The following is a 72,089-nucleotide window of genomic DNA, read 5'->3' on the forward strand; positions in this document are numbered from 1 at the left end:
CTGGTGATGTTCCAAGTGATGACTACAACTTAGAGGACCTTCCAAGCGTTTCAGAAGATGAAGATGAAGTTGATGAAAATATAGGTGTGAAAAAGGTTAGTTGCAGAAGAAAAGCTCCTAGGTTCAAGCAATTCAAAAGGGAGACTGATTTATTTAATCCAGTATTTCATATTGGAATGGAGTTTACTAACATGGAACAATATAGGGAGACCATAAGATTCTATGCAGTTTCAAGTGCTAGGCCACTGAGATTGGTCAAGAATGACCCTCACAGGGTTAGGATGGTGTGTAGAAGTGGAGGAAAGGCTAAAAAAAAAAAAAGAGAAAAAAAAGAAGAGAAAAACGTGAACAAAATGCTGGAAAGGATGATGGAGAAGAAAATAGAGAAAATGGTGGAGAAAAAGGTAAAGAAAAGAGGGATGTCAAGTCTGATTGGTTGCTATATGCATCTTATGTGAGAAAATGACCTACTACTAGGATCAAGACATATCAACCTAAGCATGTATGTGAAAGGATGCAGAAGACCAAATTTGCCACTTCTTCGGCTTGCTCAAAGGTTTGATGAGGACTTGAGAGATAATCTTAATATGTCTGTGTCGGATTTCATGAAGATCGTGAGGAAGAATTATGGCATAGATATCACTACAAACCAATTTTATAAAGCCAAGAGCATAGCTAAAGAGTTAATACATGGAAGTATTGAAGAACAATACACAAAATTGTGTGATTATTATGAAGAGTTGAAGGCACACAATCCAGGTAGCACTGTATTAACCAAGACTAATTTGCGAGGGGACAACTCAGTATTTAAAAGAATATATATATATATATATATATTTGGTGGATTGAAGAAGAGCTTTATTGCAAGATGCAGGCCAACTGTGGGTTTTGATGGTTGTCATGTGATGGGAACTCATCCAGGACAGATTTTATATGCAGTTGGTATTGATGCGAATAATGGGATGTACCCTGTCGCATTTGCTGTGATTGAAGTAGAAAATACCGAGACTTGGACATGATTTATGGAGATTTTCTTTACTGATGTTGGGTGTGAAAATGGTAATGGTTAAGTGTTCATGTCATATAAGCAAAAGGGTTTGGGGCAAGCCATTAGGGATTTGATGCCCACTGCTGAACTCATGCATTGTGTTAGGCACCTTCACAATAATTTCAAGATTGCTGGTCACAATGGACTAGCATTGAAGCAAAGATTGTGGGCAGCTACTAGATCAACTACATTACCCAGATTTGAAGTTGAGATGGAGAAGATGATGAAGAAGATGTAATCTCAATCGGATGCAGCTTACAGATGACTTCAAGAAAGGCCATCAAATCATTGGAGTATGTCACACTTCACAACTCATTCTAAGTGTGATATGCTTCTTAACAACTTGTGTGAGTCTTTTACTCAGCTATTATTGAAGCAAGGGATAAGCTAATTCTTACACTACTAGAGAGAATTCGAAGTTATTTGATGCTAAGAATGGCTAGACTTAGAGAAATTGTTTGGGCACATGATGTTGGTCCTAGGATTTTTGGAATTGTTGAGAAGCTAACAACTAAGAGCACTCAATGCATAGCATCTTATGCTGGTGGGGGGAAATATCAAGTTAATAACATCAATGATAGGATGTATGTAGTGGATTTGGAGAGGCACACGTGCACTTGCAGAAAGTGGGACTTATGTAGAATCCCTTGTTTACATTCTATGGTTGTAATTGCCAAAACAGAGAAAAGCCCTTATGACTTTGTGCATTCACTTTACAAAAGAGCTGCATATGAGAGGGCTTATGAGAGTTATATATCTCCAATACCTAGTCAAGAATACTGGAGAAAAACATGGCATATACCCATCAAGCCACCTATTTACCACAAACAACCAGGAAGGCCTAGAACAAGTAGGCAAAAAGAGCTTGATGAGATACCAAAAAATGCAACAAAGCTGAGGAGATATGAGATTGTTATTTATTGTAAAACTTGTGGAGGTGAAGGTCACAATTCTACAAGTTGTGGCAACAATGGATAAAGATGAGGAAGACATGTATGAACTTTGTGATTATTTTTGTTAATATGAACTTTGTTGAAGGTACAATTTTGGTCCTTTATTTGATATGAACTTTTTTATTATTTTTTGCTCAAAGAACAAGCTAGAGGCAGGGGAAGGGCAACAAGAGTTCAAGGTAGGGAAAGGGGAACAAGTATGCCAAGTGTACATGTAAGACAACCAGATCAAGCTGAGACTTCAATCCAAGCTAGACCTTTTAGAAGAACAAAGCTTGGGGTAATACCATATGTACTGATTTGCTTTCAATAATTAAATTAAATGTTTAAACTAAATTTTGATTGATTTGCGGATTTTAGTCATTCAAATAGGCGAGAAGAGGGGGGCAAGTGTTTGAACTAACAAGGCAGCTTGCTCAAACTGGTGCTACCTTACAGGGAAATAAAATTGGGCATGCTTCTCAACCAAACTCAGAAAATGTACCTCTACCAAAAATATCAAGGCCATAGAGAGTGTAGTTGAGATTTGCTGATTTTGGTCATGTGTGCTCATCGGGCTTATTTTGGTTTTTTTGGAACATCAAAACATTATGACTGCTTATTTTGTTTTGTAATGGATATGTTTTGGAACATTTGATTTTGATGAATTTGTAGCTGATATGGTCCTAGGATTCTTAGACTGATTTCAATGGATTAGTATTGGAACACAAATGTTTTAGTTGGATTACTGTTAGAACACATAAGTTTTGCTTGGATTAGTGTTGGAACAGATGTTTTGTAATAGATATCTTTGCCTGGAATGGATATGTTTTGGTTGGATAGTGTTGCAACACATATGTTCGCTTGCTTGCTTATATGACCTTTTGGCCAATTGGAAACAAAATTGTCAAAACACAACTGATACATTCTATTACATTCAACAAAAAGACCAAAAGTCCATCTATTACACCTTTGCCACACAACTGATACACAACATTTCATTAAGTCTCACTCCCCTTTATTTCTAGTTACATATTACATAGACAACTTCAAATATCCTTCATTGTCTTTGCCTTTCCTATACATCAACCACAAAACTATCACAAACAATAAACAAGATACCTAAAACCAAGGGATTTTTTTTTTCTTTTTCAGCTTCTCTGGCCAAGACTTTTTTGCATCTTCCATCATATTTATTTTTCGTAGCAGCCTAGGTATAATTTGCTTTGATGCCATTACATTCAACAAAAAGACCAAAAGTCCATCTATTACACATCTGCCACATAACTGATACACGACATTTCATTAAGTTTCACTCCCCTTTATTTCTAGTTCATATTGCATAGGCAACTTCAAATATTCTTCATTGTCTTTGCCGTTCCCATACATCAACCACAAAACTATCACAAACAATAAACAAGACACCCAAAATCAAGGGTTTTTTTTTCCAGCTTCTCTGGCCGAGACTTTTTTGCATCTTCCATTATGTTTATTTTCCGTAGTAGCCCAGGTATAATTTGCTTTGACATCTCACACATTTGTGGGTCACCCCATTCCCAAAATCTACATCTATTCTGCACATTTGTAATAACAAATTGATAATAAAAAACAAAACAAAACATGTGCATCAGTCCAAATTTCTAATAGAAAACCTAAATTTCAAATCTGCAAACCAAATTTCAATTACAAATTTACCCTCCCACAAATATAAAACCTCCTCCTTGGATGTACAGCAGTCCACGATGTTTAGATTTTCATAGTCTTCCCACAGTAGCAGATGACTAAAGGCACCATTAATGAACTACCCTCTTCACCTTGTGAATTCCACCTCTGTAACCCATGACCTCCATGACCTCTGCCAGGCAAGGACCTCCTCATCTAGTAATATTGAGTTTTCTCCTAAACCCTAGATTCCCTTTTATTAGGGTACGAAAATGGAGGTTGGAAAAATGGAGGGAAAGTCATTTGGGAAAAAAACGAGCCAAAAAGAAGGAACTAATGGCTGAAGCATGGGTTGAGTTCAGTGGAGGCGCGAAATGACAAAATTAACTTCCAACTTTACGGCATAATGGATGGGAAGTGCCAGATTTTGACGTCGGAGGGCACACTAGCCAAAAAAAATAGTTCGGTTCCTTATTTTTCTAAAAAAAAAAAGGATAGGGAGCCAATCAAAAGTTATGTACAAGTTCAAGGGGCAAATCACCAGTATACCCTATTTGTAATGTCTTTCCTGGTAAATAAAGTAACCTCCAATGATGGTTCATCAAAAGAAAGGTTAGCAATTTCAAGTATCCTAACACCTTCTTCACCCAAGCTATCAAATCCATCTCCAACAACATCCCACATTTGAGTAACACCTTCTTTGTAACTTGGGCTCTTCCTTGATAAAAGACAAAGATTAATAGGCACAAATACCAAGTATTAAGCTCTTTGGAGTGTTAACTTGTTTCTTCTTAAAGAGTGAATGAAACTACATATACTCCAATTTCTTTCACAACACGAGTAGGAACAATGTTGTCGCAGTAGTTTCAAAGCTATGGATTAGAGAGTTGGTGTCACCGCCCGATTCGAGAATAAAGAATATGGTATTGTATGACTATGGTATGACTCACACCCTGATTCGGGAATATTTCTTATTCTCGAATCGAGTGGTCACAGTTGGTGTTGAAGCTCCATGAACAATCCACCATCATTGGTTCCATGTGAAACCTATCATTCATAGCATCAATAGCTCAAAAGTTGTCTAAGCACATTGAAAAAGAGGTATACTCCACATTGTTATCTCTTCTAGTCCGGTCATCTGAAAAGTATTTCTCAAGACACTTTTTTCTTTCTATTGTAATCTCGGCGACTTGGTGTGGAGCAACACAGCTAGGATCTTCTTGCAGCCATTCTGGACTATAAAACCTAAAAGTAAAGTATGATATCATTTTATAAAATTATCATAATATGAAAAGTAAATTTTTAATACTTTAAAAAGAAAGAAGCACATAATACTTACCTAGGATTTAAAGAATGTGCCAAACAATAGAGTGGTGTGCTACTCTTGGGTCTATCACTCCACTAAAATGTGATACACCACATCAAAGAATTCGCTTTGTTCATGTAGTTGCTTGTGCTCTTTCCTATAGATAGCTTCACCTTCTCTATCATATAAACCAAGTGAAGAAAGATTTTTCTGTGTCAGCCATCCCAATCATCTCGAGCTTAGAAAGCTTGTAAAGGAAAGGTTATATAATCAATCTCATCCCAAAAGTATTCATCCAATATATTTTCCTTCACTGCGCTTGCTTTGCCAACATCATCCTCTTTATATAAAGACCAATTTGGACTAATCACCATTTGTTGTAGACCTTCCTTTACTTCCTTAAATCTTCTAATCATCACAAGTTATGGAGAGCATCTTCAATTTGCAGTGGTCTTTATACATAGCCAATCTTATATTATGCTTTAATATAGGGGTGGGCATCGAGACCAAAAAATCGGGACAATGAACCACACCGTATGGAAAAAACAGGAAAAAAATGTGTTGACTAAAAAGTCAACAAACTGACACCGAACCTGACTGGACCGATTCAAATCCAACTACAACAATGTCTAAAATCCAACTACATTGATCATACCAATTATCATTTGATTTTGGTGAACATATGCTCTTCAAAGCAAGATTGAGAGTTTGAACCACACATGGTGTCCAAAAGATATTGGGATATCCAACCACAACAAGTAATCCAGCAGCTCTACAAACTGGCGCATTGTCAGTGATTACTTGAACCACATTTTGATAACCAATTTCCTTAATGGAGTCAATAATAAAGTTGGCAATACAATGTTTGTCCTTGCACTCATTGTCACAATTAATTCCCTTTAAGGACATAGGCCCACTCTCACAAGTTGCCATAATATTAATAAGTGGTCTACTTTGCGAATATGTCCACCCATCACTACACACATTTACACATTTAGTGCTCGATATACCCTTGATTAGTTGTAAACACCGCTCAATGTGGCTCGACTCTTGTTGTAAAAAAGTAGTTCTTAGTGCATTGTAACCTGGTGGAACATATCATAAAAGCGCAGAAGCACGAAGATAGAAGTTTCGATAATATGGATTCCTTGCAAGGTGGAAGGACAATCCACCTGTATAAAACATCCTTGCAACTTCAACATTACATTGTTCTCTAACCTCCTTTTGAAAAGCTCCATCATGGGGACCATTCATTCAATTTCTCTTCTTTTGCTCAACATTAGAAACAGAATAACAAAGTAAATAACTAGTATTAGGCAAAGACACTTGTCTTGGAGCTATACTTTTGAACCGGTATTCACATTCTCTCTCAAGTTTTTTCATCTTAGCACAAACTTCATCAGTAACCTTTTTGCAAGTTGCAATCCCATTTCTCGACATTTTCAACCAATAAAACTTGACTCTAGAGTAGGAGTCTTTGTAAGTATTATGACAATAATTGCATTCAAACATAGTATTTCCTCCTCATTTTCCTAATTTTTCACGCCTTTTAACATACTTCCACAATGGAAAATGATCATCTACTTTGATTTCAGTATTCTCCGTAGGATTAACATTAGCACTTGCATTATTATTCGAATGACTCATGTTCCTGAGTATAAAGAGATTTCAACATATTGAACATAACATTATTAAATTGCCTAAACACAACTTCTTCTTTTTTCTAAACAAAAGTGCTCTTCACGTGGGGCGATGAAGTTCTTTCATTGACTTGCCTTTTTTGCAAGTCCTTATGTAATATATATTATATTTTGTTATAATATTATTACTTTTTATTATAATATTATTATTACTACTGGGGTGAGAATGTGAGAGTATTTTAAACAAACGGATAAGATCATAATAGAAAAGCATGATAAAACAAAATACAGAACATACCAAACGATGAAGCAGAAAAACTAGAAAATTCACGAGCAATCCACCACGGCCACACCAGATTAATTCAAGAACCAAAATATATAAGATATTTGATTTAAGGTATGGATGAAGAATAAGAATTGATGAGTAGGCAGCACTGGGCTTCTTTATTTATATAGAAGAAGATCTGATACCAAAAAAAGAAGAAGTGCATGAGACGTTTTCATGGTTTCAAAACACGTAAGGATAACTTTTTGTGTTCTTCAAGACTTCAAATTTGTTCCTACTTTTAATTTTCCCTCTTGAAGCCAAAATTAGACCAAAACGTATCCTAAAAATCGAATACCCGTATCCATAATGTCATATATGCGTATACTTTCGTTGTTAACCATATTCGAGTTCACATGTGTCCAGCTTGTATCATATCCCCCAGCGTATCTGATACAGATACGCATCTTAATCAGCGTATCCGTACTTCATAGACTACCACCAGCTTCGCTGTTACTGCCTCCATCAAAACATAGACAAAACATCATCTAGTAGGTATTACAACTCTCCAGAAGAGATTGTTAAAAATATGCCCTTAAAGCCAACTAATTATGTAATAATTAGAGTTAAGAACATCTTTGATGAAAGACATATTATGTTATCAATGGGCAAGAAAGGTTGCTTTATATATTAAACCATCTTATATTATCTTTCAATATGTAGAACAACCATAGTCCAAGGAATACACAAGTGGATATGAGAGCTCTGTAACGAGATTGCATACATGGATACTTCTCATCATCCCTAAATCCTAAGTATATTCCTGGTCATAAGAATATTGATTGGGCGTCTCAAGTCATTAACTGTGGAGACACATCGATATGTTTGTAGGTGCTTGTAAAAGAATAAGTACACTGAACGCAATCCAACACTTGAGTTACAGCATGGAAGTCTTTACTCACATGTCAAGATGGAACTCATAAATTGCAATGGTGCAAACTAATCCTTAGACTTGAGGCATCATAGATGTTTTGTGGCTATGTTGTTAATCTTTGAGGGCACTATACGGTCATGCTGAATTAGGCATAACTTAAAGGTGCTCATCAGGATTCTCAATAGAGTCATTGAAGCAAATGAATGTACAACAAGGAATCTCTACTCTCAGTAAAGGAGAGAGAATACTCCAAGATATGACTGGTCAAATGTCTGCGCAGAGTAGTGGATAAGCCTTGAAAGAAGAAGTCTTCAAATCTTACCAGGATAATCATACAAAAGAAATGATTCACATTAGGATATTGACAATCGGATTCCATGATATAATAATGTGAATAAAGAGTACAGACATAATAGAAGGATTGAATTGCACGGTAATTCTAATTTGAATAGGTTCTTTCATAACGTTTCATTTAGCTCAAATAACCGTGACTTACTGCTAGGCGACAACCATGGTTTGTGGATGTCCTAAAAGGTTTCAATTAACCTTTATTAATATGAAGAATTTAATTGTAGAATTTAATTCGTATATCATCTCTGAGGAGTTAAGTCAACCCACTACCTTGCTAAAGGGAACCTACGGATCTGCACACCCAAAGAATGTGATTAGATGTACAAATGAGGAGAAATGAAATAAGGAGACACAAGTCAATGGTTGATAATCAAATGTCAAAGTCAACGGTCAAAAGTCAACATGTTGACTTGAGCAACTGATCAAAGTCAAATAGTTCGACTGGGTCAATTAAGTAAGACTATAGTTATAATTTAATAGTTAAATTATAATTAAAAGATTAATTATGGAATTAATAATGACATATAGAAATATTGGGTTGGGCTTTTAAATATGATTTAAAAGGAAAAGGACAAAATAGCCCAAAAGGTTATTGGGCCAAGGGATAAGTGGCACAAGATGACATGAACTATGGACCAAATAGAGCCCCAATACCTACCCAAAAATTTGGCAACTAAGGGGGAGCTCTCCCTTTACCTTTTTGTATGTATAGGTTGTGGCTAAAGTTCATTTCTTAAGCATTAGATGCATGTTTCCTTCAAGTGGTATCAGAGCCTAGTTCTAGTCTCTTTGAGCCTTTTATTTTGGTCATTGGTTTTAATATGGACTTGTTTTCAAACTTATGTGATATATGTGTTAGATTTTCTTTTTCGTGTCACTTATTCATAAGATATGGGATATTGGATAAATGAGTAGGAGTATGAAAAGAAAAATCAAGACATGACACCAATGGGGGTGGTGGCAAGGATGGGCTTTTTGGGTCTTGTGTGTGTCCATGTGTGAAATGTTTACATGGTTGTGTTAGTCTTGAAATTCTCAGTGTCAATATTAGATGCAGAAGGTGTATTCTCATTATCATTATCACTTTTTCTAAAGAATGAATGAATAGCCTTTCCTCTCTTCGCTGGTCTATTATCATCATGTAACATTATATCCTAACAAAAAAATATATATCATACACCAACAATCATATATATTCTTACCGTGAGAACCAAAAATACATATATAATCAATAAATATAAACAATAACAACTTAATTACTTTGTAAAATAGAACATTTATCAATTGAAATCTTGCATATATAATTATTGTTGTCTCTTTTCTTGTTGCTCTAAGAATCCCCAAAATTTAACGCTCAAACCTTAAAAATCTAACAATAACAATTCAAATTTAGATTTAAATAAGAAGAAAGAGATAAACATATCAATATTGAAGAATCCACTGAATGATTTTGAAAGGAAGCTAGCAGATGTTTCAGTGTAGTTTTCTCTTTTACTTTGTTTCGAAGCCCTCTTCTTTTTCGGGTTTACTGTTGCTGTGGTATTTTTATACTATTTTGAAACCCTCTAATTTTTTTGGGGTTTAATGATATGCTAATATTTTAATGATTGTTGCCCTAGTTGAAGAACCCACCGAACAAGAGTAGCATGTGGGCTAAGAAAAAAAATACATATTTCATAATCATTTCCTCTCTTTTTTAATCTTGCTGTAGAGGTGCTTTTGTTTGGCCTTATTCCTTTGTGTGGGTTGAGAAAAAACAAAGTGTTGTGCGGTGCTAATGGGCTAATATTTCATTATTATATATTTGTTTATACATTGAAGCTTAAGTTGAAAACTTAGCCCCTGGCTATAGCCCACTCAAGCCTCTTGTTAGTTCCACCTTTGTACGTGATCATATTCCAATGTCACACAATAATTACTTCTAAAGATGTCATATTATTATATATAAATATATATGTATTCTAGTTTATTCTAAAAATAACTTGAGACAAATACCTTATAATTAAAATTTTAATTACTTCTTCTAAAGATGACATATTATTACATCAATAATATATGTATTCAAGTTTATTCTAAAAATAACTTGAGACAAATTTCTTATAACTAAAAATATATCTGATTTCTTGAACATGACTCATAGTATATTCAAAATATGTTTTTAAAATGTATTTCTATGCCTAAAGAAACAATTTAATACATTGTCTTCTCTATATTCATTTCCTACAAAAATTTACCTTCTAATCTCATCTGGTTTCTGGTTTCAGTTCCCATCAATAAAAGACTATTAAATAAGAATATCCACTAATACAATAATAAAATAACATATATTGCACTTCATATTCATAATCAATATATAATACATAAATATAGTATTTACATATAATATACACAATTTCAACTAAAATACTCAAAATTATATATAAGTATGTAACATAAAAAAAATACTAAATGGGGTGATGAAAGGGAAGAAAGTGGTTGAGTTAGCAATCCCCTAGCTTCCCATGTACATTCTACGCTCTTGAATGTAAGCTTCAATAGTTGGATTTGAGTGATTTAGATCCTAAACCAAATCAAACAATTCTATTGCGTCTATTAGTTGATGTCTCTATTATTAGCATGGACAAGAAATTGTGGATTTAGAGAGGTAAAATAAGGTCATCTTCCAAACAAACATAAGAGTTTACTAGAATAAGTTGTATTGCAACGTTTTGGACATTAGGGTACCTTACCTTTGTAAAGTAGATCCTTAAACTTGTAAATTACAAGATTTGGGTAGTAATTTATAAAGTTTTCTAGGCAAATTACAACGTTATAATTTACCCTAATCCATAATATTCTAATCACCTATTTGCATTGATAAGGATCCATAGTACAATAAATTGGTAGGGGTGGACCTTAGAGATCTAAAAATTGGTCCGTGTTCTAGTAAACACGAAGGTTTACATGATTAAGGACTAGTATTCCAACGCTTTGGATACTAGGGTACCATATCATAAAGTATATTCTTAAACTTGTAAATTACTAGATTTAGCAATTTTTCAAGATTTTTCACCGGATTACAACGTTAGGGTTCACAAAATCTATAATGTTGTAAATCTTCACTTTACTCGGATGTGGATCCACTTTATAAGATATTGGTAAGTGTGGACCCTGAGAATGTAAATTGAGGTCCTTATTCTAGTAAATATAAGGGTTTACAAGATTAAGGACCGGTGTTATAATTTTTTGGATACGAGAATATCATAACATTATAAAAAGGATCCCTAAACTTATAAGTTACAAGATTTACAAGTTTTTCCTCCAGAATTACAACATTAGGATCTACCTAATTCACAATGTTTGTAAATCCTTTTTTTACGACGATATGGATGTTAGAAGTATGCCTTGAAAACGAATCATTAGATGAAATCTTTCATGAAAACTTCATTTAAACCAAACATCTATGTTAACACTAAAGGGGAAGTATGTCAACTCAGGTAATGGTCCAGACGATGACTGTTAACCTATTTGACAAGTCTATGGATTCGTGAGATAAGGAAAGTGATCTAAAGAGGTTAGATGGGAAGGAACATTTTCCTATAACTCATACCCAAAATGTTCCTGGTCATAAGATCGTTCAATTGGGCATTGACGAACCACAAAGATCGGTACGCACTATATTTCCTCAATTGGGAGGATGACTGGTCTTGAGTCATTCGTGTACGGACACTAAGATAAATGCATAGGTGCTCGCTAGAGAACGAGTTCACTAAACACAATCAAACTAGAAATCTTGTATGGAAGTTTTACTTACATGTCAAACGAGATGCCATTGATGAGAGTCTCAAATTACATCTTTTTAATATTATTTTAGAGACTTTATCATATAATTTTGGCTTAATAAATATAATTTCACTTGTTGTTACATTTTATTCTCACCAATTGGATTTATGAATTTTCTATATCAATTTGGTGAACTTATTACGTGAATTTATCTTTTGTAGGAAGTTGGAAAGCCAAAAGATGAAGATATATATTTGTCCAAGTTCAAGCCGAGTGTGAAGAGAATTGCTGGCGGATTTTATTGAAGAATTGATTGTGGGATTATTGTGATTATAAAGAGAAGTAAAGAGGGAGAAGAGAAGACAAAACCGTTAAAGCTAAAGAACCTATTTCATGTCATTCATAGCCATTTAACGCCTACTACCTCACCATTATTTCTTTTTCACTAACTCTCCACGATCAACACATGTTTAATCCAATTAATCCCTCACTTAAACCCTTCATTACCCACCATGAATGTATTAACTTTCCACTCACCTCATTAACTACTATAAATCAACTTATTTGGCAAGGGGGCCACTGTGACAGATTTCTTTATCCATTTCATTCAAAATTTAGTTATGTTTTCCTTTGTAATGAGTTTCTAGAACTCTAGTTAAGGCTAAAGGGAATGTTCTTTGAGTAAGTTTATGAATTTTTCTTTAATCCAATATATGGTAGGGGTGGTTGCGATTCGGTAACCGCGAATTTTTATTCAAACCGCAAACCGACCGATTATTTGCGGTTTGGTGATTTTTGAAACCGCAAAACGCGCAAACCGACCGCGTTTTGCGGTTTACCGCATTGTGGTAAACCGCAAAAATGCGGTCGGTTACCGCGAATTTGCGGTTTAAAACCGCAAATTCTCAAGCATTCACAAAAATATAAATTTACAACCTAAATAAATAAATACACAACCTCAATTTCTCAAGCATATATAAATTCACAATCGATTCCAATTCTCAAGCATTCACAACCTAAGAAAATTAAAGTTACAATTCCAAACATTCCAATTAAAGTTAAACTTCTCAAGCATTCCAATTCCAAATCCTTTAAATTTACAAACCAAAAGCAAAATGAATTAAAGTTACAACCAAAAAGAAAAATCCAATTCACAGTTAATTAAAGTTACAAACTAAAAGGAAAAATGCAATACACCAATATTACAAACTCAAGTGTTGGTGGTGAGTGGATTTGAAGAACCCCTTTGTGTTGTTTGAGCACCAATGCTATCTACAAATAAAACAACATAGTTTAGTACATTTTATTATAAGAAGAAGCATAAATAACATTAGCATAAATAAACTAATTACTTACAAGTTGTCATATCTTCCATTTCCTTGTATAATTCAACCTCATCATCTGTTGGTTCCTTGTAAAAGGAAAATTCGTCCGCTCTAAGCCAATCACTAGTACACACTAATGCCTCTACCATTTTAGGATGCAAAGAGCTTCTAAAAGGATCCACAATCCTCTTGTCTATGCTAAAAGCATTTTCACTAGCAACCGTAGAACTTGGAATTGCAAAGATATCCTTGGCAACTTGTGAAAGAATAGGATATCTTGTTTGGTTCCCTTTCCACCAATTCAAGAGAAGAGAAGGGTTTACAATTTTACTTAATTATTCATAGAGTATAACCGTGCGGCTATACTTTGCGATTTGCGGTAACCGCAAATTTTGAAAATCAAATACCGCAACCGCAACCGTAAATGCGGTTCGGTTCTTAATACCGCGATTGCGGTTCGGTTTACCGCGATTGCGGTTTTATTGCGGTAAAATATTGGTTGGTTTTTGCGGTTTTTCGGTTTTTCGGTTTAAAATGCCACCCCTAATATATGGTATGAATTGCTAAATTCTTTTATTTTTGGTTGTTCAATATTTTTATATCCTTTTATTTTGATTGATGTTAAGTGCTACTATCTTTTCATGAGTTTAATTATATTTTTCTCATTGTTAAGAACTGACTTAGCATGCTTTTAAATTAAAAGATTATATATTAAGCAATTTCATTTTTTAAACAATCATTAATAAAAGATAACATTGAAAAATTAAATTGGTTTTAATTTCTTTATCTTTCGGTTAAATTTCTCAATGATAATTTTAATCGAGCTATAATTTGGATTAAAGAGCATGAAACATATTTTACTTAAAGAACTGAACCTTGATGCCTTAGCATTTCCATTATTGATATTTCATTTTAAAACTCAATCTCTACAACAATCAAATCAAATTACTTTTCCATTTTGCTTGTCACTTTTATTTTGGTACGTTTAATTATTTCTTTGTGTGCAGACATTTGCCTACCTGCTCCTTAAGGATACGATACTTGGACTTCAAAGATTATTACTACGTGTGACTACCCATCTTTCTCTCCCAAAGAATAGCTTGGTGTGGAGTCTTTGGAGGTCACTATTTTGTGACTTGGAGAAAAAGAAGAAAGTGGATTCTACCACCATCCTTTTGGTGGAATACTTAGGTCAGGCTCAAGTTGTGCTATAAGAGTGAGTTCCCCTCCATCTTTCTCTTCTTACTTTCTTGCAAAGTAGTTAATGTAGCAAATCAACCCTCTTGAGGTTTCTTGCAAAGTTTTCTTGTAACATTGTGTTTGTCAATTAATTTATTGATCACAAATATATTTTCTAATGCTTTTCAATTTGTGTAATCTTTTTTTCTTTTTCTTTTTTTTTTATTAATTTTTTTTTTTTTGGGTAAGGATGATCTTTGAATTAAAGCATAGATGGCTTGGATTATAATATTTGTAGTGAACTTTATAAGGTGTCCATCAAAAATAGTTATTTAAGGAATCCATCGATAGGGGATTGATATAGTCAATATTTTCATTCTATAATTAAAAAAAACAAAAATTGAAAAAAGAAAAAGAAAATCAATTGGCAGCGTGTGCCAATGGGCTAATATATAGTTAATCAATAAGTGATAATTAACTTAGGGCTCGTTTGGTACGTCGGACTGTACTGACTAATTTCTGTCGGATAGTATTAATCTGTTCCGGAGAGTACTGACTATTTATCGATAATATTATAAGGCGTTTGGTGTTGTTCCGGATAAATAATCTGACTAAGTTATACTGTGTTTGGTGATGTTTCGGATAACCTCATATTAGACTATTTATAAATAATAATAAATAAAAAATCTTTGATAATTTTAATAGAAATTGAGATTCAAATGACACAAATTTTTTTGGGTAAGATTCATATGACAAGATTTGTTTTTCAATTGTTTTTGCCAAGATTTTTTTTCTTCATATAACCCATTATCATAATTGTAGTATCTCATAAAAATACCAATATACTCGCATACGTTAATAAAAACAGTAACAAAATAATGTATAATTCAAAGTGATCACATATTAAGGTGATAAGAGCAAAAGAGAAAGTTGTTCATGAACCAAACTACATCAAAGAGTGAATCACAACTCCCTCGCCCCAAGTAAGAGAAGAACAAATGATTTTCTCATAGCACCATCATATGTCAGGAATATTTTTTCATGACTTGCTTTCTCCAAAATTAGCCGTAGTGCCTTAATTTGGTCATTAATAGACAAGTCCATCTTTGCTTTTCTAATAGCAATTGACAAAGAAAAAAAATGGTTCTTAGAATTCAGGTTCATACAATTTTAATTTTGTAATTTTGCTCTCCTAGTCGTCAGGTATGTATGTATTCAACTAAACTATCAACACTAGCACAGTTGTTTGTTTTTGGACAAAAACTGGCAATACTCTGTTTAATACCAACAATCTAAATATTTCCACAATGTCGAATCACTATATCACATACAAAGAAAACATTCGATTAAAAAAAATGCCAAAAAAGAAAAATTCATAACCTAATTTTCACTAAAAATTTGAAATATATAAAGCATATTGGAGAGAGTATGAAAAAGAGAGAGAGTGAGAGATGGATACCTAGAGAAGAATGAAGAAAATAACCTGTGGAGAAGATAGCAGAGAACAACCTTAGGGAGAAGAAGATGAAAAGAGCGTTTGATTTTTTTCGTAGAAGGCGTGTTCTTTTTCCCTAGCCGTATAATTAAGCGTGTATTATCTAAACCGGGGTGTGTGGGTTGTATTAGTTAGTCAGGTAAGGAGAGTATTAAAAGCCCAACCTGTATAAAATAGTCGGGTAATTAAATAATACAAGTTGACACCAAACACATGACATAGACTATTTACTCCTATCCAGAGTCTAATACAGTATACCAAACGAGCCCTTATAGTGCTAAATCTTGGACGTTTGAAAGCAAATTATCCCACATTGGAGGAAACAAATAGTTTTACATGCTTTATAAGCATAAAACTTTGCACCAATTAAATAAGATTGGTGGGCTGATGGGCTTGGTAGTGAAAGCTATATATGATTGGCTTGATTAATAATATTTAAGTCATCAAGACTTGGGCCTTGGGCTTTGGAAGATTACTAAAGAGACACCCAGCCCGAAAATAAAATAAAATATTTTTATTTCGTTCTATGGGTTTCTTATAATAGAAGTTAAATACAAACTAAAGTCTTATCTTTTCGTTTGAATTTGAACAAGTATAACTTATACTAACAGCTTTTTTAAAGGGGTGCAATTGTGTTATAAAAGCACTAATTCTAAGCCATTGTTATAAAAGTCTTGAAATGGAGCCCACACATACTGTTCATTACTGTACATTACTGTTCATCACTGTTCATTTGACGGCTTTGATACTGTTCATTACTGTTCATTACTGTTCATTTGGCGGCTTTGATAGAGTTTGTCTGTCACGGGTGAACAGTGATGAATAGTGATGAATAGTGATTATTTCAGCCTATAAATAAGAAGAGAAACGGAAAGAAGAGGAAGAAGAAAAAAAAAAGAGAAAGGAAGAGAAAGAAAGAAAAGAGAGAAATTCTTCTAGAGAGAAAATTCAGTAAGCCACATATGTTGTAAACACTAAGTTTGTAGCCATATTATTTTATAGTGAAAGGTTACTGTTGTTGCTCTCCGAGGACGTAGGCATAGCCGAACCTCGTTAAAAGCTGTGTCTTATCTATTCTACGTGCAGCTCAATATCCGCATATATTCCAGGTTATTTTATAACACGTTATCAGCACGATAGTCTCTCCTTTTATTTCTGAAATTTTTCCAACTCAACACTATATATTATACTATATCTATCTGCTTCTCTATTACTAACCATTAACAAAAATGGACCCTTGGTAATACTAAACATATTATCAGTGGGAGACCGTTACTAATACTAATTTTTTCTTATTTTATTCGGTGGTGGTTTTAACCCCACATTTAATTTTATTTATGGTATGGTGTAGGCTTATTACCCATACGGCAATATTTATTTAAAGGGTGGTGCGGGTTTATCGTCCACGCCTTTACTTTTATTTAAATGAATGGAGCAGAATTAGTGCCCATACAAGCACATTTACTTTACCGCACATTTACTAACCATTAACAAAAATGGACCCTTGGTAATACTAAACATATTATCAGTGGGAGACCGTTACTAATACTAACTTTTCTTATTTTATTCGGTGGTGGTTTTAACCCCACATTTAATTTTATTTAAAGTATGGTGCGGGTTTATCGTCCATACCAGCAAATTCATAACACTTTACTTTTATCTTCAATTAATATACCTGAATAATGAGGACCTGAAATTCCTATTAATAAGTGGCTTAGTATTCAATTAATATACCTGAATAATGAGGACCTGAAATTCCTATTAACAAGTGGTTTAATATTCAATTAATATACCTAAATAATGAGGACCTGAAATTCCTATTAATAAGTGGCTTAATATTCCAGATCTCGAGCCTAAAGTTTTGGATGGCAAATTTGGCAAAACTAGAGTTTGCTGCCTTGGACCTTTCCGGGGACAACTATTTATCATGGGTCCTGGATGCCAAAATTCATCTACGAGCCAATGGCCTCGGACAAACAATTGTAGATGAGAATGATGCTTCGCCTGAAGAGAATGCGAAGGCCATGATTTTTCTTCGCCGCCACATCCATCAAGCGCTGAAGAGCGAATATGTGGTGGTTGATGAACCGTTGGTTCTGTGGAAAGCTATAGGTGAAAGATACGATCACCAGAAGACGATGACTCTCCCAAGAGCTAGATACGAATGGACCCACTTGAGATTTCAAGATTTCAAGTCAGTGTCCGAGTATAACTCTGCTATACACAGAATTACCTCATTAATGAGGCTATGTGGGGAAAATATATCTGAGGAGGATATGCTCGAAAAAACTCTGAGCACTTTTCATGCTTCAAATGTCCTCCTTCAACAGCAATACAGACATAGCAGTTTCAAGAAGTACTCGGAACTTGTCTCTTGCCTCTTGTTAGCTGAGCAGAATAATGAGCTCTTATTAAAGAATCACCAATCTCGCCCAACGGGCTCAGCACCACTTCCTGAAATAAATGCTGCATCTCAGGAAGTGAATGCCACTTCATCTCGTGGCAGTATCCACAAACGTGGGCGAGGGGGCAAGCGTGGCCACTGGCAATGGAGTAGAAAAAATCATGGTGCTCGTTCAGAGGGCTTAGGTCCAAGGAGCGGTCCATCCATGAATGGCAAAAATGCATCCCGTAATAAGAGAAAGGCACAGATGAGCCATGTGACTAGAAATGTTGAAAGCCCTTGTCACAGATGTGGTGCAAGGGGACATTGGATGCGCGCATGTCGTACACCCAGACATTTGGCGGATCTCTATCAAGCTTCACTTAAGAACAGGAAAGTGGAGATAAATTACATTGATCATGCTCCGCCAGCCACAGATGGCTCATCAGAAATATCACGTAAGCTAAACAAGACGCATCTAGATGTTTCTGATTTTGTTACTGAAAAAGGGAATGAAGGTTATGAGTCCGAATTAGATTAAATTCCTTAATGTACTATTTGTATTAGCTGAAGTGTTGTTTAAATTTCAATCCAATAAAAGTGGTAATGCTGCCTTCTTTATTAAGTCCGAATTAGATTAAATTCCTTAATGTACTATTTGTATTAGCTGAAGTGTTGTTTAAATAAAAGTGGTAATGTTGTCTTCTTTATATATTCCAGCTCATTTTACTTATTTGGTGGCATGGATGTAAATTATGGATGCCCTCAAAACAAAGGCTATGGCAGAGATATTTGTCTCGCAGACAGCGCAACTACTCATACGATCTTTCAAGATCGGAAGTATTTCTCAAAATTAATACTTACAAAAGCAAAGGTAACAACCATATCAGGTCCTGCAGATCTGATCGAAGGTTCAGGAATAGCCCAAATTATGTTACCTAATGGAACAATATTGTCCATTCCAGATGCTTTGTATTCATCTAACTCCAGAAGGAATCTGTTGAGTTTCAAAGATATACGTTTGAATGGCTACCATGTTGAAACAAAGAAAGAGGAAAACATGGAATATCTTTGTATTACCTCCAGTAATACCCAAAAGCGTATACTGGAAAAGCTTTGTGAGCTCTCATCAGGGTTGTATTACACAACCATACGGACAATTGAGGCACATAGTGTCATGGACCAAGAGTCTACTGACTCAAATGCTTTTAAGCTTTGGCATGACAGATTGGGTCATCCTGGATCCACCATGATGCGCAGGATTATCACCAACTCTAAAGGACATCCCTTGTTGACTAAACACATTATGTTATCAAGCGACATCTTTTGCCAAGCTTGTTCACAAGGGAAGTTGGTGATCAGACCATCACAACCAAAGGTTGATGTTGAGTCTCCATCATTTTTGCAGAGAATTCAAGGGGACATTTGTGGACCCATTCATCCCCCATGTGGACCATTTCGGTACTTTATGGTCTTGGTGGACGCATCTACCCGATGGTCACATGTTTGTCTTTTATCTACTCGGAATATGGCATTTGCTAGGCTTTTGGCTCAGATAATTAAATTACGAGCCCAATTCCCAGATTATCCCATTAAGTCAATCAGACTCGATAATGCTGGTGAATTTACATCTCAGACTTTTGATGACTACTGCATGTCATTAGGCATTGATATTGAACATCCTGTTCCCCATGTGCATACTCAAAATGGCTTGGCAGAAGCTTTAATTAAACGCCTTCAATTGATAGCACGCACTTTGCTAATGAAAACAAAGTTGCCAGTTTCTGCTTGGGGATATGCCATTTTACATGCAGCATCGCTTGTGCGATTGAGGCCAATCGCCAATAATCAAGGTTCTCCAATACAACTCGTATTGGGAAATCAACCAAACATTTCACATTTAAGAATCTTTGGGTGTGCGGTATATGTGCCTATTGCACCATCGCAACGTACTAAGATGGGCCCTCAACGCAGATTGGGAATTTATGTTGGTATTGATTCACCATCTATCATCAGATACTTGGAACCCCTGACGGGTGATATTTTTACCGCACGATTTGCGGATTGTGATTTTGATGAGACAATCTTCCCACCTTTAGGTGGAGAAAAATCTGTGTCGAAAGAACAAGGCAAACTCATTCCTGAAAAACGATATGAATTATCCTGGAATGTATCCACATTGTCTCATCTCGATCCTCATACTGCTCAATGCGAAAACGGAGTGAGAAGGATCATTCACCTCCAAAGTATTGCAAATCAGATGCCAGATGCATTTAATGATGCAGCACAGGTGACGAAATCTCATATCCCAGCTGCAAATGCACCCGCACGGATTGATGTCCATAATGGACAAAGCAATGTGCCAGCAAATGGTTCATCTGCTGCACGCCTAAAACGTGGCAGACCACTAGGCTCAAAGGATTCAGTTCCTCGAAAGAGGAAGTTGATGGACAAAATGAATCCACATGAAATAAATAGAGAGCCCACAATTCATAATTCAAATGCCCCCAAAGAGGGACAGGTACTTCTTGACAAGGAAAAAGTCATTGGTGAAACAAGTGCCCCTGGAGTGGCAACCGTACCTGAAAGTCAAGAAATCTCCATAAATTATACGTCCACTAATGAATTGTGGAGTAGAAATGAGATGATCATCGATGATATATTTGCATTCTCAGTGGCTGCTGAAATCATAAAAGATGATGATATTGAACCACGCTCTATTAATGAATGTACACAGAGGCAAGATTGGCCCAAGTGGAAGGATGCAATCCAGGCAGAATTAAATTCTTTGGAAAAGAGGAATGTTTTTGGACATATTAGTCCAACTCCACCCAATGTAAACCCTGTAGGTTACAAGTGGGTATTTACAAGAAAGCGCAATGAGAAAAATGAGATCTCAAGGTATAAAGCGCGACTCGTTGCGCAAGGTTTTTCACAAAGGCCTGGAATTGATTATGTGGAAACGTACTCTCCAGTAATGGACACAATTACATTCCGTTACCTAATAAGTTTGGCGGTTTCAGAAAAACTTGAAATGAGACTCATGGATGTTATTACCGCATATTTGTATGGAGAATTGGATACAGATATATACATGAAAGTTCCAGAAGGATTCAGGTTGCCTGAAGCAGCCAGAAACACACCACGGGGCATGTTCTCAGTTAAATTGAGAAGATCATTATATGGGCTAAAACAATCTGGACGAATGTGGTACAATCGTCTCAGTAAGTATTTACTGAAGGAAGGATACACAAATGATCCTGTTTGCCCATGTGTGTTTATTAAGAAATCAAAGTCTGGATTTGCGATAGTGGCAGTATATGTCGACGACATGAATCTAATTGGAACTTCTGCAGAGCTTCAAAAGACTGTTGATTATCTCAAACGTGAGTTTGAGATGAAGGATCTTGGAAAGACAAAATATTGTCTTGGCTTGCAGATTGAGCACAGTGCTAATGGAATTTTGGTGCATCAATCAACTTATACTGAGAAAGTATTGAAACGGTTTGGCATGGATAAAGCCCATCCACTTAGCACTCCAATGGTCGTTCGATCGCTTGACACTAAGAAAGACCCATATCGTCCAAAAGGGAATGATGAAATGGTCCTTGGTCCAGAAGTACCATATCTTAGTGCAATAGGTGCTTTATTGTACCTCGCACAATGTACCAGACCAGACATATCATTCTCAGTAAATCTGTTAGCAAGGTACAGTTCTGCTCCAACAAGGCGACACTGGACCGGCATCAAACATGTTCTACGATACCTTCGTGGGACAACAGACATGGGGTTATTCTATTCCAGTGAATCGACCAACGCCCAGAGTATTATTGGTTATGCTGATGCAGGATATCTCTCTGATCCACATCAAGGACGATCACAGACTGGGTATGTATTTACATGTGGAGGAACTGCGATCTCATGGCGTTCAACAAAACAAACATTAGTGGCCACATCTTCCAATCACTCGGAAATACTTGCCCTCCATGAAGCCAGTCGTGAATGCGTTTGGTTAAGATCGGTAATCCATCACATCCGAAGCACATGTGCCCTACCCTCAACAACAGATACTCCAACAATTCTGAATGAGGACAATGCCGCTTGTATTGCTCAGATTACAGGAGGATATATCAAGGGTGACAGGACCAAACACATATCACCAAAGTTTTTCTATACACATGAGCTCCAGAAGAGTCAAGAAATCAAAGTCAGACAAATCCGCTCAAGTGATAACCTGGCAGATCTCTTCACTAAATCATTGCCGAAATATACATTCCAAAAGTTAGTACATGGCATCGGATTACGACAACTCTGCAAGCAATCAAGTTGGAGCATGCAAAATCAGGGGGAGCATTCAAGAGTCCTCTAACATAGGACATATGCACGTTGTACTCTTTTTCCTTCGCTTAGATTTTCCCACTGGGTTTTTCCAAGCAAGGTTTTAATGAGGCAACCAATCTAGGGTCATGTGGTCTCCAAGGGGGAGTGTTATAAAAGTCTTGAAATGGAGCCCACACATACTGTTCATTACTGTACATTACTGTTCATCACTGTTCATTTGACGGCTTTGATACTGTTCATTACTGTTCATTACTGTTCATTTGGCGGCTTTGATAGAGTTTGTCTGTCACGGGTGAACAGTGATGAATAGTGATGAATAGTGATTATTTCAGCCTATAAATAAGAAGAGAAACGGAAAGAAGAGGAAGAAGAAAAAAAAAAGAGAAAGGAAGAGAAAGAAAGAAAAGAGAGAAATTCTTCTAGAGAGAAAATTCAGTGAGCCACATATGTTGTAAACACTAAGTTTGTAGCCATATTATTTTATAGTGAAAGGTTACTGTTGTTGCTCTCCGAGGACGTAGGCATAGCCGAACCTCGTTAAAAGCTGTGTCTTATCTATTCTACGTGCAGCTCAATATCCGCATATATTCCAGGTTATTTTATAACAGCCATCAGAATCATCCTTTTTTCGAACTATTTCATCCTACCTAATAGAACTACATATTGTATTGGAGAAGGAAACACATCAAGCCTCTATCTTCTTTAAAAATTAGTTTTTTGCACTTAATTTCTATCTACACATTTATGCAGTTTGTATTATTAATTTCTGTATAAGCCTATTGCTTCGTGTATTAATATAGTGATCTAATATTATAAGTCATTTATTGATTTTTCCTAACACTAGAAACAACGTATTTGCAATTATTCATAACATGCAACACTTTCTAAAAGTAGGAACTTCTAAGGAAAATAAAAATTATGATATATAAATGTCATTGGCCAATATTGAAGTATCACTATTATGTTTAATAGAGAAATCTCTCCTTTTGAATTATTTTATGAGAAAAATCCATTATTTCCATATTAAATCTAGTTATTTTGTTTCTCCTATATCGTTCTTGGAATATGAGAGAGTTTAACAGAACATAGTATTCTACTTCACATTAGAAAAAAAAAAAAAAAAAAGTTTATTTTTAGTAGGCAATGAGAGATTCTTTTTTTTTTTTCCTTAAATATGAAAGAATTCAATTAAAAATGTTAAATTTTCAAATAGTTCGAATCCAAGTAAAATGTTTGAAAAGACCATTTCTATCCGAAGGTGCAGAGAGAAAACTTTAGGGTAGAGAAGAAGTGGGTGTGAGTAGCTTGAGAGTGATGTCCACGTAGGAAACGACGTGTGACCACGTCAAATTGATGCCATCGCTTCTACAACACGCAACTTTTTCCACATCCTTACTCATTCCTCCACTTTTTGTTTTGTGACAACTTGACATATTAGGCTTAACTTAACCACGGTTACTTTGGTATCTAATATCACACAATTCACCCCCTATGAAGTAACCCCTTTACATAAATGGGTTTTGACTTAAAAGGCATGTGGTCTCCAGTTTGAATTCTCCATAATTATATACATTATTTCTTATAACATTCCACACGTAATTACTTTTTATGTAATAACGACAATAAAAGCATGTCATATTAACTCTATTATGCACATAATTGCGTAAATATGGTGCATTCTCAAGGGTCCTGTAAGGTGTCACTACTTCAGGACGTCTATGACCCTCCATTAGGATGAAGGAAGTGAAAATTACATAAAATTCTAAAATGACGGAATTTAGATTTCTATTATTTGGATTTATGTATATAGAATTTTGTAAATGACACTATAAAAATTGTGAAATAACACCTATTTTAGTGGAAATTGAACTCGGAAATTTGATGTCCCAATTTTTACCTTTTTTTCTGCGCGTCACTTAATAAATTCCTCGCTTAAGTTGCCAAATAAAAGAATTGTTAATTTCTTCTTTAAATTTTTTAACTTCTAAATTCTAAATTATTTTCTCTTATCTAAACGAAAGATGATTAAATTAATATAGTTTCAATACAACAAGACTACATTATTAAATAGGTTGACCCAACTCAACTCAACCCGAATCAATTATTTTATGTCGTTTTCTAGTCTTGTAATCAACCATACGGTGTCAAAGATTACCACCTATGTAGTCAAGTAGCAATAGTGGGGCAGGTTGATTGGGGTCATAGAATTGCGTGATGAAGCCAAATTGGCTTTTCGAGAACCACAAGAATCGACCTTTTCTTTCTCTTTCTACTCTCATATCAGAGCAGGCGCCGCAATTGATGATATAATGTTGTCGGGTCCCTCTCAAACTATCGTCACTCCTTACCCTTGCATCTTTTGCTTTGCGGCCCCAACTGACCCACAACCCATGAAAGCATCAACTTATTAATTAGGCTTTATCTAATTGACCTCACTAATTAATCTCATCATCACCACCTCATTTTATCCGCATCAGTTTATCTACATGTCATTATGAACCTCACTAACCTCACAATAACAATAGAATTTTATAATAATTACCTAAAAAGGATGGTTATCTTATCTACATCTTTTTTTACCATTTTTTTACAGTTTTTTTATATTTAGAATAAGTTGCAGAGATTCTTTGGCTATTCTGTGCTATTTTTCACCTCTTTTTTGTGAAAGTTTTCTTTATATTGTTGTAACTTAGTTTTTTTTTTAAATTTTATCTCTGTTTGATTGTTTTGAATTTACAATATTAGTTGGAATGTCTAAACCTTAATGCCAACAAGGCTACCTTGGTTGAAATTTGAATCGATATAATGCTATTGAAAGTGATGAATTTGTTATAGTGTGTGTGCCATTCCATGTTTGAATGGATTTGTTTTAAGTACTAATCAATCTTGACCAAACTTGATTAATTAATAATGTTGAATTAAGACATTTTTATACAATACCATTTAAATATGTGTTGTCATGTTGATATTATTCATTAATACTTGCATTAGTTGGTCATGAAACTTTTGATTTCAGGTTAAATAGAAGCAATTCTAATATATTAATATCATAGATACATCGGGTAGTGATTTTCTCACTCTTCTTTTGTCTACTTACACTCCTTGTTGTTTTTTCTAATAGTTTTTACTATAACAAAAAAGGGAATGTAAGTGGACAAAAGAGGAGTGGGAACATACAATTTCTAACAAAGAGAGTATAAGTGGATAAAAGAAGAGTGGGAAAATCAGCTCTCATTACATTAATGTCAAGTTGAAAATGATATTTTAAAATAAAAATGAAAATTAGAACTTTCCATTTTTCTCTTTAACTAAACTGAAACTATTCACGATAATAATCAAATGGTTAACTAATTTTCGATTCGATTAATTTTTTTTATTTATAAAGATGCTGAAAAATGATGATTTCAAAAAAGAATTGTCCTGATCATGAGAGGACCATTGTGGTGTGCATCCAAACTAGTATTATTAACTTACGTTCTTGGACACTCCTAATTTAGGTTTGAACTAAAAGAAATATCTAAAATGCCGTAAGTATACCAAATTCCTTGATGTTGATTTTTGTTTTCAGAAAAAAAATAAAAAAAATCGACGGTCCATATTAATGGTCCAGTACCAAATGTGATAACAAAAAAACACTGACTCAATGCCATTGCAATTTTCGCTGAGGTTGAGGTGGCAGTGAAACGGCAAGTCATAACAGTGTAAACGACAAAACGCATGAAAATCCAAAATTTGCTAACGGGAGCACATAACAGTCAACCTAATCGAGCAAATCGAAGACAGCCACGTGTAAAGCCCTGGCTCCTCAACAGACAACTGCCCGTCACTAAATACAATGCACAAAAACGTGTCATGTCGTCATTGCGCGCCCACATCGAATAAAGGTATCTTTGAAGTTGACGAGGCAGAAATGATTAATTAATGAAGAAAAACGTGGTTAGAGAGAGAAAACCGGAGCCTTAAGCCAGAGAGAGCCACTGGCTTCAGGCTTATATAAGCAGAGAGCAAGTGACCCAAGGAAGCACAAGAGAGCCAAAAACACCAAAGTGAGGCCACAAAAACAAAAAGAGTGAGAGTGAGAGAGAGCTTTTCTGCAACTGTGTTTGATAATTTTGCTTGTTCTTCAACTCCTTCCCCTTTCTCTTTGACCCCTCTTCTCTGAATCCCTTTCTGTCATCGTCTGTTTTTCGAAAGAACATATTTTGGGGCTTGTTTTTTGGAATCTTAATTGGAAATTACATCAATTGTGATAAAACAAAGCAAACCCGGAAGGGTATTTCTGGAAGCAGGTGATTCAGAACAGTGATCCAGGTTTTTTCTCCCCTTTTTTTTTTCAGTATAAAGTTTTAAGCTTTTCTTTTATCAACTAGGAGGGTTTATTTTTGTCCCTCGAAGGTTGTTTTTTTCTAAGCCTGTTTAGTTTTTTCTTTGTGCAAAAAACCTTGTTCTTTTAATCTGGGTTTTTTTTTCCTCCTTCTTGGATTTAGTCTACCTGTTCTTTGATTTTGGTAAGAAACAGGTTGGTTTTAAGGAAGTATATTTTCTGTCTTATATTCTAGCTTTTACCCCTTTTGTGACTACATGGCAACAGCTATAGATCTTTACAGCAGCAGCTCAATGACACCAGATTTATCAGATTCCTTGAGGGAGGATCAGCTCATGAAAGCACTTATGCCTTTTATGAAAAGTGTTTCATCAACCTCTTCTTTGACATCTATTTCTTCTTCTATTTCTTCACCAACCTCTCCTTCTACTTCTTCTTCCTTTTCTTCCTACCCTTCTTACACTTACCATCCTCCACTCTACTCTACTCAGCCCAATTTGTACCCTGACTTTTGCTCGCCATCCACAACCCACATGTTTGATCAAGTGAGTTTTGAGCAAACAGGTTCAATAGGGCTTAACCAACTTACCCCATCTCAAATTCTTCAAATCCAAACCCAAATGGTCCTCCAGCAACAGCAGGAACACCAACAAAAGGAACAAATTGCTGCTCTTGCTTCTCCAGCTTCACTGCAAAACCAATATCAGCACCAAAACCCTCGCACCCCGAAATTCCTCAGCCCAAAAGCCATCCCAATGAAGCAAGTTGGTGCTCCCTCCAAACCCACAAAGCTCTACAGGGGAGTGAGGCAGAGGCATTGGGGCAAATGGGTTGCTGAGATTAGACTTCCCAAGAACCGAACCCGCCTATGGCTTGGTACCTTTGACACTGCTGAAGAAGCGGCTTTAGCTTATGATAAAGCTGCTTATAAGCTCAGGGGAGACTTTGCTCGGCTCAATTTCCCTCATCTCAAGCACCAAGGGGCTCATGTCTCCGGCGATTTTGGCCACTACAAGCCTCTCCATTCCTCAGTGGATGCCAAGCTCCAAGCAATTTGCCAGAGTTTGGCTGCTAATTCGGCGAAACAGGGGAAAACAGGGGAGCTCTGTTCTGTGGCAGAGAGAAAGCCAGCGATAACATCTCCTAAAGAGGTTTCATTGAAAACTGAATTGAAAAGTGAATGGGAATTAACTGGTGTAGAGTGCTATAGACCGGAGATCTCATCTTCGCCCTCTCGGTCCGTTGAGTCTTCAGCCGGGTCCTCTTCGCCGGAATCCGACATTACCTTCTTGGAATTTTCGGATTCTCAATGGGATGAGGCTGAGAATTTCGGACTAGAGAAGTACCCTTCAGTGGAGATTGACTGGTCTGCTATATAAAGTCCTTATGATAATGTAATCTTTGCTTATTTCTCGCTTTAACTTTAATTTGTGTCTAGTTTGGGTTTTAGCCTTTTAGGTCCAGTTTGGTGTAGTCAGGTGCTTCTGCAATGAATTTTTTACATTTGCAGAGGTTTTCCTCAGTCATAGTTATTAGTTCATAGGATAATGAGTCTGCAATATGTAATGATTTCTCCATTTTGGTCTGCTGGTAATTTTTTTTCCTTGCATGACTATGGAGATTTCTGGTTATCCTTTCAGGTCAGTGTAATTAAACAGTTCCTTTTGTTAGTGTTAATTGTTCTACTTTTTCTATATTTTGTGTAACATGAAGAGCATGTGATGGTGTGTGATTCTATCTCTTCAAGTAAATAGCAAAAACTTAATTTAGAAAGAAAAAAAAAATTGTGAAAGAGGAGAAGACGACGAAAAACATGATCAAATTCTGATGGAAAGTGGAGTTTGGGAAATTCTATAATGTGTGATTAGAATATTAGCACAGGCATGAGGCCATGACAGGAAACAGAAAAATACTTTTCCGGATGATGTTCATTTATATATTGCACGCTGTATGATTATTATGGGCTTCAAACCGCCTGGGCATTATGAAGTTCAAGGGGCCTTGCACAAACATTTTTTTACCTGGTGGAAAAATTCACAGCTTCCAGAAATATAGGACACAAACAAGAGGGTTAGTAAGCTAAATAATGCAAAATCGTGGTCTCAGTTTACTTCACTGATAGTAAATAGAACACACAAACATAGCAAATCATATGTTAATCTCGTCTCAATAGTTTATTGTGAGTTTCCAACTGACATGACAGGTGACTGGGTAGCATGAGTAGCATCTTACTTGCTAGAAATAAATAAGGTCTGGAGTAATTTGAAAAACTGATACACTCTCATATAGTTGGAGTTCATAAACTTAGAATTTGGTTAATGGTAATTATGCTTCTCAATTTATAAAGCTTTTATTCTTGAAAGTACATGAAGGGTAAATCCTAGATTCATGAGCAGAAAACACTCATGGATTGAGCGTGAGTGATGAAATACAAATTTAGTTATTTGATAGTCACTCAACTTTGATTTGTAATTTGAAATATTTGTGAAGTTGTTCTACAAAAATGAATCAAAGGTAGCCAACTGTTCATGGAGATGACTTTGGCAGCATTTTGCTTCGGCAAATTTAGAGCCCAAAAGGAGGATAATGGGAGCATCTTGGATCACCTCCCACTTTATGGGATTCTGTAATTTTCTTATTTGCATCTTTGAATGAGATTGACAGGTGGGAATGGCCAAACCATGGGTTGCTGCTGATCCCACTTAACCGGCTACACATTATCTTATCCCTTCCGGCCTGAGATAAGAAGATTTGAGGCCACCATCCCAAGAATTCAAGATTAGAAAAGAAGAAAGCCCTAAAATATGTATAAACTTTGTTCAATATTCTATTCTTTCCTTCTCGGCAGCATGCGCAGACAAGTAGTTCACACTGCTAAACATTTTGATAAGGAAAGAGACTCTGAAAGCTTATTTCTGGGCCACCAAGAATCCTTTATTCATAATATTTGTCTTTGTTGTATCACAAAGTCTTATAAAGGAAATTATATTGATATTGTCCTCGCTTTAATCACCTAAGTTTAAGTTCAATTATTCAATACTTGTTAAGGTCTCGGTACCATTATTAGATAATCACATATATTTGAGTTTAGTGTTGTATTCTTCCGATGTGCATGTGAAATTTACACATCTTGACTTGTATCAAGTCAACTATACCAACAATCTTTTGAATATGATCTCACAGTTTCTTTCTCAATTGTTAACTTTATCTTAAATATTGTCCAAAGCATCCAAATTTAAGCCAAAAAGGTGTGTGAATGGGAATGAAACTTGCATCTTGTTAAAGTTAAAGGGATTCCTTCGAGGGTGGAAAAAGTTCATGGCCAAGTTGGTTATTCCACTTTACAGGTTTCAATGATGTGGCTTTGTGAGGTGCCTTCAAGTGTAATGTAAGCAAAAGATTCTAATTGTCCATTTGTCCATAATCTAGAATTAAAGATGCATTCTGAGGTTTCTAAGGTCTGTGTTTGAGACTTTTGGCACCATTTTAAATTGCACATAGAGGAACAGAATCATAGTTAACCATATATGTGGCCAAAAAAGCAAATAATGGAATGATAACTAAAGGATATGATTTGATCATAGGTCTCTTTACCGCAGGAGAGTGGGAAAAAAGAGTTATCCCTTGTATATGAAGAATTATTGAGTGTGGAGAAAAATAAAACAAAAACAACCGGGCACCCACTTTGCTTTTACACTTTTGCAATTTTAAGGGCATGCTTAGTAGTACTACGTGGATCTTATCTTTTCTTTAGACAGATGATAGATGTGAAAGACAGAGGTAAACATAGATTGTAGAACAATCTTTTAGGATAAAAACCAAAAATAAGAAAATAAACTTAAATGCTTTTGAGTTTTTATTTTATTTTAGCTGTTAGTCCTTTTCTCCTCCTAGTCTTTTTATCTATCTTCTAAGTTTTCCCTTCAACCATCAATTTGTTGGAAATATGCCCTAAAAGCCAATCATGAGATTTCGGTTATTTAACCATCTAAGATAACCTATGGGCAATTAAGTCAATCCAAGAAATAGTCTCATTAATAATTATATGTATGACGACAAGTTTGTGGCCTATGAGATGAGGAAAGTGATCTAAAGAAGTTAGGTCTAGGAAACCTTTCCCTAGAACTCATATCCTGAACAATTCCTAGTCATAGGATCATTTTCATTGGAGATGACGATCTGCAAAGACTATCGTCCACTATATCTGCTCAATTAGGAGGATGACTAGTCTCAAGTCATTTGTGTAGCTAATACTAAGATTAAGTGTATGGGTGCTTACTAGAGAGTGAGCTCACTGAATGCGATCAAATATGAAATCTTGTATGAAAGTTTTGCCTGCATGTCAAAGAAGATTTCTAAGTTGCAATAACAGAGAATTAGTCCTTAGACCTAAAGCACCATGATTATGAGTACATCAGTGATCTTAGGTTATATCATATATCGAGCCCAACTCAGAAATTGACTTAAGACATCGTTGGGGTCCTTAATTGATTCATAGAGGCATGCGACTGTACAACAAGGGATTCGACTCTCAGGAGAGAGAGAGAGAGAGAGAGAGAGAGAGAGAGAGAGAGAGAGAGAGAGTACTATACGATGTGATTCAGAAATCTCTGCCTAAAGTAGTGAGCTTCAATTGAGGAAGATGTTCCTAATCAAGCTTAAGTGAATCACATAAGTCGTGATCAATCACATTAGGGATTTGACATGAATTTCATATCCTATTAATGTGATAAAGAGTATTGAAAATAGAGAGGGATCGTGCTGCGTTGTAATTCCAACTAAATGGGATCTCTAACACATTTTATTTAGCTCGGGTAATCATGACATGTTGCTAAACGTCACTCACAATTTGTGAAGCCCTAAGGGCATGCCGTAGAAAAGGGTTTGGATTGATAATCGACAAAGAATAGTTTAAGTATCACCCATTGCATGGCTAACTAGAATCTAATCGATTGCACACCGAAAAGGTTGAGTTTGGATAAATAATGAAGATGACTAAATCAATGATTTAGGCGGTCAATTGATCGGATCAAGATTAACTTAATCATATTGATTTATATATATGAATTGGCTTCCAAGGCACATTGGGCTTGGACCCTTTGGGATTTTAGTTTAAAGGCTTAATTACACTAATGCTCCTTAAAACTTCAGTCAAATCTCATTTTGCACCCCAAAACTCAAAATGGCCCACTTTCATCCATTGACCAAGGTTTGGTGACCCACTTTACCCCTGCTGTTAACTCCATTCAAAATTCTGTTAACTTTGATAACGTGATAGGGGTATTTTTGTAATTTCGTACATATACATATTAATGTACAGGTCAAGTCGAGGTTTATTTTTATGTTGGAAACAAGAGTGACTTAGGTTTACAATTCAAGCTTAAATATTTATTAATTGCATAATCCGCATCAAAAGTGTCGGATCCATGTATGCCATGTGAGCAAAAATCATCACAACATTGCAACTGTTTGAAAGTTGGGTACCAAGATGAAATGACCCAAGTAGCATTTCTTTCCGACCTTAGCTCCGCGCAAGACAAACGACCTTGTGAGTTATAATTATAGAAGTAAAATGTAATTTACTCAAAAAAGAGGCAAGCCTTTGAGATTGGGAAATTGGATGGACTAAATGCCTACAAAGAACCATATCCAGTGTACTATTGAAGCCCAAACAAGCTGTACCCAAAACCTTTAAAAAAATCAATAACAAAATAACAAAAAAAAGGACTGCATACTAGAGCCCAGTAACTTTTGTTCCTTGCTAATGGGTGTTGGGTTGGCTTGTTGGCAATTGGCCCATGAGTATTGGATCCTTCTTAAAAGAGACCAAAGGTTGTACTTCATCGAAAGTAGCAGTCACATTTATATGTTTTGAAACTTTTTAAAACTAAGAACTTGTTGCAGACAAAACTATATTATAAAAATATAAAAATAAAGGCCAGGAAATGAGAGGATGGTAGAGGAGATGCTACAATGAGGGGGATTTTGGTGTAGGGGTTGAATGAAGGGTTTAATCTAACCATCCAATCATTAACAAGTTTAAGTCCAATATTTTCTCTCCTATTGGATAGTGGGGTTGAACCCCTCCCACAATCCCCTTATTATCGCATTTCCGGGAGGGCCGAAGCTGGAAATTCAACTAGAATGCGGACTCTTTGTGAACCCATGAAAGAACTAGAGGGACTAGATGACCCAAACCTATGCAAGAATTAGAGGACCCAAGAGAAATGGCAAGACCTATTTAGCCTAACCAAAGCTCCAAACAGCCTAGTCTCTTTAGGTTTTTTTTTTCTTTTAAAGCATAACAAAGGAAGCTCAGTTTTATGTATACTTTGTTGTTTAATTTCATTTTCTAGTTTGTCCCAAACAGAGTCAAAGCTCAAAGCTATAGTTGATTGAAAGCGTGCATCGTATAAAATTAATTTATTCACACTCTTGAAAGCGCACCACAACCACCTTCTTCATACCTAAACAGATATGTTTCTCAATCAATTTGCCTTTGGCTTCTTCCTGGCGTGCGTGACCAAATAATAATAAGGTAGTTCAAACAGGTGGAATTGACTTGTAATCTTTCTCCTGAATTAAAAAGAAAAGAAAAAAAAGCATTCCCACCACCACTCCACACACAAAATCTTCAATCTTCAACCCTCAAATATTCTCTGCATTTTTTTATCCATGTATAATTTCCATTTGAAAATTTCTAACGTTGCCTTGCCTACTTCATGCTTGTTGACGCATTGAGTATCTTCACCTTTTGACCTTTAAGCATGATCATTCATTCAAGTTTAGGTAAATCAAACAAGGAACTGGAAATCGTATCGAAAAAAAGGACCTGATGAAAAGAAGAATAATGAAAATCTGAGTGCTCGGCTAACCTATGTTTTAAACGTGGTAAAGCATCAAATCCCTTGAACCATAACTATAGGATCGATGCGGTTCCAGAATATTAGACAAATTGGACATGCCTGCATTCATTTAATGAAAGAACTAAATATCAGAATTAAGTATCAAAAGCTATATATATATATAGTATAGGGAAAAAAAAGTGCATGGAGATAGAGGGAGGGCCCTCTATTCCTATATAACACTTATTTATTTTGTCAAAGGCCTCCTTGTATTAGTTAAAGATCCTTCAATATCAGATTTTATGCCACCAAGATCCCCATTTCCAAACAATTCCTTATCAAATGAGGAATATTGGCCCCTTGCCCCCTATAAATCTGACCCGTGAAATCTAATAACCTTTTTTACCCATCTCTCTCACTTGGAACTAGAGGAAAATAATCTCAATTATAGTATGCACCACACTACATCTTTAATTACGAAGTAAGACCCATGTACGGAAGTGATTCTAATAAGATGAGAGATGTGGTTTGTAATGTGATCAGCATATATGCTACGACTAACTTTATTGTTAGAAAACCAAATCATTCTTGATCTAATAGTATTCTCTTCCTCAATATTAGAATAGATCCTTAAGTTCAAATCCCTCTCCCCTATTGATCAAGAAAAATGAAAAAAAACTTTAATGCTAGAAAAGATGTGGCATATCTTCCTTCAATAATTTATTAATCAACCCGATCTTTCTTGCTATGGTCATATAAAATATATCTTGATACATCTCAAACTTTTTGCACGCTAAATTGACATGGCTAGCGATTAGAGTTTCTCGACCGCAAACCCAAGCGATCAAAAAGTGTGCTATCACTTCAGCATGAAAAAAAATACTCAAAGTCTTTTGTTTCATATAGAAATCATATGAACTTGTCCAAGACTGGTTTGGCCGCATTGGACTAAATCATGCATGTGCAATTGAAGTTCTCTCGGTTCTCAATGGTATAGGTAGGGCAAGGCCAACTTGGTAGGAATTTAGTCAATCAATTTGGAACTTTGAACATGATTTGTCTACGCTGACAAGAATAAAAACCCATATTCTGAAGAACCGTGGACTTGCTTACAGTTTGGATTCTCTCATTCTGAGCTTCAAGGGAAGGTACCACTTTTGCTGCTTGAAATTGAAGCTACCACTTTTGTAATAGCTTGACGTGTCATTTACATTATTTATTAATTGTATGTTTTGATTCCAAGAGTTCAATTCTCTTCTTACCAACCAGTTGGTGCCATTTGTGCTTAGATTTTGTAAGATTCATGAAACTGTCGAAGTTGTGGTTGTGGAAAGGCTAACCACTACTCAATGAATGATTATCTTTCTTGGACTATGACATGGTCGTTATATGTCACGCCAATGCCAAACTTAATCAAAATTCAATGGCGTGGCGCTTGGCGTCTCTTCCCATGTGGGAGGTTGCGCAGGTCCCAACAATGATGGTCCTAAAGAAGTTTAGGATGAAAAGATAAACATCGTGTTGTAAAGGATTTACATAAACAGGGGCCCCTTAACTCTGTTTCACTTTACAGTTTTTAATTTGTATTTTTAAAAGACTTAAAACAGACTATTTGTTTGTGAGTTGTTTCATAAATGTTTTCACTTTTGAACAAATGACATATCGGGTCAGGTTCAGTGGTCATAGGGTTGGATCCATTGGTCACTAGGTTGGTCAGAGTGTTACTAGGTTGAACCCGAGGTCACTGAGTCAAGTTCGATGATCACGAAGCTACGTTTGAGCATCACTGATCAGATCGAAGGTTCATCAGGTCGGGCCAAGAATCTCTCTTCTTTTTTTCCCCATGGTTAAGGCATATGGGGACGAGGCCGCATGGTTGTTGAGGATGTGGGTCTACTTGCTAAAGGTGGCGAGTCCCACATTCAATTTTGACCTAGTTCAGTTATAATGGAACTTTAAAATAACTCATTCCTTCAATTTTGAGTGGAAATGAAGTTTTTCCTGCGGTCAAATTCGGAATTTGAGGTCAGAATGGAAGTCAACGTAACAGTGTTCGCACCATTTTTCGTTGAATTCATTGAAGTTATGATGAATTTTTGTTGGGTCTGGAGGTCTTGAGTTTGGACAGAGAGTCCCGAGGCTCAGCATGAGTTTGTGGCCAAACGCACGATTCGAGTAAATGTTTAAAAAGTTCACAATGTCATTATAATTTACATAAATTATTTACAAGCTCCGAAAAATTTATGGAGATGAGATCTCTTTTCATCAAAACTAAAAAAGAGATTGTATATGGGTCCAACTCTAAATGTAATCTAATGATTAATCTATGTATTAAGTCGGTCTCCATTCAATGATTATCTGTTGAAAAAATAAGTCACATCAAACAAAATTATGTAGCCATCTAAAAGTGACTAAATAAATAGACGAACATGATACTTTTAACAAACCCTGAAACGTTGATGATGATAACCTCTTTGCAATAATACTAATTCATTTGATTTTCCTCTTTCATCTACAGGATTTCCCGTTTCAAATCTTTACAAATAATAAAACATTGATGTGATGATGAGGATGTCACTATAATTAACTTCAAGTAAAATATGAACTAATACTACATCTGGGGGGATATACCATAAAAATTATGGTTATTAGCTTTATAATCCCCCTACTTTTAAATAAAGTAAGGTGAGTTTTAGTCCATTTTGGTTTTAATAATCATAGTTTAATCAGGACAAGGATGCTGTCCACTTGGAAGTCCATCATACCTACTTGGACCTTATGTGGAAGGTCCCAGGACATTCACATCATCAACTGTTTCAGTTAGAAAATTGGTTAACGGATATGCCAAAGCAAAAAAGAAAAAGTAGGGTTTTATCCCAAATCCAGCTTCATCTGACCTTTTTCACCAAATGATAACAAAGATTTCAAAAGCTTGATTGATGCTCTCAAAGCCAAATGAAGATAAAGAGTGGGGGGGAAAAATAACACATGGAAGGTTGCAGCAGCCCAAGCCATCAAAGGCACACGATAAAAAGGATATCAGGAAGGAACTGCCTCCAAATGACAAGAAGATATAGTTCTCTGGCCATGTCGACAAAAATTGGACTCATATGCCGACTATATGTTAAATATTAAGATAAGGCACTGCCCATCATGATGATGAGGATGATCATGAGAATTGTGTCATCTAGTATCAGTACGATTCATAATTAATCAAAATCATCATCATCAATCAGTAAGTGTTACTAAGGGAGGGATAAGGACTAAGCTTCAATTTAAGGGCCCAGATCTTCCATTCATTGTCGTCCTACATGCAAATGTGACTAATTGTTCGTACTAACTCGTCGTTTAACTATTAGATTATCATCGTCAACATTTCTGAATCAACTCCATAGAAAGCCCCACATGTTGGAATCCAAGGAAGTTTCATGCGTGCATACATACATACACATACATAGATATGTTACTGCTTAATGCACTGGTGGTTCTACATGGTATGGTAGCAGCTGTTCTTCTAAGTTCGCCCTTCTTTTCTAAGCTTCTCCTCTTGGCAGCAACACTTCTTCTAATTCTCTCTTCTACTATTAGCTTCTCCTATTGGGTTTCTCCTAAAATACATGTATTTATCTTTAATTTTAGTTTTAATTTGAAATTGAGTATTCTAGGTGTATTTGTTTATGGCGATTAATGAAATTCACTCGTATACCGTTGAGTTTAGTATATAAGTTTTGCTTGGCCGGCTTTTAAATTATGGATCGACCATTGCATTAGTGGGAGAATTATGTATATATCAGAATGGTCAACCATTTAAGTAACTTAAAAGAGAAACTTATTATTGGTTAGTAAAAAACTTCCAGGTAAAGTACTTGTGTTTTTTGCTCTTGTATATATAAACAAACAACTTACCTGGTATTTACTGTATCAAATAATATTTTTATATGCACCAAATCTAAGCCATGGCGGTAGTCCTTGAATAAAGTACCTTGTGAGCACAAAAGTACGTGTAATCTAAATAAGAGCAATTCAATTTGGTGGGATGCTGATAATATTCATAGTCATTTCTTTACATTGCTTGGTTCCAGGATCTTTCCCAATCATTAAAGCATTAGGAAAAGGTGAAGAAAAGATAAACTTAACAAAAGAAAAAGAAAAGTATATATGATAAAAAAAAAAAAGAAGGGCGTATATGCGATAGGGGTGGTAGAAAAAAAGAACAAGATGAACAAATAATATATGAAATGTGACACGATCCTGTGAACATTATCAAAAGCTTTTAGGGTTCCGTTTTGCAATTTGCTAAGGGAAACATCCTCCAAAACTATTTGCTTTATTGGTGAATATATCACTACAGTTAATTAGCCATTTAAACCAGAACTATTTGATGATCAATGTAGATGCTCATGATTATATTTTGAGATGCAAAATTTGGAATAAATTATGTGGGGATTTTTATATTCTCTTTAAAAGTTTCCACTTAAGATCAATTAATAGATCTATTTATAGATATTTTTCGTTTAGGAGATTGCTTCCCTCCTTCCCTACAAGGAGGCGTTACTACTTCCTGCAAATCACAATCTGACACATATGTAAAGCTGTGATTGGCAAGAAAGTATGAGTTCCTACTTCCAGGGAAGAAGGCAAATATTTTCCTTTGGATTACTAGTCGGTCTCCATTTTATTGGAGGAGGTTCGTAGTTCTAATCATGGGCGGAACCACACTAAGAGCTATAGTGGGCTGTAGCCCAATGTGGTTTTTTCAGGAAAAAAATAATATATAAAACCTATATATTTAACTTGTTTTCAATAATATCCTAGTATATATTAACTTATTAAAGCCCAAAAAATTCCAATTTTATTTATTTATAAATTTAGTTGGAGGGCAGCAATAAAAATACACATCAAAATAGGTTCACTTTCAATTATGTTATTGAACATATATTTTCATTTTGATCATATGTGTTTTTCAGTTGCATTTAATATGTATTTATTTTTTTTATTTTTGATAAAGAGCGATAGTATTTTATTGATAAGAGGAACATAAACAAGTACAAAGCCACTATGGTGCTAAACCATATTTGGTTTATGTTAAAGCTTATTGAAAATTAGTCTATGAAGCTATGAACTACCGTTATTTATATGATTTAATATTTACTTTTATTTCTGGAAAGACTATAGAAATTGTAAGCACCAAAAAAAATAATCATTCAATTTTAAGGTAACAACTTTAGCTAGCCCAGCCGTTGAAAAATTCCTGATTCCACCCTTAGTTCTAATGTTATGAATAAAAAATTAAAAAAGATATATTAAAAGATGAATTGGATTTGTGACCTTTGGTGGAGAAGTCACCATTACAATATTGAAGTCTTTATATCTAGTTGAGAAAGAAAAACGACTAAGCATATATAAAATGCCTAGCTATATACATGTTGCAATATGTATGGGTAGTACGAATGAGATCATATAATTAAAGAGGTGATGTATCCATAATCGTTAATGCTTTTTGGATATTATTTTATGATAAACTAGTATTTATATATTTTTTAAAAGAGATCAACTAGATGTGGAGACATAATTAAGTTGTGGTATAACTAGGATGTTCCAATACTATATAAGAATAAAGGGAAAGGAACATTAAGCTATATTATTTTCAATTTTACTGGGGCCCATGAACCGGCCCCAAATCCAAATGATCTCAAGGCAACCAAATTTTTATAATCTCTTTTTTTTTTTTTTTTTTTTTTCTAATTAATTGGGTGCCCTTGAATATTCTCATCTTCAAATCTTGCCATTGGCAAGGAGGGATTTTTTTATATTTCATCTACTTATAGCAAAAGTTCGAAGATTGAAGTGGTGGAGCACTATAAGCCATGATAAATTTATTAAGTTATGCATGCAATTTGCATGCATACTTCTTCATTAATGAAAACGCATATATGCTAAAAGTTCAAGATATTGTTTTTGTTTTTTGGTTACATTAGAGGGAAAAAACTTCAATAGAGTTTGATTTTGGGTGCCATAGGGGAGGAGGAATCCACCACTATTGTAGTGGGAACCTATTGGCCAAGATATTATTTTTAATTCACATGAAAGTAGCCAGCACCATATACATACATGTATTGATTCTAAAAGTCTCCATATATTTTAGGTGAATTTACCGACAACAAATATTATATCGTCATCGTCATTCATGTAAGTTAAATACGAGATCTCTTCTGAATCAAGTAAAAACAAATACCATTATGTCAAAGACAAATTGATCTACTCGGTTGTTAATTAAATAAGTGAAAATATTCAATAGCAGCTAACTTAGAGCCGACATGAAAAATGTAGACGTAGAAATTAATTAATAGTGCATGCAAAATTCATGCAATGTATATATTCGTTTTGGGTTTATAATTCTTTGCCTTGAGCCCAAGAAAGGGATTGGTGGCACAAAGACGTGTTATCTCATTCTTCAACTCGGAGAAAAAAGTTTTACGCGTAGGGTCCCATCCTAACCGAAAGTTTCAATGTTTCAAGATATGGTTAGGGACAGGTGGTAGTTATTTCCCTTTACCTGTCAACTGCCAAGTAGCTTGGGATACTTCCATGAAAATACATGTCTTGGAATCCAATGAAAAGATTTCGGGCATCAATGGTTATTAACGTAGAACTTTTTTTTTTTTTTTTTTTAAGGAACTTTGAATTCAAATTAAGGTTTACTGGTTTGACCAAGTTCTCATTAGTTCTCATATTCAATCTAATCACTCTGTCTAATTTGATTTGTATAAGCCAGCAATGTCGACCTAATTAATTTCAAAATCAGATGTTGACACTTTTAACTTATAGTAACACTTGCCTTTACTTGAAATGTAAACACGGTCTTATTCATAACATTAATTATGGGATGTTTTAATTCTCTTATGGTATTAAATCAGCCGCAGTATCTACACCATCAACAACCACTTGCGTTTTGACGTCACTTAATATATGTTGTCCGTGTATAGTAAAAACAAAAATCTTGAAAGCGAAGCCTTGCATCATAGTATGTTATAATCATGAATTTCTGTATTTACTGACAATGAATTTTGAATTGAATATTGTAGTTTTATCATAACAAAGACAAATATTCAACATTCTTTAGTTGAGTTACATTTGGAATCTAATTATTTCAATAAAAATATATTATCGAAGACAAGAATTCTCATATGAACCTAGTCAGTGTTTGATTGTGTGGTGAGGTATAGGTATCTAGTCCGAATTCATTGGAACAACACAAACACGAAGACAAGAATTCAAACAATATTGACCGATTGTTTTTCGGTCTAGTCGACCTCAATTTGTCATGATGCTGTTAGAAATTTCAAACACAAAACGAACAATAAATTAATAACCAAGGTGATGTCTTTTCATTACATTATATCCGAAGACAAAAATATTGGTCCTACTCTCTCATAGCCATACACGATACACCCACCAAAAGAAAACAACAAGCAGCAAATACTTTTCTCTATGTACCTTTACAAACTACATTTTTCTCTCTGGCAATTGGCTGTCAGCCAACACTACTCCCTATTATTGTTATACGATTTGTCTTCAACATTCATAATTCTAATTTTTTATTTTTTATTTTGCTCAAATGTTGAAACCAAATCCTTAACCTATCATAATTCTAATTCGCTATTTTGGTTCATCTTCTCTCACTTAAGTTATTGTAAAAAAAACTTACTTATATATGAATGGTTTCTAAAGGGTAATGATTTCCCCACTCCAATTTTATCCACTTACACTCCTTTTTTAGTTATAAAATGGAGTGTAAGTGGATAAAATTGAAGTGGGGAAATCACCACTCTTTCTAAATGCACGTTTGGCTCAAACCCGGACTCTAAATCAATTTGAGTACCTTTTTTGTTGTAACAATAATACCATATTGCATGTTGAAGTGGTGTTACAATCACCTCATATTACAACCCCATATTACAACACGTGTACGATTATCAGAACAATAGAACTTGAATACGTGTTACAGTTTGTGTGGATCCATGTGATGCTACAAATAACACACAAAGATGAATTGCTCCTTATACTGAATATAATAGTCTAGTTTTTAAGTGGGTCCCTTCTAGTCAACGGACACGTGTAAAACAGTAGGGCAACCCAAAAGGGTTGGTCATTTGCACGCGCAGAAAGAAGTTAGGACCCCAGAGCATTTCTGTATTCTTTCCTTTCTTTTTTGATGTCGTTTTTCTTTCCCACGTTTCATACACGGAAAATGATATGTTATATTCCACAAAGACTCACAATCATTCTTGAAAATGCCACCCATGACCATCAAGATAATGCCGATCAACGACACGCATGGCAACATATAATATACGATACGACACATCTAGGATTTGAGACCACTTCCCAGAACTCAGTTGTCAGTAGTCTTTGAGTGTAATTGAGTTGAGCCTGGCAATTTTCAGACCACATAAAATTGTGAGATGCAGTAGAAAGAGAGTTGATATTGCAATGCTAAATAGATCGATGGTTGAAAATTATGACACGTTTTTGTTAGTATATTTTTGCAAAAATGAAGAAGACGATCAATTACTGTTCTCCGTAAATAAGATTGATTGATTTCACAGTACAGACAAGTGTTTCATGATGAACTGCAAAGGCTGATTCTTTTCTGTACCAACACTTACACTAAGCATTGGTTGTGTCATGTCATGTGTGTTCATGTATAAACTCAAATTAATGTTTAATTCCATTTATTATATAGCTTTTCTATGTTAAGGATGTCCTCGTTGTAAGAAAACTGCACAAATCCTTTTTAGGGCTACCCAACAATGTATTTCAATGATCGGAAAAATCTATGTTTCGGGCAATTCTTAAAGGATTATCCTTGTGAAAAATCATCAGCATTCGAAGTTAATTAATTAATTTGTTAGTTCACGTGGCACAGTAAAATATGATAAGTGAGTCATTACATTGCTCACATAATTAGTGGGACAATTATTTGTGTACGAAAACTTCTAGAAATGAAGCTTAAAGTAGTAAAGTCTGAAACTCAAGTTACAAATGGAAAAAGTCAAATGATGCTATATAGAAATTAACTTGCCCTCCACGGAAGTAAATTATATATGCATGCATGCTGCATGTGGTCCTTAATTAATCTAGGTGCAATGCATATATAGTTTATTAGGAAAAAAACAGTAGTCAAGCTAGATAAGACACATTCCATGTTCTGTTGACCTAATGCGTATAACAAGCCATGTGCTATAAAGTAGAAAGAATCAAAATGTTTGATCAAAACACACTCAAACTCAATTCAATTCAATTCATATTCCAATGACTTGGAGCCAAAGCAAATATATTCACCTCGTGACATCGTACTTGTGGTATTCAAAAACATTTCTTTTTTTCTTTCTAAGACACCGAAACAATACCTTGAAGAAAACAACACATACATAATGACTTGCGTTGTGTTGTTGACAGCAGAAAAAAGACACCAATAATACAAACCCTAAACTATGCGCGAGAGAGATTCTTAATTGTACTCTATTATTCTGGGATTCCGTCGACCACCATAGACTCTCTATGGCTTTCGCTGCTTAACATGTGTAGTCCTTGATCTGGCCCCACGTTGCATCGTACAAGCTCTGCCTGGGCGCCATGTGTCGACATCTGATACTTGTCTGTGAGAAAAGGCTAGGCTATGCTAGTTGATGATGAAGAAAAAAGGGATGCTTGGGCACACGAGTGGTGTCTGGGGCGGAACACAACAGCGCGCGTGGCTATTGTCCCTATTGGAGACACATAGGCCAGGGCCTATGTGTTTCTCCATCGGACACGTCGGTTCTGATGCCATTTAGGGATCCGTAAATGTTTCTTGTTGTGTCCACGGCAGACACGTCGGTTCTCCTGCTTAATCCTCGTTAAGCAGAGATCGTTAATTACGAAGCTGGGTCGAAATACTAAAGTTAATTCAATAATGAAAAAGATGTTGATTAATTAGGTTATTTTGATTGTGGTTATGATGATTCATGAGTTAAAGCAAATACAGTGACGATGATTCATCGAAAAAATAACAGACATGCATGCAGACATTGTTAAGAAAGGCAATAAAAGCATAGATTTAGGCGAAGAACACGGAATCACTTTTGGATTGAGAAAAGGGCTTCTTTATACTTGGAATTTTGTTTTGTTTCAGAGCATCTCTAACTCCAAAAGCCTGCTGCACCAGCCTCACAAGAATGTACATGTAATGTGAACATCTTTATAAGTTATAATTATAAAAGACCATGTAAAGTGAACATTGTTATAAATTAATAATACAAAGGTATCTTTTGAATACGCATACATTTTTGAATACCAATTAATGTGGCAATGTTTCATAGACTACGAAAAAATGAAGTTGAAATACGCATACATTTTTGAATACCAATTAATGTGGCAATGTTTTATAGACTACGGAAAAATGAAGTTGAAAAAAGAGCTAAGATTAAAAACAAAAGTTAATGTCTTCGGTATTGTAACGTAAAAAATTGTTAATATGTGATCATGATGTAATTAATACTGTTTTAAGCAGTATTAATTAGAACGAAAATCCCCAGTCTCAAAAGAATGTAATGTGAACATCCTTATAAGATATAATAATAAAAGAGCATGTAATGTGAACATGGTTATAATAATACAAAGATACCCTCCAAATTTGGGTTCATTAACAAAACAAATGCCATGCATGCATTAGGGCCAAAAACTTTTGAATACCAAACTAATGTGGTAGTGTTAATATGTGATGTGACCATGAGTCATCATGTCTTTCTATAATTCTCTGTGCTGCGAATCATAAGAAATCCACGAGATCCAACCACATATATTAATTAATGGTCTTTATTTAGTCTAACAGCGAATAGCCCCTTTTCCTCACAAGAATATTTTCTTATTCACATTCTTTGCATGCGATTTACCTTGATTTCATTGACTATGAGTACTTTCCTACACTAATTATTGCATAATTGGGTGCGCACACTCTCTCCAAAACACAAAACAATGGGACAAATCTGAAAACTGGTTAAGCATTCCATGGTATGTGTTTAAAAAACTTAAAAGTATTGAGGGAGCAATTGACTATAAGACATTAAATACATGCATTAAGTTCTGGGATTATTATTTTCTTTTTTAACATGTTCAGCAGAAAAAAAATAATAATAAGAGGAAAACGAAAAATTAAAGTTGAGAAGAAAAGGATTTTGTGAAAAGAGTTTCAAGTTCTCAGGCTAGATCTTACAAAGAGAATGAATGGTGTAGAGGACCAAAAAAATAACCAAGAGAAAGATGCAGAAGAACAACCAACACACACAAAAACGGAATTAACTTGTTCTATATAGAGGTCTCTGCGTCGCTCTCTCGCTATGTGAGGAGAGTTGTGCATCATTGTTAGGGTTTCTCTCATGTTCAGTCATCGTCGCTCCCATGATTTGCTAGCGTTTGTCGTCTTCGTCCCCAATTGTCGCCCTGTTACCTTCTGCGTTGGCTTCAGTTATCAGATGGTTGCTCCAGCTTGTGTGTCGTTTTGATCCAGTGGAATTTAATTCGAGGTTGGAATGTTATTCTTCGATTTTACTTCACGATTAAGGCTTTGCCCTAGCGTTGTTCTTGCGACTACTGATCACCGCTAGGGCCCTTTGCCCTAGTGGTATTGGTACTTATGTTGGCTAAGTTATGTCGTTATGTACATTGAACTATGCGTGCATAAGAGTTTTTCTTTTACAATCTTACGTTGTGGTGGGTTGTTCTTTGGAGGGTTTGGAGATGTGCTTTGTTTTGTCTGTTTTCTTTCGGGATCTTTGTAGCAGTCCAAATTGGCATGTGTCGGACTCTCTTGTTTGTCCAAAGCATGTGTTGTACCCTTTCCTACTGTGGAATTTGTCCCATATAATTTCCTATGAAGGTTTTAATAAGGCCGTTGAGCGGCCTTTGTAAGTCTCTTTAGAGTATGAATGAAATCCTTAAAACTATCAATGACATTACGCGTCCATTAAAACTATCAATGACTTCAGCCTTTCTAGTATCAAGAGTAGCACACAATATGCGCTTGTAGTCATTTTAATATTATTAATGAGTAATCGAAAAGACAAATCAGCAATTAGTCTAATGTTACTTCTCTTCTAAACATTCCCTATCCTATTGGCAAACATAAGTTATAAGCTTAATCCCGAATTGCATGTCTTTGATGCGGCGCCCCTTTCTATGTTGAGGTTTTAGCTACTGATCTCTGTATCAGTAGTTTAGGTAAGCCCAGAATGGTTGCTGGTTGTCTTTAGTTCTTCGGGCTTCGGTCATTATATAGAGTAATATAGGTGATTGCTATGTGTATGCCGCCTAAGCTGACCCGTTCCCAACTTTTAAATCAATTTGGAAAAAAATAACTAGCCCAAACTGCTGGTTTTCATTTAACTGCATAACCAGGGTGCTCTGAGTCGCTTGTTTTGACACAGAGAGTTCACATTACAAGGGGCGTTCAAGGCCTCCCTATACAAAAGGAATCGTTTACTAAATTGGGACAGCGCCGTTAGCTGAAGCTAGTTTTGAATTGGCGAGTGTCCAATTTTCCCCACTTGAAGTACATTTAAGGAAATTAAAGACAAAAACAGCTCCTCTCCAAACAAATCGATGGGTGGTTTGGCACACGTGGCAGAAGCCCACAAGGGGTGTGACGGCAAAGGAATGTCGGCCACGTGGCCTCAACTGTTAGCTGGCTGTTACGGTGACGGCTGGGGACGGCGCCATGGGAAGAAGAAAAAGAAAAAGAAAAAGGGTATATTTATTATACGTGCGTGCCTCTGGTGCAAATACGCAGAGAGAGAGAGAGAGAGAGAGAGAGAGAGATGGGTGGGGGTGGGGTTGGAGAAAGAGATGGTGTGGGGACCACCGATGGGGTGTGGTGTGGTGTGGTGGTGGTGGTGGCTCACACTGGGGATATCAGGGGATTGTGGGACCCATATCTTTTGAATGGGCCCTACATCTCGGTGGGACCGACTTTGGGGGAGTTTTTTTGGTCTGGTTTGGAAGCATCCGGTTGCTGCCACTATAAATGGACCATTCAGGGCTCTGTCTCTCTCACATCCATACATACATACACTCCCTCTTACACTCTCTCTTCCTCTGAAAAACTTTGTGGCCTTCTTTTCTCTCTCTGTTTTGGATTTGCAATAAATCCTCAATATCTTCAGCCTCAGTCTCATAACGCAAGAATACAGAGTGCTCTGTTTTCTCCTCTGTTTTTCTGTTCTTCCACACCAGCACCTCAGTCTGCTCTCTCACTCTTCTGAATCTGTTTGTTTCTTCTTTTGAAGGTACACCTTCTTCAAAAGAACCTTAAATTTCTCAAATGGTTTTGCTTCAGTTTTGGATTTGGTGAACTTTCCGGACCCCAAAAGACCGTAAAGATAAAGACTTTTTGTAATCTGTATTGACAAATGTGATTTTGGGTTGTTTGCAGCGTGTTTTGACTAGATATGACGAAGCAGAATGTGGTAGTTTCCGATGCTGAAGCAGAAATCATGAACATGGCTATATCGGTGGCCGTTTCGAACTCTTCCATTTTCACGGCGGTGGCCGAAAAGCCTCCCGTGGGCCCGCCTGGGTACATCTCCATTTCCAGGAAGAGGTTCTTGAACTTGAAGAATCTTGACAGCATCAATGGAGCTGAAAGAATCAACTCTTGGGTGGACTCAATGAGAGCTTCTTCTCCCACCCACTTAAAGTCCTCATCTTTTTTGAAAGAGGACCAGAGCTCATGGATTGTGAGTACTAAAATTGCTCCTCTCTCTCTTTTAGCAATCAGTTCAAGAATATATAGATTTTAGAGTATTGGGTTTTAATTTGTGATATTATTGATGGATGAACAGCTTCAGCACCCATCAGCCTTGGACATGTTTGAGCAGATTATTGATGCTTCCAAAGGCAAGCAAATCGTCATGTTCATGGACTACGATGGCACACTATCCCCCATAGTTGAAGACCCAGATCGAGCTTTCATGTCTGATGCAGTAAGTAATTTCAATCTCGGTCTTTTTTTTTCCCCATATAATTTTTTTTTTCCCCCTTCTTTGTTTCTTAACTTTTCTGTAAAAACACAGATGAGAAAGACAGTGAAGAAAGTGGCTAGATGTTTTCCCACTGCCATAGTGAGTGGAAGATGTAGAGATAAGGTACATTTATTTTGAAGCTGTTTTTTAGTCACTGCCTTTCCATTTTAATTTTTCTTGAATTAATTTTAATTTTTTTTCTTGGTTGTGTAAATTGTGGAACTGTAGGTGTACAAATTTGTAAAGTTGGCAGAGTTGTACTATGCTGGTAGCCATGGTATGGACATTAAAGGTCCAGCCAAAGGTTCGAAATACAAGACAGTAAGTGTCTTGTTTTATCACTGTCACCTAATCTCCCTGTCACTTTTCTTTTCTGCAATTTTTCCAAATAATTTATTCTTGTTTCTCTGCCTCCTTAATCACTCTTCAGGGCAGTCAAGGTGTTCTTTGCCAACCAGCAAGTGAATTTCTCCCAATGATTGATGAGGTTTACAAACTACTTGTTGAAAAGACGAAATCAACTCCTGGAGCCAAAGTGGAGAACAACAAGTTCTGCCTCTCTGTTCATTTCCGTTGCGTTGATGAAAAGGTATACGCACGTTTTTTCCATTATTTTTTTAATCATTCAACGACTGTCTCTAGTCCATGAGAAGATCGTGTACACGTGCTTCTTTCGACTCAAAATGTGTTCTCTTCTGTTCATTAACATATCTGATTTGAACCAATGATATGACAGAAATGGACTGAACTGGCCTTGCAAGTTAGATCCGTTTTGAAGGACTACCCAAAGCTCAGACTTACCCAAGGAAGAAAGGTACGTGTGTGTCATGGCTGGCACATCTAATTACTTGCCCCACAGTCAATCTTCAAATTTTCATTTCCATTTATAAATTTTTGGGGTCGAGTGAGTATGTGTCTCACTTACTCGTCTGACTCAGGTGCTGGAAATCCGTCCTACCATCAAATGGGACAAAGGCAAGGCTCTTGAATTTCTGCTAGAGTCACTGGGATATGCCAACTGCACCGATGTCTTTCCTGTTTATATCGGAGATGATCGAACGGATGAAGATGCATTCAAGGTATCCAATGCTAGCTCAATCAAATATACAGAACCCCTTTTGGTTTTTGTTTTTGTTTTTGTTTTAAGACTAATGACTTTGAACTGTTATCAGATATTAAGGGAAAGAGGACAAGGTTTTGGCATTCTCGTCTCAAAAACTCCAAAGGAAACCACCGCGACGTATTCTTTACAGGAACCAGCTGAGGTGAGGGTCCAGTACTACTGTTAGATGTCTTGTTGTACTTGTAACTTGTTTGTATCTTTACTTAATCCAAAGTAAATTTTCAGGTTTTTGGCTTTGATTCAGATTTTTTATTTGTTAAATTTTTCAGGTTATGGACTTTCTTCAGCGTCTGGTTGAGTGGAAACGACAATCAATTCGGGCCCATTCCATGCTGTAAGGACTAAAAAGTAGAAGATATATATATCTATTCCTAATTCACCCTTCCAAGAATTGTTAAAAGGGGTGGTTAATTTAGTCAGATAATGTAATTTTCTGTTGAGGTTAAGTTTGACAAGACAAGAAAAAGGGAAAGGAAAATTGTAACTTTTTCTTGGCTGGCTTCACTGCCTTGTACATTTTGTAACTATCCTGTACAAGGATATATATATATATATATGTATGTATGTAACTCTGCAAGTTTATAAATGCATAGTTATCTTTATTTGTCTCTAATATAACGTGCAAAATCTTGCATTATTTGCTTGTCTTTTCATTGGACCTGGTTGACTCAGTGTGATTCTTCACCAGAGCAATCTCACCTTTCCCCAAGAAAATGGTCATCCATCATGGCATCGCCTTTAGAGGATTCAATTGAGAAATACTGATAACGGAGCTGTTGGTTATTAATTATACGAAGCAAAGTACAAACCATATAAGTTGTTCTAAATTATTTAAATGGTGGAGTATTAATATTTAAATCTCACAAAAACAATGTCTCAATGGTTTTAAGATTCTGTAATGTGAGCATGGGTCTTGTAGCTGAAGTTGTTAATAATATTTATCTATATACTTAGAGGTTTGAAGTTCATTTTCACCCTCCCTCAATATCTGTTGTTTTTTTTAAAAAAATTTGGTAATGTGAAGGATATGCCTAATTTTATTTATTTATTTGTTGAAAATCAAATGACCACATACAAGAGTAAAATATGATTTTTTATCACAAATGGTACATGAACTTTTCAATTAATGTGATCCTTAATCTTTTGGTCCACAACAGATCAATTTGGTCGCTCGCCTCGTGTTTCGTCAAAATTTTCGTTAAGATTGTTTGCCTGACCAACTTTAAAGGGGTATTTTCGTCAAAATACAACTTATCCAACACCATGTCACAAAGTAAAACTCACGTATTTGACTCAACAAGGTTATCCATTCTCCTTGATGGACCCCATATGTGAAACTTTAATTGGAGAGCATATGACATGGCCGTGCAAAAACGTAAGTTTTATGACTTAAATGAACTATATTTTGATAACAATATTCCTTTAAAGAGTGTCATGCAATTTACAAGTGACCAATTTAATGAAGGTTGTGCTGAAATGCGACAATATGGACCAAATTAATGCGTAAACTGAAAGAAAAATGATAATTACTTGATTTGACAATTTTAGAACTAAAATGAGGAATTTTAAAAAGTTTAAGGAGCACATGTGCTTGTATCTTACTTATATATAGATTATCCAAAACAATATCACTTTGAGTTTAAAGGTTAAGTGCGAGATTTTCATCTAAATGAAGTCCTACTTAATTGTACCAATATGCACTTTTGTGGTTAATTTCTGCAACAAATATTAATATTTAATTAAGCTTATCAATCCCCAGTGAATAGACAATGATACATCTTGCATGCAAATTCACCAGCGGCAAGAGAATGCAAATCCTAGGGACAGCTAGATTCTAGCCTTAGTTACCCTTTGAAGTATCTATAATTTGAAGATAAGATTACACATCGAAACCGCATATTTGTGATTGGATCATTCGAGGGATTCAGGCTGTGAGAGGGCCCTCATTGACTATGATCCAAGATCCTTCTTTGCCTTTTGATCGCATGTACATGTCATGCTGAGTCAAAAGGATTAATAAGCTACAGATATTCTGGTTTTTATTTTTCTATTTTATAAAATCAAATTAGATAGATTTTAAAGGTCTGCAAAAGGTTATTTCAGACCCTTTTTATAAATAAAAATAAAAAGTTTTAATCGCAAGCTACAACAAAGCTCTATTGTACTTGATTAGTTGACCACAGATGGCACTGAAAAAGTATGCAGAAAAATTCCATCATGTAAAAACAAATATCCAATGTGCATGCATCAAGTTCAAAATGGTCACGATGTTCAAGACCTAAACACCTCCAAAACATTGGCTGATCGTACTTCACATGATCAATAATTGGTGTACCATATTCAAGACCTAAACACCTCCAAAACATTGGTCAAGTAGATCAATTTTATTTTTCCATCTCCACATGATCAATAATTGGTGTACCATGTATAGAAATCTTAAAAGTAACAATAAATATAATTCGGGGGCAACTTTTTACCATTAATTGCTTTTAAGATCATATTATGAGATCCATACTGATCAACAATGTCAGGTGATATTCCATGTCAACATATACAAGAAATTGACGATAACATCTCTTTTTCTATATATATAACATATCATCTGATACGTGTGGATAACTGTGAGTAATTGATTGTTAAGAATCTCAATATGAGATCTACATCGATCAACGACATTTTTACATATATGTATGTATAGGCGATTAACTGTAATACTTCTCTTTAATATTATGTCCCTTATAATTCAATTATATATCAAAGGGAAAATTCTATGATTCACTCATGGGATACATGCTAGAGTTCATTCATGGGATACATGCTTCCTTTTTGGCATACCACATAGATATATAGATCTATTAGATCTATCTACCTTTTCTCAGACACGAAAGAGAAAAGATATCTGATAGTCGTACTTCAGATGCTTTTGGAAATACCAACTAATAAACGAAACAAAGTCTTATTTTTTTTATAATAATTTATTATTATAAATAGAAACATGAGTTGGCAAACATACATACGTGAATTAAGATAATAGTAATTTGAAGCACTAATCATGTACGAATTGACTATCGTGACCCGAAAAGCTGTGCCAATGTTGTTGAAAGAAGAAACATATTCAAATCAAAAGTCCATGGAGGGGGTGGTATATACACGATCCTCATACCAAACCCCACATACCTACCTATATATGAAAACAGCCATATATATATATATATATATATAAAATATATTTCATGGGGTGTCATATAATTATTAGACCTATAAAGCATATAGCCATTGCTAACAAACTACCTATTGGGTACCAAGATTTGAAGAAACCCCACCATGCATAGAGATGAATGGAACCTGTCTCATTTTAAGGGCTTCCATTTTTTTTATTATTATTTTTATTTTCTTTACTTTTGCAAGGAGACTGATGAGGAAGGACGTTACACTTTTTGGTTAGGTATGTGAAAGTGAAACCCACCACTCTCAAACTTTGTACGGGAATCTATATATATGGTTGAATGAGGAGTTGGAATCCACTTAAAAGAGGGGTTTGATGTGAAGAAAAAACACATAGATTTTCGAATAGAGACACGAACATGGCTCCAAATGCCTTTGAAAACCTCGGCTCCTTTTTCATACGTGGAAAGATAAAGTCCACTTGATTCAAAAACCCCCCTATCATTGCTGCCTTAACTGAATTAAATATAAACTCTTTGCAAGCCTTCAATTATTGGTCATGAGAGAAAAAGCAAAGCAAAGCAAGACCCTTCAAGTCCCAGCCCAGCCCCAGCCCCAGCCCCAATGTGTCTCATTTTCTACCTAAAAAATCTCTCTTCCTTTTCTCTTAGTCTCCTCCATCATTCAGGTCTTGGGAAAAAGATACCTAGGCTAGATCTTGTTTGTAGCTACACTTACATTCATATTATACAATAATTATAATATATTAGATATGGTCTGCACAAATCCCTCTTGCTCCCACCAACCCAAACCACAAATATAATAATAATAATATTGCATCCAATCAGTTCATGTGTAGTGATGTTCCAATTAATGTAAATTGTGGCCATTATTTATAAGAATATGCGATGGGATTAGTTTATAAGATATCATGGGAAGGAAGCTTATGGCTCAGTGTTCATGTTGGCTAAACAATGGTCCTGAGTAGATACGTGTAGAGGAGCTTCTGTGTGCTTGGAATGGAGCTTTTTACACGTGTTTGGCCCTAGAGAATTGGTCCCCGCATTGAAGGTCGAGCCATAGAGGCGGTGGTCTGTCTTGGAAGTACACTATAAATAATCATATATATATATATATATACATATCGAAGTTATGGAGATGGGGATGGTAATTGGTCGGGCATGACAAGCCCATTGGTCACATGGATTCACATGTGAGCCAGATGCCCTTTGCTCTGTAATTGACATGGGGAAGCAGATGAAGAGGTCCTATGTGTATATAGGTCATTGGTCGAGCTTGTCAGAAGGCTCTTGACTGGTTTGAAAGAGATTGATGGAGGAGGAGGAGAAGGAATATATATGAATAATTGGTGTGTTTGTGTTTATGGTCATTGGTGGTTCGAATATTGTACCGATTGCATGCATGAATGTGTTCAATTCTTTTTTCTTTTCTTTTTTGAGTAGAGGACGTATGAATAATAATGCATTTTGTTTGCCAACAAAGGGTCTGACTTGCATAACAATGGTTTTAGGTCCGAATTCTCGTGTTATCTCTTGATAATAGTGTGTGAAAAAAAAATCTTCTTTTATTTTTATAGTATTTTAGACTATCGCTTATATTAATAAATATAATTCATTTTGCTTGGTAGAAGAGTCAATGATTGAATTATTTGAACTCCAACTCCTCTCTTTCTTGAACATTATTGAATATGGAAGGAAGAGTCAAGAAGTGTCTCCTCACTCGTGGTCTCAATAAATGTGGGAAAGCAAAACCTAAAAACAAAAGAGAAAAAGACGACGAAGAACACACCATGAAGTCCATGACATTGATATAATTAATGGTTTTGTATTGTTCTTGGTGAAAAAAAGCAATGGTCGATCAATTGCATTGGATCAATAGGGTTTTTAGCAGCCAGGCTAAAAAGCAGTAAGGTCTAGAGCTTGTATAAGTAGACAATTGAGATTTGGCCATTCACTTCTCCCTAGATTCCTCCTAGCTATGAGTTCTATCTTGATAAATTAATAGCTTGGTTGAAATAATAACATTTTGTCTCTCCACAAGGACAATACATATAAAATTAATACTTTAAATCAATTAATAAGCCACATGTAGTAAATTGGAGTTACAATCGTGATATTTTAAAGTACTCTAATATACATAAAGGGGTTATGAACTCAAGTGCAATACGACAAGTACATTGCTTTAACTAATTTGCATAACCCATATTTTCTAGCAAATTGACGCTTTGGGAAAAAAAAAAATTTATATGAATAATTAAACAAGTTAAATATAATATTGTCACTTCTAAAAACGTATGGATAAATAACTCATTAAAAAGTATTAAAGTATAAATTTATCTACGCATGTTAAAATGTGATTGGTTGGTAAGTACTAAGCATTTTTTATAAAAAATAAATAAGTAATTTAAAGTATAGATTAAAATGCACTATTTGGAAACTAGAAATTAAAAAAAGAAAATAAACAGAATGAACTAAAAATCCCCTACTTTTAAATAAATTTAGTAATCTATCAATTCCTAAGTTGATAGAGATCTTCATCCAGTCCCCAAGGGTTAATAATTTTATTGGAGAAGCTTACTCGATCTATGTTAAGTGGAACAGCCAGCCAGCCAGCCAACCAGCCAACCAGCCAGCATACATACATATATGTATAATGTATTGGAAAATGTTTACCATCCCTAACTTCCCTTTAACTATGGTTTTAAGAATAATTAAAAGACACAGTGAACATATAAAAGTAGCTGGAGTCAGCTTCACACCAGTAAAGATCGCTATGGAATATTATTTAATGGGCAGAGATTACTGAAATGAATCTTGTTCTAATTATGGGTTTATACAAGTTGGATATGATCTGCAAGCACAGATTAAGCATTTCAGAATGAGATTAAACAATTATTGTTGCTTGCTATGAATGTTAATGAAAACTTAATGACAAAGATAGAGAGAGCATCAAACTAATGACAATTACAACTTTATTAAATCCCATAATTAAAAAGGAGCACCGAGGGCATCGACATCGAGCATGGCTCCAAGTGAGCATGTGCAGCAGTGCAAGTCCAGGAAAGAAAAGAAAGAGGTGGGGGAGAGGGAGGCTTTTGGGGATCTACGTAATTAGTAAGCTGTAAAGTATATTTTCAGGAGAAAAAGAAGAATGGCCTGCTCTTGTGCTCTTGTTCAACACAAACTAAAGTTTCCCTCCTTTTGTCCAACACTAGTCTTTTAAAGTACCCCCTCTCTTTAAAGCGTTTTTAATTATGCAACAAAATAAATTAATATGTTCTCTTGCGGCCAACAAATAATGTTCTTCTGTGTTTATATATATATACTTTGGCAGATCTTCCATGGAAAGTCAGATCATTCATGCCAAAATCAATAGAAATTTTGGAGTGAACTTTAATTATTTATTAAACCCCAAACATAACGATATAATTATTTTGTTCAAACTCATGTGTGTGTGGATGAAAAAAGTATGAAATAACAAATATAGAGCAGCTGTGTGTGTTCATCACTTTCTCTCCCCATATGTAGAAAGCTAAAAAAATGGTTTAAAATACATAGGAGGATGGGAAGTCTGCTAGAACTTTATTTTTCTCCCATCTACTGTCTTCTAGAGCTCATTTAGAAAGTTTGACGGGGATGCTCTTGTTCTCTACATTTTAAGTTGCTCGTATTTTTTCAAGCGCACTTAGTCTTTAAAAAAAATAAAAAATAAAAAAATATATATTTCACGATTAACTAAATAGAGAATTTTTCAAGCGCATTTTTTGAAGCATCATTTGAAGGCCATTAACTTAAATTGCCACCATAATGTTGTTAACAAGTAGGGCTTTACCGGCATAGACCTAGGGGGATGGGGGATTCGGGGGGCGCTCTATCAATGGTGAGGTTCCGGCTTGCAGTTGAGCCGGTATGGCTACTCAGTTAGTCTGATGACCAGATCTGTATGCGTAGAGAGACTCGCCTAATACCCTAGGCTATTACCTGATTTTGTTTTGTTTTTTTTGAGTACTTGTTCGTTTCCTCATCCATGAAATACTGCCGCTGCTCTTGAAAAAAAAAAAGTTGAGAAATATATAGGCAGGCATTACAGTTAGTGTTGGAATCAAATTGGGCTCAAAGATTGAAGGCCTGATGACCCCATGTTTTTAGGCCATTGGTATTCAGTCGATGTCGTGCAAAAAAAAAAAAATAAAAAAAAATCAGCTCATATGGTGAAGGTTGGGCCAAGGTTTGGGCCTAGGTTTCTGCCTAGTTTTGTAAGTTTGTTTTTATTCATTAGGTTTAGGGGTGGGCATTGGGACCGAAAAACCGGAATACCAAACCGAATCGGTGAAAAAAACAGGAAAAAAACCGGTTGATCGAAAAAGTCAACAAATCGGACCGAACTGGTTCCAACCGGTTTCGGTTCCGATTTTACACCCCATCGCACCGGATCAGACCAAATCGGACCGGTCATATATATATATATACATTACAAAATTTTAAAATCTAATGCCATATTTTAAATTTTATAATCACTATTTTTCCAAGTTCAACTTCAAAAAATTTATAAATGTATGAATTGGATTATTTGTTAATTTTTAAGCAAAAAAATAAGTTATTTATTATAAAATTTTTTTTGAAAAAAAAAATTAATGATCCGGTTCAAAATCGAAACCAGTCAGAACCAAACCGGCCAGTTTTTGAAATTTTTTTTGCCTAAATCGGACCGAACCAGACCGGTTAAATAATACCGGTTTCGATTCCGATTTGAGGTGAGAACCAGACCGAATCAGACAGCGCCTACCCCTAATTAGGTCTGTTAACTAATGACATGGTTTTAAATAAACTGAAATATTTGTCTTAACATTTGAGATTGAAGACCACCGTGAGTATGAAATTGAGTTCCTAATTTTGGGTCATTCTCTAGGGAGGGGGAGAGGAGAGTATTATATTGTGTTGCCTTAAAATTGTCTCCTATGTGAATTGAACCCAGATGCACTTCAGGAAAAGAGGAGAGTTTGACCCACTTTTCCATTGTGGTGCCATCTCATATGCGAAATTGAGTTCCCATGTGTGAAATTGAGTTCCTGATAGAGCATGTCAAACCCAAGGTCTACATAGAGAAACAAATTATTCTGTTGCTTCTGCACTTACTTTTCTTCTTCTTTTCTTTTCACAAGGGAGGTAAAAAGGGAGGAAGAAATTTGATCTCTGATATTTGGTGTGAAAAAGAATTTAAAATATTGTTTACAGCAGCTATAGTTACAAAGTTCCTGCCTCTGCTTCCGCACTTGCTTTGAATTGATGTAACATTTTTCTTTTCACAATTTGATCAGTTTCATGGCAGCTATTTCTGCACATGCTTTAGCCGTATGAGAAAATTACAAACAAAAACGAAAAAAACAACAGAAAAGACGCATATTTAAGCATAAAAACATAGGCCTTTCCTTTCTGATTAAAATGATGAATTTAAAATGATAATCGATAACCTTCACATTCAACAACTAATATCACCACCACAATTATACAAGGAAATGAAAATTAACAAAACGAAAAAAAAAAAAAAAAAAAAAGAACAAGAAATTATTTCGCCACCACCTTTACCATGATCACCATTTCTTTAGCCCTTGAATTCAGCTTCACATTTTTGGTCCAGAACCCTCGTGCCCTTCCCCAATGTACTCACCTTGAAATGGCATTCAACTTCGGTGTCCATATTCCATGTCTTGATAAACCCTTTCACCTTCACCGAAAGGTCCATTTTCAAAGCCAAAGACACACGCACCTCTGAATCAGTATCTTCCATGCTCTTCTTCACGTCCCGAGGCAGCGGCCCCTTGGATCCGTCGAGAACAAGCTTTACGGCGGTGGAGTCATCTCCTCCTTGGTTCTTTAATGGAAATTTTCCTTTGCCAAGGGTTTTTTCCTTGTATATAAGAGAAGCCCCTCCACTATTTGCATAATCTATGCCATGTTCATTTGGATTTTTCACTTTCATGGACACCTCATATCCTGGATGGGAATTCTTGCCAGAAGATGATTTTGATTTGGGGTTCTTCACGTGGACATGCGTAATTGAAAAAGTAGGCTCTTTAGGTTTCTTAGTGAGGGACAATGCAAGCAATGTTATGCCAATTACAAGGCATATGAAAAACAAAATAGCTCCAATAACCAAGCAACGAGCCCCGCAGCATAGGGACTTCTGCTTCTGTTTTTCGGGTTTGCGGTGACGCTCAACAATTAGGGCATTTTCAGGGGGTGGCACACGGTAGATTTGGTCTTTAGGGATTTGGATTACGTAGGTTGCTGCTCCGGGGAAGGGAGGTGGAGCGAGAGGTACTATCTGTGTCTGTGGCTCTGACAAGGGTGGGTCTTCGTTGGCATCATCGTCCGCTGCTGCGGCAGGTTGGCCCCGCTCCTCCATTGTAGAATGGGGAGCGGATCACAAATGGAGAGGTGGTGTGGAGAAGGTTGATAATAAGAGAGAAGGTTGATTGCATGCATGGGAATTGGGAGGAGGTGGCATGTAAGATTGATTGGAGAATTGAAGGGTGAGAAAGGAGGGTGGGAGGTTACAACTTACATAACTAAGAAAGGAAAACTTAGTGAAACATTGAGTACAGCTCTTAGACAGCCATGATTCGTCCAATTTTGCATCCTATTTTTGGTGTTTTACTTGGTCAATGTAGAAGGTACTTAAGATATGACACCCTTGTGTTTGTTGCTGCCATGATTTTTGCATATTCCTTGTATGGTATGATCCTAGTCCTACCCTAAATCTGTTGCCTCGGTGAGTCTGCAGGACAAGCCTATATCTATGGTATTAATATATCTCCATACATATACTTGTGATCTCATCCGTCCATATCAGCTTCTGTTTACTTCTTAGTATTGGGTTTGAAATTAATCTCACAAACTAAGCTCAACTTTCATGGCGAAAGTCCCATTAAACCTCCCAAACTCAACATCCCATCCAAAAACAGAATAAAAAACGAACTTATTGAACGTGTTTACCGGTGCCATTAGACAAATGAGAATTCCAGGTCCAAAATGCATGGAATGAAAGGATTGGATGACGGTGTGGGAGGCTTAAATTAGGAATCCTTGCTATATTAGTAATTTATTTGGGATGGCGATTATAATCAATTCTAATTCCACCCCTTCAACAAATTGCATAGAATGACACTGCAATGCAATCCAATTTATTTAATAGGATCGGCTCATCTCTTTGGATTTTCTATGATATGCGTGACTTCTTTTCTCTATATGCCACCTTATTTAATTAGCAATCCAATAGTTAAAAAATTAACACCAAAATTTTCTTTAAAAAAAACTTAAAATAGGAACTAATCATTTTCTTTAATGAGTTCTTCCCCAAATCACGTCTTTTTCCTCATGATGGGCTTCTTTTCTTTTCTTCTTTTTCTTTTTCATTTTGATGTTTAAGACCCTACTTCCATTCCATGTCTCGATAAAAAAAAAGTACAATGGAAAGCAGAGATTGAGCAAATTGAATAATATATAATTCTTAATAAACAAAACTGCAACAAAGAACAACAATATTTCAGAGATATAACTTCTGCTAGCATTCGTGTCATGTTTGCAGTGTTTGTGTCAACTCGCTTTTCTTAACGGGTTGACACGACACGACCCGTTAAGAAATGGGTGGAAAATATCAAATAAAAACTCGACACGTTACAATTCGTGAATCACACTGTTGGAATAAAAAAAAATCACAAAAATCACAAAAATATTGGAACGTGGGATTGGATAGGTGGGGGGGAAGTTTGGAAAAAGGTGGGGGTCTAAACCAATGAAAACGTTTAAGAGAGTTTAGTGGCTCCTATTTTTGGGGGAGCTGATTATTCAGTTTTCAGTATAAATATTCTGCACTAAAGAGGAAGAGAGGAGGGAGAACACGACAGAAGAAGAAAACTGTTGCAGGAGCAAAATTGCAGGAGCACAAATACAAGAGGAGACATTTTCACAGGTTAACAAAACCAGATACGATGGCACCACAAGTAACGATTTTCTTCCACAAAATTGAAACTACCAAGAATGCGTGCACCAAACGAGTAGGGTTCAAAAAGACTTTCATTGTTGGTGAGAGCCTCATCAAGTGCATTGTGTCAAAGCCCATTTAGAGGGCTAGACCTCAGGTCACTCCTAAGGTCCTCAAGACCCAATTGAAGAAAACTCCGTCCAAGAACGCTCTCCGAAATGGAAGAAAGAGGGCTGCGCGTGCTTTAAGAAAGAAAGAAGCAAAAAAGGAGTCTATTGAGGCAATCTTATCCCAGCTTTCTGGGACAAGCCCAATAATGACTGAGGGCAAGAACACCTTAACCACCCTGGCTGTGCCGACTCCCAAGAGAACAAATACTTCCCGATTTGTCCAAATCATGATTGGATCAATTCCAGTCAACCTATATCCTACAGATTCTGTTCTGATGACTTCCACCAACGAAGCTAGAGATGAAGGTCAAAAGGACGACTTCGTGAAGAACGTCGAGGTCCAAGGGGCCGAACCTCCATCAAGCCTTAGAGCCCATGTTGTGGAATCCACATTACAAGAGGTTTACCCATGTTCTCCTAAGGGTAAAAGCAGAGCCATCGTCATGAAAAAGAAGGTGGTGAACATACCTCATCCACAAAGGAAACGCGTGAAAAAGGTGAAGATAACTGATGTTTCAAGGGATCAAATTCCTGTATCACAAGGGGGAGTCCCAAAACCTCAAGATCAGTCGAGGACCTACGTGGGTCCATTGACTCGTTCTAAATCCCGAAACATGGTTGGGACGATTATTCCCGAGTTATCCAGTCTAAGCTCAACCTTGGATGGTTATTTGCAATGGAATCCTCTCTATGATGATCCTGTATCTCAAACTCAAGAGAATGATTGTATATCATCCCAAGGGGCCAAACTTCATGAGGGAGTGGAAAGCATGCAAGTCATGATGACTGGTACTTCTAATACTGAGGACCAATTACCTTTAATCCAAGAAATGATGCAAGACCTGCAAAGGGAAATGCAGCAGAAGTTGGCAAAAAAAGACGCGAAAATAGCGTTACTATCCGCTCAGCTGAAAGGAAAAAACATCATAGGTGAGCAAGACATGGGCAAAACAAATAAATCGATCGCCCAAGAACAACAAACAAAAGAGGAAAAAACAGAAAGCTCTACGAGCACAATGTCCCCAAATGACATAAAGGTGTTAATTGCTGAAGGAATTCGTGAGTTCTAATTGTCTATAGCACCTCCTGTTCAAGGGTATCGAAAACCTTTCCTTTCTCACTATGACGCCATACCATTCTCGAAGGGTTGTCAACGGCTTATATTTGATAAATTTGATGGCATAAGTAGCTCATCCCATGAACATTTGGCACATTTTTACTCAGCATGTGGCGAGACATCTCAGTCAGACGCTCTTTTAGTGCTTCAATTTGTCCAATCCCTAAAAGGGTCAGCTTTCACTTGGTATACACAACTGCCGCCAGGTTCTATTCTGACATGGGACGACATGCAAAAAGCATTTTTGGCACAGTTTGTCAGTTCAAAGAAGAAGGTCTCGTTCATGGACCTAGCTCAAACTACCCAAAAGCCAGGGGAGAGGGCTAATGACTTCATAATGAGATGGAGGAGCCTCAATCTTCAATGCCCGGAGAAAATTACCGAGCAATCAGCCGTGCAAATGTGCTACAACAACCTCATACCAGATATTGCGACTTTTGTTGCCACTGCTGAACCCCAATCATTTTATGCCTTGGTGTCAAAGGCGAGCAATGTTAAAAGACAAATTGCTCGTCAAAAGTCCGCGACCCAAAAAATTCAATTTGGGGAGAAGAAAAATGACAAGAAGTCTACAAAAGGAGAGTCATTGGCTACTTTTGTCAAAACAGAAAAGAGAAATGACAAAGGCCAAAGCAAAGACCCACCCAAAAGGCTTACTCTCAAAGAGCGCAAAGAGGTTAAATATTCTTTTGACGATGAGGATGTAGAAGAAATCTTTGACCAACTTTTGACCTCCAATAGTATTGCTTTGCCAGAATCAAAGCGTCCTGCTGAGGTTAACAAGACAAATGACCCTAGGTGTTGTCGGTATCATCGCCTCATCAGTCATACGCTCAAGGATTGTTATATCCTGAAAGATAAAATTCAAGAGCTCCTCAACAATGGTGGCTTGGTGATAGACTCTTCTCCCCAACATCATTCAGCTGCAGCAAATATGATAGAGGAAAAGCTCACACCTACCACTACACCCCTAGACGGAGTGAAACTTGCAGGTATTAATACTGACAATGGGGGTACAATTGTACATGCCTATCCAAATACACCGTGGTCTAGTGATCTTCAAATTCCCGCTCTTCATGAGCTTATGACTGCACCCAGTCTAGAGGTATGGGAAGATTCTTCGGCCGACGAATCTGCTGAGGGGTGGAAGACATTTGTTAAAAGAGCCAAGCACAGGGCCAAACATTTCCCACCCAATCACAAATCTGTTTCTCGTCCTGGTGTCAAGATTCGAGGCATGCCAGCCTTGAAAAATAAAAGGAAGAAGAAGAAGGTGCAAAAGAAGGTTCATATCCCTAAAGAGGATGAATATGAGCAACCCGCAAGGGTCCCTGTCACACTCACTGAATTCTTGCCAGTTGAGTTCTTCTTGAGTGAATCCGAGGTTGAGGAAGAAATTATCCAATGCAATATGGTTTCTGTGGGAGAATATGAGGTTGACACAGAGGTTGATGAGATTAACCTCCGCTTCGGTCGGAGCATCCCATCTGCCAATAAACAACAAGAAAATGAGGAAGCTGATCCCTTTAAAACCGAGAAGAAGTCAAAGGCGAAAGAGATTAAGGTCTCCTTGTTAGAAAAAGCTGTTGCAAGGGAAGTTCCACCGTCCTCTTCAAAAGCAGAAGACCTTAAGCCTGACACTAGTAAAACAAAAGAGCCTTCACAATCACATGCACTTAAGTATGATATCTTGGCTCATCTTAAGCGCATCCCCGCTCCTTTAAGTGTTTATGACGCTTTACAAATGTCGAGAGAGCTTAGAGAAGCACTTGTAATGGCTTTAAAGAGCCCGGATTTGTACAAATCATGTTTCAAATCAGTAGATGTCCACACAACTGAAACCTCGAAGTTTTGTGCATCGTGTCTGGCAGCAATTACCTTCGGTGAAGATGACTTCTTACTTGGATCCAAATTCCATAATCGACCTCTTTATGTCATTGGCGAAGTTGGAGGCACGATCTTCAATCGAATCTTGTTAGATTGTGGTTCGGCTGTGAATCTTATCCCTTTAAAGACACTCCATGCTATAGGGATGAGTGCCCGACAATTATCTCCATCTATGCTGACTATTCAAGGGTTCAATCAACTTAGGCAAAAAGCCATGAGTTCTATCGCACTGCAAATGGAAATAGGGGAACTATATTCAGATGCCCTATTCCATGTGATCGATGTTGACACTTCATACAATGTTCTCCTAGGACGCCCATGGCTCCATACATATGGCGTAGTCCCTTCCACACTTCACCAGTGCTTCAAATACTCGATGGATGGGGAAGTCAAGAGCGTTTCAGCTGACATGGACCCGTTCAGAGGCGAAGAGGTAAATTACTCTGATGCGAAATTTTACAGTCCACCAGGTATCTCATTCACACAGCCATCAAAGGTTGATAAGGAGGAAAGAGTGACTGTTGAAACAGGAAAGGCACAAAAGGTAGAAGTACCCAAACCTTCAAACGTAATTCGAGTGAAGCTAAAACCTCGTGGTACGTCATTCTCAAAAGTGGAAGAAATCCCGACTGCAAAGGCTCCCAAGCCAAAGATAATTGTCAAGACTTCAAAAAATGAGCCTAGTGAAAAGGAAACAAGCTCCTCGAAACAAACAATGGAGTCACTGATCATGGCAAGCTACATTCGTCCTCTTCGTAAGATCAATCAGTCTATCCCAGGGGACGATTTGGTCATTTCGACTACTTTTGGCAAAAACAAGGGCCTGAGTAAACGTATAGTTCTTCACAAAAAAGAATTATTGCCAGAAACAACATTTACTCCATTAAAGATAAAACTTACAGGCCGTACAACAAAGAAAAGCAATGCTGGCCTCACAGTTCAAAATGAGAGTGGTGTGCTCAAAGTGTTTCTTCGAAGGCCACAGCTGGAAGTTTCCGAGTCCGAGATACTCACTAATATGGAACAAGCTATGTTTAGAGAAGATGAGGTGAATATAAGGCCGCTCCGCGTCTCTGTGTTCATACGCTTAGGGAGCAGACAGCCATCCCGCATCTCAGTCTTTCAACGCTTGGAAAACCCTTCCAATTCTCAACAAGGGAAAGTCCATAATAAAAGGAAATGGAAGGTTAGGAGTCAAGAGAAAGCCGTGATCGAGAAGGTCAAAAGGGTGAAAATAAAGGATGACCTTGTCCAAGTCAATTGCACCTCTTTTAAAGAAGCAGTGGACCAAGATGATGATCCTCAAGATATCGAGGGATTCATTGACATAGTCTAACCAGCTCCACCCCAAATGGAGGAGGGTGGTCAAGCCACAATTGATGATCTGCAAGAAATTAATCTTGGTACAGTTGACGACCCAAAACCTATCTTTGTCAGTGCTTCGTTAATGCCGCAAGAGTTAGAAGAATACATACAATTGTTGCAAGAGTACTGAGACGTATTTGCATGGAGTTATCAAGACATGCCAGGGTTAAACCCAAACGTTACAGTTCACAAACTTAGGATACCTAACGAGGCTCGATGGGTGAAGCAAGCGCCACGCCGTTTTCGACCAGAGCTAACAATCCAAATAGAAATTGAGATTGACAAGCTTATTGCTGCCGGTTTTATTCGAGAAGTCCACTATCCCACTTGGTTGTCCAATATTGTTCCAGTCCTAAAAAAAACTGGGGCACTGCGTATATGCGTGGACTATAGAGATGTCAATGACGCATGCCCAAAAGATGAGTTTCCGCTCCCAATCACAGAATTATTGGTAGATGCAACAACCGGTTTTGGTGCTCTATCGTTCATGGATGGATTCTCAGGTTACAACCAAATAAAAATGGCTCCAGAGGATCAAGAAAAAACTGCATTCCGCACTCCAAAAGGAATATATTGCTACACTGTGATGCCTTTTGGGTTGAAAAATGCTGGGGCAACTTACCAAAGAGCTATGACAACAATTTTCAATGACATGCTTCACAATACTATTGAGTGTTACGTTGATGATTTGGTGGTTAAAACCAGGAAAAGGGAACATCATTTGAGTGACTTAAAACGAGTTTTTGATAAACTCCTAAAGCACCAGTTGAAAATGAACCCCTTGAAGTGTGCATTTGGGGTAACTTCAGGCAAATTCCTTGGCTTCGTTGTCCGACATCGAGGAATTGAAATTGATCCCTCAAAAATCAAGGCAATCTATGAAATGCCTCCCCCTCAAAATTTAAGGGAGTTGCAAGGGTTGCAAGGGAGACTAGCCTATATACGACGGTTTATCTCAAATATCTCTGGAAGGTGCCAACCATTCTCGAGGCTCATGAAGAAGGATGTTCCGTTTGTATGGGATCAAGCATGTCAAAATTCCTTGGAAAGCATTAAACAATACCTATTAAATCCGCCAGTTCTTATGGCGCCAATTAAAGGGAAGCCCTTAATCTTGTATATTGCAGCGTTAGAACGCTCGTTGGGGGCATTGCTCGCTCAACACAATGATGATGGAAAGGAAAATGCACTCTACTACTTGAGTAGAACACTCGTAGGGGCAGAACAAAATTACACCCCTATCGAAAAGGTCTGCCTTGCATTAGTGTTTGCTGTCCAGAAACTACGACACTACGTCATTACTAAGGTTTTCTCCAAGGGTGCGTACGAGTTGTCAAACTCCGAAGGCAAGTGCATATATCCTTGTGTGAACGGGAAATTCGTCAAGAAGTTTTACGCCTGATGTTTTAAAAAAAGCTCGTTAGGCTGAAAACCTGAAAGGGCTCACCAAAAAAAAAAAAAATACCCGTTGGACTGAAAACCCAAAAGGGCTGTTCAAGCAAAAGTGAGGGTAAATTAAAAAATGCTCGTTGGGCTGAAAACCCGAAAGGGCGGCCTAAGCAAAAATTAGAGCACCAAGAAAAAAATTTAGGCTTTGTGGGTTGAAAACCCGAAAGGGCGGCCCAAGCAAAGAACTACGGTTGACTTGATCCCTAAAAAAGGGGTACGTAGGCAGTCTAGTCTCTAAAAAGCTAGATTCAGTCACAAGACCCAAAATCCCCCTTCATTACCTCAATTCAAGGAGGGTGAACTACGTTCGGCTTGATCCCTTCACAGGGTACGTAGGCAAGCTAGCCCAAAAGCTAGATGCAGCCGTAAACTATCATGAATTCATTCTTGTCCACCGATGGTGTTAGCACGTGGTTAAATTGTTGTATACTACGCAAAAACTCCAACTTCGCACGAGTATAAACTGTGAAATAGAAAAGCAAAAACCGACAAAATCTTTATTCTGAAAATTGTTCTTGGTGGAAAAACTACATTACAAGAGCAAAAGAATACTGAAGCAAAGGCCTACCTACAAATTCTTAGTGGATAAACCATACCACAAGAACATTTATTGAAGGGAAAAATCATGCTAAACAAAAAAAATAATAATGATAGTAGGCTCATCACTTAGAGCTCGCTACAAGAAGAAAACAGGGCATTGATTAGGCGGTGGATCTCTCGCTCTTGTGCCTTCATTGACAGTCGAGTGCTCCCGATCTGGGGAAGTAGATCTTCTTTAGCATCAATTCTGGATTGTTGAAGCTGTATTGCTTGTTCATTCTGATGCTCCAAAGAAATCTCCGAGTTCATCTTTTGCATATTAAGGGAAGTTTTCTTAGCTTCATGCTCTTCCCGCATCTGGCGAACTCTCTCTTCTGCTTCCCTGATGGTAACTTCCTTGACATCCAAGTCTTCAATCTCTTTAGCAACCTCTGTAAGTTCTCCCTCAAGAGCCAGCTTGGTGTTTAAACATTCCTCGTGTTGGCGGATCAAATCATGAATCACATCAATATTCACATCTCCTAAGGCTTCAATATAGGCACTGTTCTTGGAATGTCGCCTGGCAAGCTCAAAAATCCAATCCACAAGCTGGGCAAACTGCTTAAATGCAGTTTCACCACACCCAAGAATGTCAACGGTTGACCCCAAAAGTCGAAGGGCCTTGATGATCTCAGAATGGTGCATATGAAGTTGAGCAGGTGTCTCTGAGGAGTAAAGTCTGCTAAAGATACCTTCAATTTCTCTACTGATAAACTCCCACCTATTCTGGTTTACCCCATTCCCAAAAATCTGATGAACAAAGTTCTCGACTGATACCAAATTTTGGAGGGGTCGCACAATTGCTATAGGCCCAACACTTTCAGGAAACTGATCATCAGCTGGGCTATTCTGAACTTGTTGAAATTCAGACACTTCAGCCAGGAAGTCTGATCCACTACCACTCATGCTGGAGTTAGCACTCTCATGATGAACATTTTCCTTTTCACCTGAAGAAATGACTTCAAAGGCTGGGTTATCCACGTTAATAGGCTCCATTTCACGAGGAAAAAGGATCTCGTCAAATCTCATTTCCCCCTGCACCGGATTAGAACTCTCTTCGTCAAGAACATGGCTAGAGCTTCCATCCTCAACCTTGTTGTGATCTGCATGTCGCGCCTGTTTGTGGTGTGAGTCTCGATTAATCCTTTGGGATTGGTGCATCACGTGATTAACCCCTGAGAAATGTTCCCCTTTAGCATTGGGAATTCTCTTCTTGTGTCCTCTGCTCGAAGAAGCACCACGAGGAAGTGAAGATGAATTAAAGCCGCTTTTGCTCATGCCGGTCGAAATACTTTTCAAATTATCAGTCACAAAGACGTGGTCCCCTCTTGGGACATGCCTGTCTACCACTGAGAAAATTTTTGACACAGAAAAGCCCATATAAGGTGCACATGCAGTCATCCACCATCTACAATACCACCAAGAGCATTCCCCAATGCGGGTGGAGCGCGGAATATCGAAACGCGCTGTGGTATCTTTGCGCAGAAGGACTGCTTGGGCTCTCGCCAACTTCTCAATCCCGCATCGCTGCCTCTCACATACACTAAATAAAAGTTTGTTCTCTGGAACTCCTTGATCAAAGCCAAACTGGCGAGCAAATGTATTTGGGTAGTAAGGCTCCAACCAAAGATCGCCACCTAACCTTACAGGAAGCAATGCAGAGCGCATACAAACCAAGAATTCAGAGGCATCGTCCGCAAGGCTCTCTGTGTCTAAAAGAATGCAATCTTCTTGTGCAAGGAAGACACTGGGACGATAAACCATAAACTCACTCCTGAAGATGATTCTAGCTTGATTAGAGCTAACATATTTGGCTTCAATCTGACTATACCTCGCTAGAATAGGGTAATGTGCTGGAAAATCATTGTCACTCCGACGGTCGATCAGATCAGGAAAGTGCTCCCCTAACCATCCAATCACATAATGAATGGGAAGATATGCATTTGCTAAACCAGGACCCCTACGATGAGTAGCAACTGTACCGAGGGCATGATAAATAAGTCCCAACACTGCTGGAGCAAGTGAAACTCTAAACCCTCTCGCCATCAAACCTGCCATATAGAAACATTCTGGCCTTATAGCATTATCAAGGGGCAAAACAAAACGGCTAAGCCAAAAGGCTAAAAAAGCAGCCAATTGTCCTTCATGTGAAATGTTCAAGGGAAATTTGAGGTCTTTGGCCTTATGTTTGGGAACTATGTTATTTTTATTCCCCGCAGCACCATATATGGCTTCCCCTCGAAAGAAATGCTCAATCCATTGATAGTGGAAAACTTGCCCTTTCTTATGGAAAACACATAGTTGAGCATGGATTTTCAAAAGTTCACCAATGGTTGAAGGATACAAGTCTTCACGGCATAATTCTCTGTTTAAAGGGATAAATTCATCATAGGGGAGACACAAAATTGGTAACCCGCCAATAACTTTTAGGTCGTATAAGGAAATGCCCATTTCACCGTTCCCGTGATGAAATGTGTTGGATAAAGGTCCCCATAACTGGCAGAATGCTCTCCAAACATTAGGGCAAAAATCATAGGAGTACCGAAATGGCCACAGCCCCATATATATCAGCTTGACGAAGGACATCACCAAAGTAACTCAAAATAGACTCCGTCCACTCCAGTACAAAGGATCGAAAGTTAGCCCGACCGAAAAATTTGAAATTGCTTCCCCATGAAATTTTGTTACGAAGCATCCTGTGCATAATCGGATAAAATTCATCTCTAGGAAGACACTGCTTGTCTCCTTCAATCTCATTGTTTACTTTCATCAAAGAGTGGGCTAGAAAACATGGGCCCTTTGCTTGAGAAATTTGAATAACTCGGTCTTCTTCATGGGGGTTGAGTTTGAGATGTCCACTACTCACGTGATCTGTGGTGAACCATGTTGTCCGACTCTCAGGAGGTACCATAAGCCTGATCGAATTCAGAGGACAAGATCTCATGTACTGGGGGCCAAAGGTGATGGCCCTACCATATTCATCGGAAGCATGTTCCTTGTGAAGATTTCCATAAGCATCCATCACTTGAAATCAAAGGTAAAAAAAAAAAAATATACATATGTTAGCTTATAATGCTAGTTAAAGGCATCTCAAGCTTTGCACGCGTAAAAGTGCTACACGCACAAAGCTTGAGGGGGCATCTATTTGAATAAAAAAAATCACAAAAATATTGGAACGTGGGATTGGATAGGTGGGGGGGAAGTTTGGAAAAAGGTGGGGGTCTAAACCAATGAAAACGTTTAAGAGAGTTTAGTGGCTCCTATTTTTGGGGGAGCTGATTATTCAGTTTTCAGTATAAATATTCTGCACTAAAGAGGAAGAGAGGAGGGAGAACACGACAGAAGAAGAAAACTGTTGCAGGAGCAAAATTGCAGGAGCACAAATAAAGAGGAGACATTTTCATAGGTATATGGATCCTGTCAATTAATTCTTGTTGGGTGGCAACCCTCAAATCATTTTTCTTGGATGATGAATCCATATTGGGTGGCAACCCTCAAATAAAACTCTGGGATGATAAATCCATAATGGGTGGCAACCCTTAAATCATGAACAACAAATCCATGAGAGGATTCCTGTTTAACAAAGCTCTGCCGAGCAAAAGGAAATCCTTTGAAATGGAAATGGTGTTTGGAGGGTTAATTCCAAAAATGTACAGAAAAAAGAGAGCGTGAATTACCTCTTGGGCTCTCTCACCACTCCTCTCCATCTCTGCTTAAGAAGGCCTTTATTTTTCTCTCTGAGCAAACTACATCAAAAAAAAATGTAAAGGATGTTAGTCATGAAGAAAAGAATAGGCAGAGAAAAAATGGAGATCTGTAAAAAAAAGGGGAAAGAAAATAGAGGCCATGTCTTTCTGTCACAGCCTCTCTCCCTCTCTCTCTTAGATGATCCTCTTGTTGGGCACACAATCACAACAGACAGAAAAAAATTAAAGTAGGAAAACAGCCACTAAAAAAAAAGGGAAAGAAAGTGGCTGAGCGCCAATTCGTGGGTGTTGCTGGGTTAAAGGGAGAGAATGGTGCCAGCCAAAAGAAAACATGGGTATAAAAAAAAGAGAAGCAGAACTTGGGAAGGGCCACGTTGCAGCAGCCCATGCTTTGAATGCCCTATCTTTTGGTTTCATAACAAACAACTAAAATATCTGGATGTATGACAATTTAAAAAAGAAGAAGAAGGGGTTTGCTTCAGTCATCAAAAAGAAGAAGAAAAGTCAAAACATAAAAAAAGAAAAAGAGAAGAGGGTGGCTGACGCCACTTTGTTGAAGTTGGAAGAAAAGCAAAACAAAGGGGAGAAGGTCCATGTGTTGCAGAGGAAAAAAAGAGGAAAAAGACAAAAAAAGTCTGAAACCTTTTTGATGTGTTGTGGCAGTTTTTTTTCTGGCTTTCTTTTTGTTTGCAAAGGCAGTGTACAGATTGTGACTTCGTGTATTTTCTTCAAAGACTGAACAGTAAAAATGTTTGCTCTTAATTCGGACTGATCACAAGTATTCCAGATAAAGATGAGACTACAAGGTTTGACTTTACTTGGAAACAAACTCTATAAAGAGTTGGATAACTATCAGGTTGTTTTAATCGCCTGATGGACCAAAGTTTTTTTTTGGGGCTCCATGCTCATGGGCTAACTATCAACAAACATCAAAAGCCCAAAATAGGATCATGGGCTGTCAGAGAATAATTATCCATTGACTCTCAGAAGCCCATACAATTAATGGGTAACCCAAATAATTACCCATTAAATTTCCTAAGACCCAAATTTCCTATCATATGGTTAATGGATTAGTTACAAAAAATCCTTGTAGCCATATTTGGGTCCAAGTGCAAATGTCAACTTTAGAAAATTAGTGGGTTAATCAAAATTGCTCATTAATTTTCCGGGACATTGACAAAAAGAAAAAGTGGTACAAAACCATCCAAATTTTTCCCATGGGACATCTACCCATGAAAATTCCAATGAGATTAAATTCAAATATCTCAAACACAAATTCTCAATTAATGGGCCACACTTACCCATTAATTTCAAAATTTTCCCATAGGTCACCTACCTATGAAAATCCCCAAATTATCTCAAAGATACAAATTCTAAATTATTAGGTCATACATACCCATTAATTTCCAATTTTTCCCATAGGTCATCTACCTATGAAAATCTTCAAATCGTCTCAAAGACACCAACTCTAAATTATTAGGCCACATTTACCCATTAATTTCTAAATTTTCGAACTACGTTGGTTTGATCCCTTTAAAAGGGTACATAGGCAATCTAGAGTTTCAATCTAGATGCAACCATCCCAAACATATTTCCATATCGAATCCCTGGTTTATTCAGCTAAATTCACTCAAACACTCCTCAATCAAACTCATTCAAATTCTTCGTTTT

The 72,089-nt window shown here is 36.7% G+C and overlaps 4 protein-coding genes across 4 annotated transcripts; 3 read left to right on the top strand and 1 right to left on the bottom strand.

The window, feature by feature from the left end:
* On the top strand, nt 1,484-2,026 carry LOC18772410. The gene has a single exon (XM_020565810.1). It carries the CDS (start codon nt 1,484-1,486, stop codon nt 2,024-2,026), a length of 543 nt encoding a protein of 180 aa, XP_020421399.1.
* LOC18773168 (ethylene-responsive transcription factor RAP2-4) lies at nt 26,587-28,641 on the top strand. Its single transcript, XM_007205435.2, has one exon. It carries the CDS (start codon nt 27,205-27,207, stop codon nt 28,324-28,326), a length of 1,122 nt encoding a protein of 373 aa, XP_007205497.2. The 5' UTR covers nt 26,587-27,204; the 3' UTR covers nt 28,327-28,641.
* LOC18772467 (probable trehalose-phosphate phosphatase J) lies at nt 46,866-49,588 on the top strand. The gene is made up of 10 exons (XM_007205305.2): nt 46,866-47,117; nt 47,264-47,567; nt 47,673-47,813; nt 47,904-47,975; nt 48,081-48,173; nt 48,283-48,441; nt 48,589-48,666; nt 48,791-48,931; nt 49,025-49,117; nt 49,245-49,588. The coding sequence occupies exons 2-10, from the start codon at nt 47,280-47,282 to the stop codon at nt 49,311-49,313; spliced, it is 1,134 nt and encodes a 377-aa protein (XP_007205367.1). The 5' UTR covers nt 46,866-47,117; nt 47,264-47,279; the 3' UTR covers nt 49,314-49,588.
* Nucleotides 57,763-58,566, bottom strand: LOC18772350 (NDR1/HIN1-like protein 13). Its single transcript, XM_007206639.2, has one exon. The coding sequence runs from the start codon at nt 58,564-58,566 to the stop codon at nt 57,763-57,765; it is 804 nt and encodes a 267-aa protein (XP_007206701.2).

Source organism: Prunus persica, chromosome G6 (assembly GCF_000346465.2).
Source record: "Prunus persica cultivar Lovell chromosome G6, Prunus_persica_NCBIv2, whole genome shotgun sequence".
NCBI classification, from domain to species: domain Eukaryota; kingdom Viridiplantae; phylum Streptophyta; class Magnoliopsida; order Rosales; family Rosaceae; genus Prunus; species Prunus persica.

Coding starts and splice junctions, on each gene's coding strand:
- LOC18772410 (XM_020565810.1), top strand. CDS start 1,484: ATGGCTAGACTTAGAGAAATTGTTTGGGCACATGATGTTGGTCCTAGG.
- LOC18773168 (XM_007205435.2), top strand. CDS start 27,205: ATGGCAACAGCTATAGATCTTTACAGCAGCAGCTCAATGACACCAGAT.
- LOC18772467 (XM_007205305.2), top strand. CDS start 47,280: ATGACGAAGCAGAATGTGGTAGTTTCCGATGCTGAAGCAGAAATCATG. Junction 47,568..47,672: donor AGGACCAGAGCTCATGGATT/GTGAGTACTAAA, acceptor ATGGATGAACAG/CTTCAGCACCCATCAGCCTT. Junction 48,442..48,588: donor TCCGTTGCGTTGATGAAAAG/GTATACGCACGT, acceptor ATGATATGACAG/AAATGGACTGAACTGGCCTT.
- LOC18772350 (XM_007206639.2), bottom strand. CDS start 58,566: ATGGAGGAGCGGGGCCAACCTGCCGCAGCAGCGGACGATGATGCCAAC.